At 40.4% G+C, this 72,089-nt stretch overlaps 2 protein-coding genes across 2 annotated transcripts; one reads left to right on the top strand and one right to left on the bottom strand.

The window, feature by feature from the left end:
- Window positions 1–3,395: 3,395 nt before the first annotated feature.
- Window positions 3,396–4,211, bottom strand: LOC110733712 (uncharacterized protein K02A2.6-like). Its single transcript, XM_021913799.1, has one exon. It carries the CDS (start codon window positions 4,209–4,211, stop codon window positions 3,396–3,398), a length of 816 nt encoding a protein of 271 aa, XP_021769491.1.
- A 33,613-nt stretch (window positions 4,212–37,824) lies between these two features.
- On the top strand, window positions 37,825–53,794 carry LOC110733818 (30-kDa cleavage and polyadenylation specificity factor 30-like). The gene is made up of 7 exons (XM_021913891.1): window positions 37,825–38,328; window positions 43,276–43,653; window positions 45,604–45,766; window positions 45,861–45,971; window positions 47,728–47,796; window positions 50,081–50,167; window positions 52,503–53,794. Exons 1-7 carry the CDS (start codon window positions 37,955–37,957, stop codon window positions 53,370–53,372), a joined length of 2,052 nt encoding a protein of 683 aa, XP_021769583.1. The 5' UTR covers window positions 37,825–37,954; the 3' UTR covers window positions 53,373–53,794.
- Window positions 53,795–72,089: the final 18,295 nt, after the last annotated feature.

The following is a 72,089-nucleotide window of genomic DNA, read 5'->3' as shown; positions in this document are numbered from 1 at the left end:
ACTTGTTGCTTGTGATTTTACGACGATCGGTCTCGACGCCCTTGGCTCGATTTCCGACGTCTGTATTCGTAAAACTCTGTTGACTCATTAAATCCTTTCGGATTAATTCGTCGTCTCGGATCGGTGATTCGATTGGGTTCGACCCGAAGGGTTCAGTTAAGATTAAGCTGTAATATCAATTGTACCTCGATATTACTGATCGGAAGCGGCCTCCACCTAGGCATTCCGATCACTTGACCTTACTGAAGAATTAGCTCTGTAATAATTCTGAACCCTCTATCGGAAGAATTCACTTGTTGGAAGGACACCATTTCTTTCAAGCTGGGCTCACTAGGTGAGTCAGGCCGACGTGGCGGCTCGTCATAAGTGAAGCCACTAGGGGGGCCGAAAAGGCCCCAACCACCGTCAAAGCCTAGCGGCCAACCATAGTGACCTCTGTAAAGGTCCTCTTGCCAACTGGGCAAAGGATCAGAGGAAGCGTCCTCAGACTGGGAATACAGAGGGGCGGGGTGATCAGGATGCACATAGGGGTAAGCAGGGTCCCCTCTAAAGTCACACCCGCCGGGCACACGATAATCGTACTGCCCGTCCTCTGGGAAGCTGCGGAGCTCCCTACTAGGCTCGGAAGGACCTTGCCAGTAGGGGTAAGTGGGGAGATTGTCCCCTCCCCCACAAGAAGTAACATGGCCATGCTGAGGCGGCCAATTGGGGTAGTTCACGGGGGGAGCAATCTCTCCTTTATCCACAGCTGAGTCATAGAGGGCCTGTTGCTGCAGATGGTGGCCTTACTGTGGCTCATAAATCGCTTGCAACTGTCTAGCTATATCAGATAGCTGAAATGTACCTGTACCTGCGGGTTGCTGGGTTACCGGCTGCTGCTCCTGAACCTCCTCCTCATTACCTATCCCTACCTCATCGTCCCCATCAACATCGGGCACTCGCTCGCTATCTCTTAAAACTCTCCACACATTAGAGGACTGACGCGTGAGGGAGGTGAAGTGAGGCTTAGGGAGGAAACAATGGTGGGCTCCTCTAAATAGCCACCTAAAAGCATTGGGGTTTGCCATGGGAGTAATAAAAAACAGAGCGGCGAAGCTGGTCCAAGTCAAGGTAAATATCCCCACTACTACCTACGGTCGTGCATAGAGGTAGAAGGTCAGTGTAACCTAACTTGGTGGCCAATCTAGTGACCATCGCCCCGCAATGTATCTCCCCTGCCTTTTTCCCCTTTGCTATGGCTTGGCAGGTTTGCATAAAGAGGAAACCCAAATTCAACCTCCGTGCATGCTCTCCCTTTGTGGCTATCCATAGGCAAAGGACCTCTTCCTTAGTTAGTTTTCCTAGGTCCTATTTACAAATGATATAGTACCCTAGTAAACGGTGTAGGATCCTAAGGATAGGGTGCCAAATCTCACTAGCTATGGAAGTCCTGGTGTGAAACTCATTTTTACCTGAAATGGAACGCCACCAAGCGTACTCACTATACTCCCTAAAGTTCTTATAAAGAGGGTAGAGAAGGTCGGCATCGGAGTGAAAGTCCAGGGCTTGGTTGAATTGTGCCAGTGACATGGTGTGGGGGTTGTTGAAGAGTTGGAAAGATATCCGAAAGTCGTTGTCTTCTAGTGTGTTAACTTGAAAAGATGAGAAAAACTCTAATGTGGGTTCTTGGTAGGTCATGAATGAAGAGTTTACGAATGACCCTAGTCGAAGGTTGTCAAAAAGAATCCACAAATCGTCATTTATTCCAAGGTTTATCATGTCTCCACGATGGTAGTGCCCAGAAGGTCGCAACTTTCGTTTTTTCATGTCAGAGTATATGGAGGAGTGGCTTTTGTTTAAGAATTTTAAGGTGGGTAAGACATTGGGTTGGTCTGACTCTGGGTTTTGGGACGATTGTCCCGACTTTGCAGTTTTTCTCTTCTTCCCAATCCTTAGACTCATGACTGCCCACCTCTTTTTTTTCTGTTTTCACTCCTTTTCAAAGCCAACTCCGGCTATTTCCACCCTTAACCTCCACAAAACTACAATGTACCTGTTTACAAGCAATAATAATCCAACCAACACAACGAATATAGCCTAAGATAATAACTAACAACAACAATTCCAACAGAATCCAGCAGTAATTTCAACAATAATCAACGAAATTTCACTAATAACCTAAGATAATCAAAATCCTTGCTTAAAAATTAATCAAAAGAGAATAATTAACGAAGGAAATTGAATACCTTTACCCTTATGCGAATAAATTGATGTTTTGGTGTCGATTTGTTGAAGGTTTTGAGTAGCAAGGAGTTCGTTGCGGTTGGTGTTGAGGATGCCTATTTGCTTTCTTTGATGATGAACAAACGGTGATGATGAATGATTGAAGCTTCAGGATAATTGATTTATGAGGATGATTGATTTAAGAGGATGGAAGAAGATGATCTTGAGTATGGTGGTGAGGAGCGGCCGCGAAGAGAGAGAAAGTAATGAGGGAATTTGAGTTATGTTTGTGAGGGTTTAGGGGAGATTGCAGAAACAAAAGACAAAGCCGTATTTTTTTCTGAAACCCAGAAAGGCGAGCCCGCGCCCGATATAGGCGCGCCCGCTCCTACACATGCGCGCCCGCAAAAGATATAGGTGCGCCCGCGCCTCAGTGAAAACGCGGACCGCTCCTAAATCGCGACAAAATCGCTCCAACTCCCTGGAAATCAGACCAAACTATTGACGCGCTCGCACCTTGATTAAGCGCGCCCACGCCTCTTTGATATCGCGGGCCGCTCTTTAGCCGCGATAAAATCGCTCCTTCTTTCTGGAATCGGAGACCTTTTAGACCAAGCAGATGGCGCGCCTGCGTCAGAGTCAGGCGCGCCCGCGCCCCTTTGATGGTGCGAACCGCTCCTGTGGCGCGACAAAATCGCTCCTACGTTTGGGATTGATGGCAATTTGTGACCCAAGAACTGGAGTGCCCGCGCCTATTTAACGCGCGCCCGCGCCTTTCTGTACTCGCGCTCGCTCCTCTGCCGCGACCAAATCGCGCTGGCTCTCTGTCTTTGGTCTTCATTCGACCACAACTCCTCAAAAAAAAAATTCATTTTGCTTCAACTCTTATCTCTCTTTCCTCATGGACCTACACAATCACAGCTACATCACAATTGATTAAGAAAAGTGTTAGATGGATTAGTTCAAGTGTGGCAAAGGAAATAAAATAAATAAATAAAAAGTTGAAAACCGGGTTGCCTCCCGTAAGCGCTTCTTTAACGTCATTAGCTTGACGTCCTTCACAAAAGAATCATGGTGACTTGAAAACATCAATGAGCGATAAATTTTCAGGCTTCTCAATTAGTTGACCCTCATAGTATGGCTTGAGACGGTGCCCATTCACTTTGAATGGAGGGTACTTGTCATTGAATACCTCAACTGATCCATAAGGAAAGACTTTGGATACTTGAAATGGACCGCTCCATCTGGAACTCAATTTCCCGGGGAACAACTTGAGTCTTGAATTGTAGAGTAGGACATTTTGTCCTTCCACAAATTCCTTCTTGGAAAATTTGAGTGTCGTGCCATGCCTTGGTTCTTGCTTTGTAGAGGCTTGCACTATCATAGGCGTTCATTCTCAACTCTTCCAACTCATGAAGCTCTAGAAGTCTTTGCTCACCCGCACTATGGAGATCAAAGTTGATTTGCTTGATTGCCCAATGCGTTCGGTGCTCCATCTCTACGGGTAAATGGCAATTCTTCCCATAAACAAGCTTATAGGGGGTAGTCCCTATAAGAGTCTTGAAGGCGGTCTTATATGCCCACAATGAATCAATGAGCTTACTAGACCAATCCTTCCTTGTTCTAGCAACGGTCTTCTCCAAGATGACTTTCAACTCCCTATTTGTGACCTCCGCTTGACCACTTGTTTGGGGGTGGTAAGCAAGGCCTCGCTTGTGCGATACACCATACTTTGAAAGAAGCTTGTTGAATGTATGGTGCTTGAAGTGTGAGCCTCCATCACTTATGATTACCTTAGGAACACCGAATCTTGGGAAGATGACTTTCTTGAACAAATTGATGACCACCTTTGAGTCGTTGGTGGGAGATGCCACGGCTTCCGCCCACTTGGAAACATAATCAACGGCAACTAGAATGTGCCGGTTTCCTTGGGATGAGATGAAAGGGCCCATGAAGTCAATTGCCCAAACATCAAAAATTTCTAGTTCAAGAATCGGATTTTGGGGCATCTCACCACGCCTTGATATGTTCCCCGTCCTTTGGCACCTATCACAAGTCTTAACAAATTTCCAAGCATCTTTGAATAGAGAGGGCCAAAAGAGCATGCATTACAAAACCTTGGAAGCGGTCTTTTGAGCACTCATATGATCACCACAAGGGGATGAGTGGCACATTGAGAGCACATCTTCGAACTCTTCATTAGGAACACATCTTCTCAAAAGTCCATCCACCCCTCTCTTCAACAACATGGGGTCATCCCATATATACTTCTTTGCTTCATGCTTGAGCCTTCGATGTTATTGAGGAGTGAAATCTGGAGGTATGGCACTACAAGCCAAGTAGTTCACAATATCCACATAACAAGGCTCCGATTTTGCCTCAAGAGCATATAAGACATCATCCATTAGGGCATCTTCAATTGGCAAACCGTCTTCATGTATTCTTGCACCTCCCAACCTAGAGAGGTGGTCCGCCACCACGTTCTCGGCTCCCTTCTTATCTCTCATTTCGTAATCAAAGTCTTGAAGGACCAAGACCCATCTCAACAACCTTGGTTTGGCCTCCTTCTTACTTATCAAATATTTGAGAGCCGATTGATCAGTATACACTATTGTCCTAGAACCAATGAGGTAGGTTCTAAACTTCTCAAATGAGTGGATAACTGCCAAAAACTCTTTTTCGGTAGTTGTATAATTTCGTTGAGCATCATTGAGAGTCCTGGACAAATAGTATATAACGTGAAGTTTCCCATCCTTTCTTTGTCCTTGGACCAATCCAATGGCCTCGTCGCTTGCATCACACATTAGCTCGAATGGTAGAGACCAATCCGGTCCTTGGACTATGGGGGCGGTGCAAAGAGCCTTTTTCAACCTACAAAATGACTCATGGCAAGCTTCATCAAATACAAATTCTTTATCCTGTTGCAAGAGAGATGTGAGAGGCTTAGCAATCAAAGAGAAATCTTTGATGAAGCGGCGGTAAAAGCCGGCATGACCAAGGAAGGACCTTAGTTCTCTCACATTTGTAAGAGGAGGAAGCTTCTCAATCACATCAACCTTCGCACCATCAACTTCGATGCCCGCTTGGGAGATTTTATGGCCAAGAACAATGCCATTTTCCACCATGAAGTGGCATTTCTCCCAATTGAGCACCAAGTTGACACTTTCACACCTTTCTAAACAACGAGATAAATTCATTAGGCACTTCTCATATGTGCCTCCACAAACAGAAAAGTCATCCATAAAAACTTCCATTTCTTCCTCGATCATTTCACTAAAAATTGACATCATGCATCTTTGGAAGGTAGACGGGGCATTACAAAGACCAAAAGGCATCCTACGGTAAGCAAAAGTACCGTAGGGACAAGTGAAAGTGGTCTTTTCTTGATATTTTGGGTCAATTGGGATTTGGAAGAATCCCGAATAACCATCAAGAAAGCAATAAAAAGCATGCTTTGTAAGCCTCTCAAGCATTTGATCGATGAACGGTAATGGAAAATGGTCTTTGGAAGTGTTGGCATTTAATTGGCGGTAATCAATACACATACGCCAACCCGTAACAAGCCGAGTTGGGATCAATTGTTTCTTATCATTGACCATTACCGTCATACCTCCCTTTTTCGGCACTACTTGAACCGGGGACACCCAATCACTATGAGCGATTGGATAGATGATCCCCGCTTCAAGTAGCTTGGAAACTTCCTTCCTCACAACCTCTTGCATGGAAGGATTAAGTTTCCTTTGCCGTTGCCTACACGGCTTAGCACCCTCCTCTAAATCGATTTAATGCATGCATAGGGAGGGGCTTATACCCTTGAGATCATCAAGAGCATAACCCAAAGACTTCCTATGCTTTTTCAAAACATTAAGCAATGAGGAGGTTTGCTCTTCGGTGAGGTTAGCATTGACAATGACCGAAAAAGTATCATTAGCATCCAAAAAGCCATACCTCAAGCCCGAAGGTAGAGGTTTCAATTATACCTTCGGAGCTACCTTACCATTGGAGATTTCCTCCTCTTCTACTTGGAAGACTTCATATGTTTGGAGCATCTCTTGGTCGGGGGTCGTCTCCTCTTTCTCATCAAGCATTTCCTCATATAACTGCATCTCCTTTTGATCACCTACCTCATTCTCATTCAACAAAACATTCTCAAGTAGATCATTAGAAGCATGCATATGAGGGTATCTAAACTCATTTATTAAGTTTTCAATTGTATCTATTCTAAAGCATTCATTGCTAGAGGAAGGTTGTCTCATTACCTTATTCAAATCAAATTCGATAGAATCATTGTCAACCTTCAAGGTCATCTTGCCTTCTTTGACATCAATAATTGCTTTAGAAGTAGCTAGGAATGGCCTACCCAAGATTATAGGAATTCTTTCATCTTAATCCATCTCAAGAACATAAAAGTCCACCGGAAAAGTGAACTTACCAACTCTAAGGGGTATGTCCTCTACTTTCCCTATAGGCAATTTTGTGGACCTATCCGCTAGTTGGATGGTGATGTTTGTAGGTGAAAGGTTTCCCACATTAAGCTTTTGGTAGACCGAAAAGGGCATTAAACTCACACTAGCACCTAGATCACACAAAGCTTTCCCCAAATGAACCTCATTGATAGAACAAGGGATGGAAAAACTACCGGGATCTTGCAATTTAGTTGGTAGCTTACTAGAAAGAATAGCACTACAATTTGTAGGCTAACGGTTTCAACTTCTTACCAACTCTAAGGGGTATGTCCTCTACTTTCCCTATAGGCAATTTTGTGGACCTATCCGCTAGTTAGAGGGTGATGTTTGTAGGTGAAAGGTTTCCCACATTAAGCTTTTGGTAGACCGAAAAGGGCATTAAACTCACACTAGCACCTAGATCACACAAAGCTTTCCCCAAATGAACCTCATTGATAGAACAAGGGATGGAAAAACTACCGGGATCTTGCAATTTAGTTGGTAGCTTACTAGAGAGAATAGCACTAAAATTTGCGGTTAGGCTAACGGTTTCAACTTCTCTCCTTCCATTCAAGAGGTCTTTTAGGAATTTAGAGTAGTGTGACATCTCTTTCATAGCATCCACAAAGGGTGTAGATACATGCAAGCTCTTTACTACATCTAAAAATTTTCCGAATTGGACATCAAGCCTAGACCTAGCAAATCTTTGGGGAAAAGGCAACCTCTCATTCCTAGGTTGGAGATTAAGGGGTAAAGGTGTTTGATCTTTGGTGTTCCCCTTTTCGGGTTCCTTCTCTTTATCTTTCTCACCCCTCTCATTCTTTCGACACTTCCCTCTAGAATCTCATTCTCTCTTGATGACTCATCCTCAACCTCAAGTCCTATCCTCACATCGGAACTCTTCTCAACATTTAAATCACTCTCAAGGATCTTCCCACTTCTAGTAGTAATGGCATACATAGACTTGGGGTTGACACCTTGGCTAAGTAAAGAAGAAGGGGAGGATGAAGAACTTGGTTGGGCAATTTGAGAGATTTGGGTCTCAAGCATTTTCATGTGTGCCTTGATTGTTTCTTTTCTTCCTCTTGACTCTTATTATGGTTTTCTTGATTTTTAATGAAATTTTGAAGCATAGTCATCATAGGATCCGGAGGGGCTTCTATTTGGAGGGATTGAGTAAGGGGAATTTGAGAATGGGGCTTTACTTGGTCGAAACCGGGGGGTCTACTATTTTGTGAGAAAGTAGAAGAATTTTGAGGTCTATTACCCCCGGAACCCTGATTGGAATTAAAACGTTGTTGGTTGTTGGAATAGTGTTGTTGGTTTTGATTCCAATTGGGCCTTTGGTTTGAGTAACTTCTTCCATTGTAATTGGAAGAGTTTCCCCTACCTTGGCCTTGGTTATCATAACCACCACCACTTTGATTCCATTGATTTTGATTCCAACCTTGGTTTTGATTCCAACCACGGTTTAGGTTTTAGTTTCAGTTTGGCCGCATTCCAGCATTTCCCTCACGGGGCACAAAATTCATGGCATTAACATCTTCAACATTATCATCATTTTCATGGGGAGGGGGACCTTCACTTATGGACATACATTGTTGAGAATTATGATCGTAGCCTCCACATATATCACAAAACATACAACCGGGAGGCATAGCATTGTAATTAGAGGGAGAAGAAGTAGAAGGATTCACACCATGGCCTCCCTTGGGAGAAGGGGAGGAAGTATTTTGAGAACTTGATTTCATGAACTCCTCCATTTGTTTCGCCATCTTTTCCATTTGGTTGGAAAGATTTGTGATGGCATTGGTTTGCTCGACGGATTGTACCGTTCCTTTGCTAGAAGTGGCTTCCCTCTCACCTTCGTACCAATCCTCATAATTGCGCACAACATCTTCTTTGATACTCTCCACTTCATCTTCCCTTTTGTTCATGATTGGGCCTCCGGCTCCGGCATCAAGGCTAGTCTTGCTTTGAGGGGAGAGTCCTCTGTAGAATGTTTGGAGAACTTGCCAATTAAGAATTCCATGGTGTGGGCATTGCCTTTGTAACTCTTTGAATCTCTCCCATGCCTCACAAAGAGACTCTCCACCTCTTTGGCGAAAACTTTGAATCTTTGAGCGAGCCTCGGCGGTTTTCTTGTGATTGTAAAACCTTCCTAGGAACGCCGTAGTTACCTCATTCCAAGTCGTGAGGGAATCGGGGGGAACATCCTTGTTCAACCAATGTTCCGCCGCTCCCATGAGTGAGAACGGGAACATCTTCAATTTTATGTACTCTTGGGAGACTCCGTTGATCTTGATAGTGTCACAATACTTGAGAAACTCTTTGAGATGCTCATGGGGATTCTCAAATTTCCCACCGGTAAATTGCCTCTTCTCTATCATTGAAATGAAATTAGGCTTTATCTCGAAATTGTTTGCTTGAGTGGTGGGGGCTAAGATCCCACTTTGAGAGGCATATGGTTCGGGTGCTCCAAGTTGCTTTAGTGACCTTTGATCACCCATGTTTCCTTGATCAGCCATGCTTTGTTGATTATGGTTATGGGCAAATGGGTTGGGAATTAAGCCCGTGGATGGTTCACTCTCCTCACTTAAAGTGGGTGAAGATGGGGTAGGGGAACTTCTCACTTCCTCTTGAAGTGGGTCTTCACCTCTCTCCCTTGCTTGTCTCCTCAATTGGGCCAGAGTACGCTCTAGCTCAAGGTTTATGGACACCAAAGGCCTAGAGCAATTAAGCCTCCTGTGCATATACAAAGCTAAGTAGAAAGTGAGCACTGACAAGATACGGAAAAACAAAAGAATAGAAAAGAACTAGTCTCAACAAGAAAATAAACACGCAATGGAAACCGTTTCCCCGGCAACGGCGCCAATTTGACAGGCGGTATTTTAGGTCGTTACTAAGACACCTCTATCAAATGATATTTGTAGTCCTAAACATGCAACTAAAAGAGTATAGAGGCAAGTTAAGGGTCGAACACAGGGAAACGATTAAGCACCGCTATTTATCTCCTAATGTTAATCTAATTCGATCAAGAAGTATGGTGGGTAAAGTAATGACTAAAGGGGATAGAATAACAATTAAAACAAGCATTAGGGGGAAGGATCAAACATGCTATGAATTCGACGAAGTTAGGCATCAGAAAATAGGTTTACATGTAACCCAAGCAACTCATACAAGGAAATATCAAGAATACTCTCTAATCACCTATCGGGATTAAGATCTTTCCTAGCTAGTATACACTTACACTATCGTCATAAGGCATACAAGCTAAGGTCATGCAATAATCAATCACCTAATGAATATTCCTAAGTCGCACTATCGTCACGATTTAGTTCAAGTCATTCAACCACAACATGCATATGGCCATAAACATGAAGTGGCTAATAAGTATAAGCACAAGGAAGATTTAATCACAAATATTCCAAATTAACCTAGCCTAGCATACATCAAACTCAAAGCATATCTTCACCAAACCCCTAGCAACAAGAAACTACTCACTAGTCATAACTACAACTACAATCATACAAAGCAACATTATAACCAATGAAATAGCAAGAAAGACTAAGTTTTTATCAACAAAACTAACAAAGGTAGAAACTTTAATCATAAAAACAAGAGAAAATAGAGAAATATACCAAAACCTTCATTGAAATCCAAATAAAGAGCCATACATCATTCAATCTCCAAGCTTGACCATACATCAATGTTTCAAAAATACTTCTTCAAAACTAAGAGTAAAACTAATGTTGATGGACAATGAAATTACACTAAAAACTATCAAGATTGTTCAATACAAAAGTGGCCAAAACAAAAACCTAGAAAAATTCCTTAAAAGCTCTCCTCTAAGGTTTCTACGCAAAAAATATCCCTATGATAGAATGTTGTCCAAAGTTAGCCGTTTTGCCTCCCTTTTGTTAATTTGGGCTGAAATCGGGATTTGAATCAGCAGCAGACAGGCGCGCCCGCGCCCAACAATGGCGCGCCCGCGCCCAACAATGGCGCGCCCGCGCCCAACAACGGCGCGCCCGCGCGTTAAATGATGGCGCGACCGCTCTTCGAAATGCGCACCCGCTCCAAAGTGGGTATTTAATGGTTGGTCCAGCTCATCAGCGCGCCCGCGCTCAAGCGATGCGCGCCCGCGCGTATAGGTGGCGCGCCCGCTCCTCTGTTGTCGCGCCTGTGCCATTTGTCTGGTCTATATTTCTTCCCGTTTTGCCCTTGTTCCTTCCATCTCCGAATCAACGGCGTACACCTGCAATCATGGAACAGGAAGGCAAAGCGTAATACAACGAAAGGGGAGGGGAGTATAGACTACCTAAACCACATGAATACACATTACGCACCACAAAGGTAGAATACTCGAACTAGGCGGATCATAGCAAAAACATACTAAAATGGACCGAATTATTACTAAAACTACTATAATAGACTATCCTAAGAGCGACATAAATGTCACTCATCAAGCAACAAGGACAAGAAGGTAGCCTCTTCTAAATCCGATTCCGAATGTTTCTACTGCAAGAAGAAGGGACATAGGAAGCGGGATTGCCTCAAATTCAAGGAAGATAAGAAGAAAAGCATCGTTGCTTCTGTATTAGGTATTTTTGTTATAGACTTAAACTTCACTAGCAAAACATCATGGGTATTAGATACCAGATGCGGCTCACACCTTTGTTCCAATGCTCAGGGACTAAGGATAAATAGGAGGCTAGAGAAGGGGGAGGTCGAGCTTCGGGTCGGCAATGGAGCCAGGATGTCTACCGCATCCATTGGATTTCTCAGTTTGTCTTTTCCCTCTGGGCTTGTTTTACAACTTGGCAATTGTTATACTGTTCCTAGAGTTACCAAAAACATTATTTCAATTTCGGCGTTGGACGCCAAAAGATTTGAATTTCGAATAAAAGACAATAGTTGTTCGTTTTATTTCGATAATGTTTTATATGGTAAGGCAAATTCAGAAAATGGTCTTTTTGTGCTTTCTCTAGACAAACAAGTTTATAATGTTAATGATACCGCCAAAAGAGCTAAGACCATTGAGTCGAATCAAACCTACTTGTGGCATTGTTGTCTTGGCCACATTAAATCAAACGCATCAGAAACTTCTAGATAAAGGTATTCTTGACTCATTCAACTTAGAGTCGTTTGAAAATTGTGAAGGATGTTTATTAGGCAAGATGATAAAGCAATCATTCTCCAAGTTAGGAGAAAGGGCTAGTTACTTATTGGGTCTTATACATACGGATGTGTGTGGACCAATGAGTACACCCGCAAGGCAAATCCATATTTCATCACCTTCACGGATGACTATAGTACATATGGATATGTCTACCTTATGTCAAACAAATCTGATTCCTTTGAAAAATTCAAAGAGTTTCAGAGTGAAGTTGAAAATCATCTAGGCAAGAAAATCAAAGCGCTTTGATCGGATCGAGGTGGCGAGTATTTGAGCAACGAATTCGACGATCATCTGAAAGAAAATGGCATTCTCTCAGAGTTAACACCTCCCGGAACTCCACAATGGAACAGAGTGTCCGAGAGGAGGAATCGAACCTTGTTAGACATGGTCCGATTAATGATGGGTCTTAGTGATCTTCCTATCTCTTTCTAGGGACACGCATTTCTAACCGCAAAACTAACACTGAACCGAGCTCCGTCAAAAGCTATAAAAAAGACTCCATATGAATTATGGACGAAGAAACCTCACAGTTATCTTTTCTTAAGATTTGGGGTTGCGAAGCATATGTCAAAAGGTTAATTTCTAACAAACTTCACCTAAAATCAGACAAGTGCTTCTTTGTGGGATACCCAAAAGAAACTAAGGGGTATTACTTCTACAACAAATCCGAGAACAAAGTGTTTGTTGCTCGTGATGGTGTCTTTTTGGAGAAGGAACACCTATCCAAAATGACAAGTGGGAGGAAAATCGAACTCGATGAAGTTCGAGAGGACGAGGAATAAAGTCAACTTGACAAAACTGACAATCAAAGTGCTTTAGATGAAGCTGTTGACATTAGTCAGAGTCAAACCGACAATATACCGACAATGCAAATACTCAACCTATTACCCTCTAAGGTCGCAACGGCCAAGATCTCAACCAGACAGATACCTCGGTGTTGTCTTAACTGAAGATCAAGACATCCTAATAATGGATGGAGATAAGCCAGCGACATACAAACAAGCTATGATAAGCCCCGACTCTACAAAATGGCAAGAGGCCATGAAATCCGAGATGGACTCCATGTTTGAAAATCAAGTTTAAGACTTGGTTGATTTGCCCGAAGGTTACACACCTATCGGTTGCAAATGGATTTTCAAGTTGAAACTGACAAAGATGGAAATGTATCCATATATAAGGCTAGATTGGTGGCAAAAGGTTACAAGCAAATTCACGGCGTTGATTATGATGAAACCTTTTCGCCAGTCGTCATGCTTAAGTCCGTCTGGATTATCCTAGCAATTGCTGCATATTATGATTATGAAATATGGAAAATGGATGTCAAAACCGCCTTCCTTAATGGAATTTTGGAAGAAACTGTGTACATGACACAGTCGAAAGGTTTTGTTGATCCAACCAATGCTGGGAAGGTATGCAAGCTTAAGAAGTCTATATATGGATTAAAGCAAGGAAGCAGAAGTTGGAATCTGCAATTCGATGAAGCCATTAGTAGGTTTGGTTTTATCAAGAATCCAGATGAGTCTTGTGTTTACAAGAAGGTCAGTGGGAGTGACATCGCATTCCTCATCTTATATGTCGATGACATATTGCTCATTGGAAACAGCAATCCAAGGTTGGAGTTTGTAAAGACTTGGCTTGGGAAGTGCTTTTCAATGAAGGACTTGGGAAAGGCAAAGTACATATTAGGCATCAAGATCTATCGGGATAGATCTAAAAGGATGATTGGATTGAGCCAAAGTACTTATATTGATAAGGTACTGGCACGATTCTGAAAAGAATGGTGTCCTTCCAACAAGTGTATTATTCCAATAGAGGGTTCAAAATTATTAAAAAGATTATTCTTCAGTGAGGTCAAGTGATCGGAATGCCTAGGTGGAGGCCGCTTCCGATCAGTAATATTAATGTACAATTAATATTATAGCTTAATCTTGACTGAACCCTTCGGGTCGAACCCAATCGAACAACCATTCCGAAACGACGAATTAATCCGAAGGATTAGATGAGTCATCGGAGTATTACGAACAAAGACGTCGGATATCGAGCTTAGAGCATCGAGACCGAGCGTCGCAACTCGAGTTGAATTTAGAATTCGACGAGACGTGAAATCAAACAAGCAACAAGTTCGAGCCTAGCCGTAGCCTCGCATTGGCCTAGCCATGTGAGTGCTAGGCTAGGCAAGGTCCCGAGCAATGCGTGCCTAGCATCCTCAAGCACACGCACATCGCATGGCACAAGCATCGCAAGATGCGTGCCATGCATGTGCGGTGTGGTTGTACGTGCATGGCTAGGCGTGCTAGCATATTAGCCTTATCCATCGCATCTCGCTAGGCCAAGCGCCCACAAGCGTCGCAAGGCAAGGCCTTGCTATCGCAAGCATCGCAGGCATGGTGCCTTGCGTGCTTGCTAGCATGCTAGGCGCCCAACCCATCGCAACCTAGCACCGAGCAGCAGCATCGCATAGCAGCGTGCTAGGCATGCTGGGCTATGCGTGGTGCTAGGCAGTGGAACGCACCAAGCAGCCAACCACTTGCTAGCACGCAGCATCGAAAGGTTGGGCCTTGCTAGCAATGCGTGTTGTGCATGCGAGTGCTGGGCTGTGCGTATTGCGAGGTTAGCAATGCCTTGCACTAGCAGCCTTGCTAAGCAGCGCCCAACACACGTTGTGAAACAGCAGTAGCCCCCATGGCGTGCGTGGCTTGCTGGTTGTGCACATGCGAGTGCTGGCTGGCTTGCTAACACAGCCAAGGCGACAGGCGCCAACAAGGCTTCCTTGGCAGCCAATTGTCCCAGGCCAGCTCATGGGCAAGTGGTGGGGACCGAATTTGAGGGTTGCCTTGGGGAGCAAGGTGGGTTGGTCCCCTCCCTTGGTGGTCCTCACCTTCTCCCTCTCCTCCCATTTCCACTTGTAACTTGTTGATTGATTTAGCATTTCTATTTTGTTTTTGATTAAAATAAAATAGGAAAATGCAAATCTGCCACATTGATTGAGAATGGGAAATCAAGGTTCATTTCCCTATAAATACCCAAGTTTTGGGATTTGGGAAGAACACTTTAGTGGAACTAAAAAGGCATCTCCTTAGAAAAGTGAGAAAACCTTAAGTTCGTAATACTCTTGTTTTTATTGGTCAAGTCCCGACTAACCTTTGAGACTAAGACCGTCCGGGTCGGGTTCGTGGGTACGAGCTGTTGGAGACCGTCGCGCTTGCGAGGTTTAACTTCTCAAGTAAGAGCTCAAGTTCGAGCGAAGTAGCGTCTAGGGTAAGACCTTCTATTCTCTTTCTCTTGTATATTGTTTAATTATGTTATTGCATGCTTAGTTGCCTTAATTAACGGGCGGGTCTTGGGCGGGTTTCTCTTCCGCGTAGAGTCAGACTCTACGAAACCCAACAGATTCGACATGGAAGGAGCCAAAAGAGGGCACCAACTCATGTCACATTGCATAACTTGTTAGGTTTCGTAGCATCCAACGCTACGCGGAAGAAAAACCCGCCCAAGACCCGCTTACTAATTAAAGCAACTAAACATGCAATCACATAATTAACAACGTAATAGAGAGAAAGAGAACCGACATTCTTACCCATGACGCGTGCTTCGCTCGATTCACAAGCTCTTACTTCAAAGCTCGAGCCTCGAAAGTGCGACGGCCTCCTACGGCTTGCACCCTCGACCCGACCGAACGGTCTTAATCCTGAAGGTTAGTCGGGACTTGACCAATAAAAAGTAGAGTATTACAAACTTAAGGTTTTCTCACTTTACAAAGGAGATGCCTTTTTAGTTCAACTCAAGTGATTTTTCCCAAACCCAAAACTTGGGTATTTATAGGGAATGGAGACTTAATATCCATTCTCACATCAATGTGGGCGATTTGCATTTTCCTCTATTTTATTTTAATAAAAAAAAAATGCAAGGCAATCAACAAGTTCCAAGTGGCACAAGGAGCGAGAGAGTAGGTAAGGACCACTAAAGGGGGGACCAACTCACCTTGCTCCTCGACCCAAGCACCAACCACATATGCTCCCCTTCTTGACCGTGAGCTGGCCTAGGGACAGCTGGCAGCCAGCCAGCCTTGGCATCCAAAGCAGCCCAGCTGGCGCCTGGTGCCTTGGCTGTGCTAACAAGCCAGCCAGCATAAGCATGTGCACAACCAACAAGCCACGCATGCCATGCGGGCTGCTGCTGTTGCCTAGGGTATGTTGGGCGCTACCTAGAAAGCGCTGCTAGTGCTAGGCGCTGCTGACCTCGCAAGGAGACATAGCCTAGCACTCGTATACGCAGCACGCTGCTAGCATGTGCGATGCTTCGTGCTAGTGAGGCCTAGCCTTGCGATGCTGCATGCTAGCGAAGGGATTGGGTGCTTGCCTAGCATGCTAGCAAGCACGCAAGGCACCTTACTTGTGTTGCTTGCGGGCTGTGCTTAGCCATGCCCAGCATGTTGCGATGGCTAATGCTGCTATGCTAGCAAGCACGCCCAGCCATGCTTGCACAGCCACATCAAGCACACACGCATGGCACACATCTTGTGATGCTTGGGCCATGCGATGTGCGTGTTCTAGGAAATGCTAAGCATACATAGGTTGGTGACCTCGCCTAGCCTAGCCTAGCACTCGCATAGCTAAGCCAATGCAAGGCTACGGTTTAGCTCGAACCTGTCGCTTGCTTGATTCCACGTCTCGTCGAATTCTAAATTCGACTCGACTTGCGACGCTCGGTCTCGGCGCTCTAAGCTCGATATCTGACGTCTTTGTTTGTAATACTCTAATGCCTCATCTAATTCGTCAAATTGATTCATCGATCCGGATCGGTTATTCGATTAGGGTGCGACCCGAAGGGTTCAGTCAAGATTAAGCCGTAATATAAATTATGCATTAATATTGCTTATCGGAAGCGGCCTCCACCTAGGCATTTCGATCACTTGACCTCACGAAAGCGGTCTCTTCATGAACTATAAGGTAAGATTCTTCGCCATCCTTATTACGTCTGAAGTGTTTCTCTATTCCCGAGTTTGACTGTCAATAAAAAGATGATTTTTAAAATCCATCTGAGCACGGCCATGCATTTTCACAGTCTCGCCCTTCGAGAGGCCTTTTAAAAAACAAAGACATATTCCCTATTGTTAATAGGGGGACATTCCCAGTCTTGTACTGTAAGCTTCCCTTACTAAGAGGACCTAGTCGCCTGAGTGTTGCCGTTATAATCCCCATTTAAGAGAACTTGCAATACTCATGGTCGAGGAAAAAGGTTCCGACAGCTATGATGAGAAATATACTTATGACGATTTTAAACCTCTTAAAGTATTCTCATAGGTCGATTCGGTACAGTTCCAAACTAGTACCTGTGCAAATAATTTATGACAATCATGTCCTCGTAGCACAAGAAATGGTGCTAGAAATCATAATACACACTAATCTCAAGTGGTCATTAATCGTCCATTGTTTAAATGACCTTGATTATGGATAATTTTCAATTAAAATATTTAATGTTCACTTAAAAGGTATTTCTTTATCCAAGACATTGTCTTGATACCCTGTTTTGAATATTCTTAGTAATCGAATGGACTCATATAATTCTAAACCACAATTAAATAGAAATGGAGTAATAATAAATTTGCAAAAAATTTAATCGCTCCAAAATCGAATGGTTTAACATAGTGTTTTACATTAAGACATCAAGTTTAATTAAAACACGTATACAGGGAAATCAAAGCCAATCTCCAACATGCTTGATTCCATTGCCTTAACGTGCTTGTTGTGCTTCACTTGAGGCAAAGGTTTAGTGAGTGGATCGGCTACATTGTCGTCCATTCCAATATTACAAATTCTGATTTCACCCTCGGACTTCCATTCCCTTATCATGTGAAATCGCCTCTTAACATGTTTGACCTTCTGATGTTCCCTTAGCTCCTAGCCTGAGCAATAGCTCCATTGTTATCACAATAGAGGTCTATCGGACCCTTGAATGAGGGTACAACACCAAGTTCACTAATGAACTTACGAATCCAAACTGCCTCCTTAGCTGCTTCCAAAGCTACCAAGTATTCGGCTTCATTTGTAGAATCTGCAGTAGTGCTTTGCTTAGCACTCTTACAACTAAACGCTCCTCAATTTAGGCAGAATATGTACCTTGACTGCGACTTGGAGTCGTCTTTGTACGTCTAGAAGCTCGCATCGGTGTTACCTTCAACAACCAAATCATAACAGCCACCATAGACCAGAAACTTATCCTTGTTCCTTTTCATGTACTTTAGGATATTCTTGGTCGCAGTCCAATGCGCCTCTCCTGGGTTTAATTAGTATTGGCTCGTAGCACTCAAGGCATACGATACATCCGGCCTAGTACATATCATGGCATACATGATCGATCCAATAAGCGAAGCATATGGAATCTGACTCATCCTCTCTCGCTCATCAGGTGTCTGTGGACACTGCTTCTTACTAAGAGTTATGCCATGGGACATGGGTAGGTGCCCTCTCTTGGCCCCTTCTATGTTGAATCGTGACAGTACCTTATCAATATAAGTACTTTGGCAATCTAACCATCCTCTTAGATCTATCCCTATAGATCTTGATGCCCAATATGTACTGTCCCTCTCCCAAGTTCTTCATTGAAAAGCACTTACCAAGCCAGCCCTTTACGGACTCTAACAGTTTAGTGTTGTTTCCAATGAGTAATATGGCATCGACATATAAGACTAGGAATGCGATGTCACTCCCACTGACCTTCTTGTAAATACAAGACTCATATGGATTCTTGATAAAACCAAACTTACCAATGGCATCATCGAATCGCAGATTCCAACTTCTGCTTGCCTGCTTAAGTCCATAAATAGACTTCTTAAGCTTGCATACCTTCCCAGCATTGCTTGGACAACAAAACCTTCCGGTTGTGTCATATACACAGTTTCTTCCAAAATTCCATTAAGGAAGGCGATTTTGACATCCATTTGCCATATTTCATAATCGTAATATGCAGCAATCGCTAGGATAATCCGGACGGACTTTTGCATTGCAACTGGCGAAAAGGTTCCATCATAATAAACTCCGTCAATTCCCCTGTAACCTTTTGCCACCAGTCTAGCTTTGTATATAGATACATTTCCATCTTTGTCTGTTTTCAACTTGAAAATCCATTTGCAACCAATAGGTTTGTAACCTTCAGGCAAATTAACCAAGTCCCACACTTGATTTTCAGACATGGAGTCCATCTCGGATTTCATGGACTCTCACCATTTTGCAGAGTCGGGGCTCGTCATAGCTTGTTTGTATGTCGCTGGCTCATCTCCATCCAAAAAGACACCATCACGAGCAACAAACACTTTGTTCTCGGATTTGTTGTAGAAGTAATACCCCTTGGTTTCTTTTAGGTAGCCCACAAAGAAACACTTGTCATATTTTGGGTGAAGTTTGTCAGAAATTAATCTTTTGACATATGCTTCACAACCCCAAATCTTAAGAAAAGACAATCGTGGAGGTTCCTTCGTCCATAATTCATATGGAGTCTTTTCGACAGCTTTTGACGGAGCACGGTTCGGTGTCGCGGTTAGAAGTGCGTGTCCCCAGAAAGAGATAGGAAGTTCACTAAGACCCATCATTGACCGAACCATGTCTAACAAGGTTCGATTACTCCGTCTGGACACTTCGTTCCATTGTGGAGTTCCGAGAGGTGTCAACTCTAAAATAATACCGTTTTCTTTCAAGTGATCGTCGAATTCATGGCTCAAATACTCGCTACCTCGATCCGATCAAAGTGCTTTGATTTTCTTGCCAAGCTGATTTTCAACTTCACTCTGAAACTCTTTGAATTTCTCAAAAGATTCAGATTTGTTCAACATAAGGTAGACATAGCCATATCTACTATAGTCGTCCGTGAAGGTAATGAAATATCGACAACCATTCCTTATAACTGAACTCATTGGTGTACATACATCCGTATGTATTAGACCTAATAAGTCACTAGCCCTTTCTCCCAACTTGGAGAATGGCTGCTTTATCATCTTGCCTAACAGAAATCCTTTTCAATTTTCAAATGACTCCAAGTCGAATGAATCAAGAATACCCTCATGAAGAAGTTTCTTGATGCGTTTGACGTTAATGTGGCCAAGACAACAATGCCACAAGTAGGTTTGATTCGACTCAATGGTCCTAGCTCTTTTGGCGGTATCATTCATTTGTCTAAACATATGTAAAACATGCAATTTTATAGAACATATAATTAAGACATTTCAAAAACAACCATTGGTTAAGTCTTGTGATCAAAGTAACCTGGTGTCCAACACCATAGATCAAAAGTATGTTCAAAAGCATGAGAAACTACAAATAGTTAATTACAAGCCATAGATAAAATAAATGTGCCTACAAGCACGATCGAAAGACCATCTTTGTCGTCCACTTGTAGTTGCACATCCACTTGTGAAGCCCTTCTCACTTGGTTCCTGAAAAGGAAACATAAACTAAGTTACACATGGTATCCAATACCTATGATTAGCTTAATACACAAGTGATAATGAAGATACCTAAGGCAGATGCGACATTCCTCTCCTCCTCATCCTTTTGTAAGAGCTTGCCTTCCCTCTTGTAGTAGCCTTGCCAACCAAATAGAAGCATTGCATCTTCGCCTTGTTCTTGAACTCCCTCTTCCTTGCTCTCAAGGGCCTTTTGGTTACTCCATAGGAGGTGGCTCGGCTAAGCAATTGCACCACATCTCTGAAAGAGCGTGTCTCCTTTCCCGCAGCTATATGCACTCTAAGTGCATCATAGCCCGAGTGGAGTGAAGCAAGCAAGATATGTCCCGCCATCTCATCCTCCAATGAGATTTCAAGAAGCTGTATGTGCTTAAAGAGCCTAGTCATTCCAAGCACATGAGGTCGGATGGGCATACCGGGTCTCAATTTGGTATTGTAGACCCTTGACTAAAGTCGACGCCTCTCCTAAGCAAGACAACCCACATCCGGTGGCTTTATCTTCATATTTGAGAGTGACCTAGTCAAATCAAACACGAGTCCATCATAGTTTCCATTGTCACTCTTGGTGACTCTTACATTGACAACATCTAAAGTGGTTTGAGGAACATGTCCGGAAAATAGAAGGAGAGTTTTTCCTTCCAATCTTCCAGGATGGAATTAGCCATTAGTTGTGTGACTTTCTTGCAATCGAAAGACCATTTATCATGAGCCTAATCGCTCATGATTCCCTTAGAGAAGAATCTTGGAATGGGAGTATCAAGAGTGTACTCCAAGGAACAATTCCGAAGAGTTTTCCTGAGTTCCTCTTCCCATTCCTTGAAGTTGACCAAGTTAAGGCTAAAAGCCAACTTGTCGAGGAGTTCCAGCATATAGAGTTGTTGTTTGAGTTACTTGCAGACATGTTTCTACAATTGAAAAAATTTGAAATGAAAAACCATTCATAAAACCAATAAGTTTGAAATTTAAAGCGTTCATGCAAATTTTCAATCTTATTGAGCATTTTATCCACGCATTAACATTAGTCCCTTTTAGGCGAGAATAAAATGATTCCAAGATCCCAAAAATCAAAAAGTGATTAAGCATGCTTGGCTTGTCTTAATACTTAATATTTTAGGATAAGCAATCCAATTGCTAATAGCTCCAAGCTACTCTTGGTTTGATAAAACGTCGCATCTAATGCTTCCTTCACATTTTATCTCCATTGCCGCGACATCTAAGGACTCCTTACTGATATCATTGAGCTTAACCAAGATGACTTGTATACCTAGTATACCTTACATTCCTAGGGAAGCGGTGATGCCTCGCTTTGGCGTAGCCCATCACCACGTGCATTAGTTCGGTAAGTGTCATTCTTGGAATGGCAAATTTGGCTCAATATTATAAGGACCTAGGGTTTCTATGTTGGTTGATTTAAGTGAACTTAATTAATCATCACAACATTTGAAATCCTATACATGCATCTATCATATCAGTCACATATAAAAGCATAATTATATATAGAAATACTAAGTAAAAGATGCATTTGACAATTAGCATGACCCCTTGAGTCTTCAAATCTTCAAGGGTCTCCGATGCAACTTATTTGGCTTGTCTTCTTGGAAACGCCGTCTTTGAGACATCTCCGCCAACTAAGCATCTACTAGCTACTATGACTAGGAATAATCTAAATATTAAGGTACAAAACTACGCAACGGTACGCAGACCGTATTTAAATTTACAAAAATACATAACGGATCGTAGTCCATATTTACTATCCTAGTCGGGCCCCACTAGTTGCCATTTTCACAAAACCTGTGAAACAATATACATTTCATTCATCCATTCACTATATGTGAATGGCCTATGCATTTTACAATGATAAACAAGTAACAATGCATAACACGCGCAAACTAGTAACTAACTTAAGTGGTTAATCCAATTAACGCGCCTAATTAAAACTAGTCAAAGTTATTAAATATTTTATGTGATTAAGACGTAATTAGTTCAAGTAATTAACAAATCTCCCACTAAATTCCGCATCCAACTTAATTAATTAAGTCGGTTAACCCAAATTTTGTCAAACTTATTTTGCAAGAGCCGGAAGAACCAAGGCCTAGCCTCGTTAAAATAAATAAATAAAATAATTAAAATGGCCCCAGTTACGCAAAACAATAGCCCACAACATACCCCAAGTGCCTAGCATCAAAGCCACGGGGATAAGCTTGCTGGGCACTAAGGCTGTGGCTGCTAGCCTAGGGTGTTGAGCTGCGCACCGTGGCTGCCTAGCAGCCCCTAGGTGCTGTGGCTGAGCTTGCTGGCCTACCTGCCTAGCAGAGCGCGCCATGCTTGCTGGCACCACACGCATCGCAGCAAGCTATGCATGCTTGCGTGATGCGGGAGCATTCAAGGTTTCCTTTCTTGGTCCGTTTATTTAATGTTTCTTAGATTAGATTTTGGCTTACAAGTTTTTACCTTTCACTTGAAAGGGTTTTTCTTGTTTTAAGCGTTAGGATTTCTATTTTGATTAGGAATTGTTTTGGTCTAGTGAGTTCCTATTTGAATTAGGACTTGTCTTTAGCAAAAGAGAGTTCCTATTTGAATTAGGACTTGTTTTAAACAAAGTAAGTTCCTAAGTGGATTAGGACTTGACTTTGGTTTTTAGGCGTGTTTAGGAGTTTTAGGAGGATTGAATAACCTAATCTAAGTTGAATTAAACTTAGTTAGTTTAGTCATATCCGAATTAGGAACTTGGGGATCAAGTTTAGGTTTTCTAGGTCAAATGGGATTCTAATTCAATTAGGATTAGTCTTCTAATTTGATTAGGGTTAGAAGTAGTTTTTTGAGTCTATAAATATAGGTTGTAAACTTCGAATTATACAAGTTTGTTTTGTTGATTAAAGCTTTATTGCTTGTTAATTTGGAACGTTTCTTTCCAAGTTTTCTTTGTGTTTGACGAGTGAAGTTAAACATAAAAACCCTTAGATTAGGCGAGTGAAACCTGATTTAAGAGAGGTTAGATTAATTAGTGAGTGGAGCTAATTCAAACTATCCTAAAAAAACCCCTAAATCACGAGATTAAGGTGAGTGAAGCCTTGAAATCAGATTTAGAACCCTTAGGCGAAAACAAACGAGTGAAGCTTGTCTAAACCTAAGACCAAACGAATCAAGAAACGCATCAAATGGTATCAAAGTTGTTGGTGTGATTATTGAGTCGTTATATCCTTTGTTCCGGGGTTTTCTGTGTCCCTTGGGAGAGTTACAACTTCGAGGCTAGAACCACGCGCCTGTACCTGCAAGATAACGGAGACTCCTTGGGTAGGAAGCTCCGCCTCCAACGATCAAGTTAGTGAATGAAGGAGTTGTAATGCGGAATGTAAATAGGTGCCGGATGCTAGGACGGGTCTAGCAGGCGGTACCGAGTGGTGTGTGATTGTCTTGGGATTTGTGCAATCTGTGTGTTTCTTGTGAACAGTCTCTGTCATAAATGAGCATTTATGACCGTATCTATAGCCTTGGGAAGCGTGTCAGGTTCTAGGGTTTTTGGCCAACCCTAGGACTGACTGGGCTTTCTTGGGATTTGGGCCCAATCTGTTACTTGTTTAGGCAAGGCTGAAAGAGCCACATGGCATAGCATAGGAGAACCATGGTGGACCAGCTGAAGCGCGCCACGTGGCAGGTCCCGATAAGTCTAACTGGGTGACACTTGTCAGGGCCTGATTGGTCCACATGGCGAGAGGTGATTAAGGGAAAATCCCCCTAATCATTTTCCCCTCACAGGTGACAAGTGACCTGGCATGTGTGACCTGTGAAAAGCGTCGCCCAATGGGGAGGCGACAGGTGTCGACGGATAGCTTGGCCGAGTATTTTCCAGCCCAAGTTTTTGAATTTGAATGCTCTTCTGCTCATTCTCTCCCTATAAATAGGGCTGGTCAACAAGTCTTTTGTTCACATTATTTCCAGAAAGAGATCTCTCGGACCCTTGAACTTGAGCTCTGACCCCTTGCCACTTCTGACTTGCCAGGACGACTGCTTTACTGGACGCCTACTTTGATCAAGCTTTTTCAAAACTTAAGTTTCAGGTAACTGTCTGCTCTTTAATTCTTTTTGTTGTTGCACTCTTTCTTTCTTTTTCGAAAATGAGACCTCAAAAGCATCCGGCACGACCTAGGTTAGCAATCAGCCGGTCACCAGGGACGGCTGAGTCTAGGACTAGGGGTGCCGACTGCCCTGCGGTTCTTCAAACTTTGTGCAAGTCCCGAAATCCACCAGGTGACTAGGGGTGCCTTTGGTGGTCCTCACATGGTCATAAGGGGTGCCTTGGTTGTGCTAGCTAGGTGAGGACCACCAAAGGCACCCCTTATGACCAGCAAAGTAGGTGAGGACCACCAAAGGGGTGACCAACTCACCTTGCTCCCCAAGCCAAGCACCAACCACCTATGGTACCCCCCTTGACCGTGAGCTGGCCTAGGGATAGTTGGCAGCCAGCCAGCCTTAGCATCCAAGGCAGCCCAGCTGGCGCCTGATGCCTTGGTTATGCTAGCAGGCCAGCCAGCACACGCATGTGTACAGCCGACATGCCACACATGCCATACGGGCTGCTGCTGTTGCCTAGGGTATGCTGGGCGCTGCCTAGCAAGCGCTGCTAGTGCTAGGCGCTACTCACCTCGCAAGCACGCATAGCCTAGCACTCGCATACGCAGCACGCTGCTAGCATGTGCGATGCTTCAAGCTAGCGAGGCCCAGACTTGCGATGCTGCATGCTAGCGAAGTGGTTGGGTGCTTGGCCTAGCATGCTAGCAAGCACGCAAGGCACCATGCTTGCAGGCTGTTCTTAGCCATGCCCAACATGTTCCGATGTCTGGTGCTACTATGCTAGCAAGCACGCCCAGCCATGCTTGCACAGCCATAGCACACACACACGCATGGCATGTTGTGATGCTTGGGCCATGCGATGTACGTGTGCTAGGCGATGTTAGGCACGCATAGGTTGGTGAACTCGCCTAGCCTAGCACTCGCATGGCTAAGCCAGTGCAAGGCTACGGCTTGGCTCGAACTTGTTGGTGAAGGATAATTAGGTCGTTGGACTAACTACCCTCAACCAAACAATATTTATAAACCTACACCTACACTAAACAAGTTTAGTGGTAAGTAGAGGGTCGAACCACGGAGACGACATAAACACTATCAACACCACCACCAATTAAGCTAGGTCAAAGAGATAGGATGGATAGAACAATAAACAAAATGAGATTAATATTAAGTTAAACTAACACCAAGGGAGAGGGTCAAACATGACAATGATCTTCAATAAAGTTAGGCAATGGAAATGAGTTTACATGCAAACCAAATATCTCATATAAGGCAATACCAACAATACCATCTAACCACCTATCGGGGTCAAAGGCTTTCCCAACTTAACACATGCTCATACTATCGTCATAAGCTGTGAAAGTTAAGGTTTTTGCATAGAATCGATCACCTAATGGATATCCCTAAGTTACACTATCGTCATAACTTAGTTCAATCCACCCAATTACAACACATGATTGGCCATTCACATGGAGTAATTAGTAAAACATGGTTACAAGGTATATTTAATCACATATAACCAACATTTGTCTAGCCTAATACATTCAAGATTCACCACATGCTATCACCAATCCCTTAGTAAAGGGAATTACTCACTAATCATGAACAACTAACACAAAACCCAACAAGAAGAACAAAGAGAAGCAATTAAACTAAACAACTACTCTAATCAAGCAAGAAATTAAGAAAGAACAATAAATGAGATAGAGTTTAGAATGCTCATTGAAGTATTGAAAAGGAATCCAAAACAATGTCACTTTGCATCTTCATCTTCTTCAATCCACCATTGAAGCTCTTCACTTTCTCTCTCTAAAATACCCTAAATTACTCTTAATCTACATTGTAAAGTATAAAAAACAAAGATTAAAACTAAATCTAAGCCTAATTTATGTGAAGATTGATGGAGAGATGTTAGGGTTTAACCCCTCAAAGAGGAGAGAGAAAAACCCAAAGAAACCCACCACCAAAACTTATAAAAAGAGGAGAGGAAGAAGCGTTTAAAAGACCCGTAGCTGCTCGTGCGCGCCCGCGATATTTGCCTGCGCGCCCGCGCACTGGGATTGGCCTGACGGCGACATTCATTTTCAAACGGCCATAACTTCTGTTCTAGGAGTCTTCTATGGGCGTGCAACCTACCGTTGGAAAGCTCTTTAAGTCTAGTTTCCAATGCAACTTGAATAACCTCAATCCAATTTGTAGATAAAAAGTTATGGCTAAAAGAGTGAACAAAGGTTAGTTTCGGAGTTCAGGCCCTTGAGCGCCCGCGCCTATCTTAGGAGCGCCCGCGCCTATCTTAGGCGCGCCCGCGCCTAAGCCGCGCCCAAATCGCGCCTACATTCTGCCTCCTTCAATATTTTCAACCCCAATGTTAGGCACGCCCGCGCTTGGTTTGGCGCGCCCGCGCCTTTCTGAAAGCACGACCCGCGCTGTCCGTATGGCCTTGCTTGCTTGCTCCTTAACTTCCTTTGTAGCTCTTCAAATGAACTCCAATTCTCCAAGCTCTTCATTCTATTAAAATCAACTCCAAAAGCCTACAAAACACGAGGAAAAGCACAAAAACATAATAAAGGGAGAAACGGAGCAAAAGGGGTACAAACAAGGGACAAACGTAGAAAAATACCGCAATTAGAGGATCTAAATAGTGGCATAAATGCCACTTATCAAATTCCCCCACACTTGCCTCTTGCTTGTCCTCAAGCAAGAACAAAAGCAGAAACAAAAAGAAAGAAAAAGGATCTAATAACACTAAAAGGAGAGGGGTGAAAAAGAATATACACTAACTCACTTTCGTAGGAATCACGGTTGTTTTTAGCGTAAACAACAAGCCATTTAAACCTCAAAGTCGCCTTTGAGGACGAGTGTGCTCTCGTAAGGGTTTCCAAAGAGTTTAACCCATAACTCTACACATAAAGCAACACAAACAAGGCAATGCATAGACAAATAAAATAAACACAAAAACAAGACGTTCTTGGTGGACTTTTTGGAACGAAACAAGCACCAATGAATGCACAACTTTCTAAACAAATAAGGGTATGCACGTTCCAAGATGTTTAGGGTTGAAAGAAACATAGACTAAGCTAAGCATAGAGAACTAAGAGCCGTACAATTCACCTTTCATCCCAAACTAGCTAGCCGCGTTCTCTCCACTAGCTTCAAGTCAACCATTAGGTGGGCTTCTCATGGTTCCTCGAAGGAACCGGAAAAAGATAAAGAAATGAAAACGATGAGAAGGTTATCCCGACGTCTTGGCTATGCACTCTCTCTCTATAAGCTTGACAACTATCTTCCTCCATCGATAAAGACTAAACTCTATAGGGTCTAAAGGTCTTTTATTGGTTGTAAGGGTATGCTTGGGGTGTAAGGTGGGAAAAATTTTGAAAAATTTAAAAATTTGGTGGTATTCCCCCACACTTATTCAATAAACACACACTAACAAGACTAAGAAACAGGACTCCCCCACACTTGAACGGAGCATTGTCCTCAATGCTCAAACACGAGGGATATGAAGTTTTTTTTTTTTTTTTTTTTTTTTTTTTTTTTTTTGGTCCTTACCTTATTTGAGTAAGGACGGCTTTTCATAAGCATTTTCTCTTATTTCACTGAATAGAAACACAGTTTACTCACTTGCTTGACCAAAGAACTACAACTTTCTCATTTGCGTTCAAAATCAACACAAAACAATTCTCAAACCAACATGCTTCACATAAACAAAAGGTTTAGGGGAACAAAAGGTCATTCGGTTTGTAATGTGGCTCAAAATCAAGAAAGGGAAATAGGCTCAAAGGGTTAGCAAGAGGGGCAAATTTAAAAGAAAACCAATTTTGTAACAAAACAAAAAGAAGGATAAGAAAATGAAAAATGCCTATTTCCTCCCTTAAAGGGTTCGGTCACGATCTCGGGTAGATAGAAGTCAAACTCTGGATTGAAAAATGCATAACCAAGGATCCAAATATGCCACTCAACAAAGTTGATGAAGGCTAGAACAAATAAACCTCACACGGGATTTGTATAGCAATTACCGACCTAAGGGGTTCATATCCACTATGGAGAGCGACACCGTCTTACCACAACCATGGATTAAGGCTACAAGTATCCCAAAGTTCTTAAAACCGCTACCTTAGCATTAAAATATGTTTAACTCAACCCAAAACACTCTCAAACCGTGCATACCATTACCAATTAGGAAGGAAAACATTCAAGGACACAAGTTCAAAGTAGTAAGACCAAAACAAGAACGGATCAAAACACATATGCAAACTTGCCTTGTTTTCAAAGGAAAATACGCTATACAAACAAATATTCACAAAACGAGAACAACTTGAGAATGTATATACAAATTGCGCTAGAAGAGAGCATGATCAACGACCAAGCCATGCATACCAAAAGTCAAGTCAATAAGGCACTCATGGCCATCCAAATATAGAATAACCAAAGTCAAAAATAAACCTTGGTATGTATGGGGGGTAAATCAAGCAATCAAGAGACCAAGAAAGGGAAGAAGGAAACAACAAAACCACAAACATTTAGCTTTCAAACCATATGAAAATAAAAGGGTAAAGCAACAAAAGAGAGGAGATGGAAAGAGTGAACCAAAATGTTAGGTGGGTGTAGAAACCCGCAAATTAAGTCATTTTCCTCATTTCCATTAAATTGCTCTTCTCTGATGCTTCAACTTCCATTTAAAAATATTCCTTGGTTTGCTACTTCTTATGGTTCTCGGTCCAAGGTCATGCGCAAAAGTATAGACATCAAGTACCTATATACAAAGATAAACAAGAGGAAAACAAAATTAAAAGATATAAAAGAAAAGTAAAAGCAATATAAACACGGGTTACTTCCCGAGAAAGTCTTGTTTAAGGTCCAAGATTGACCTTATTAGTAAATAACCGGACAAAGAACGCAAAAGCTTGTCATACGCATCGGAAAACATTTCAAGAAATAGAGCATATACGATGCTCATATGACAAGCAAGCACAAAGTTGAAAGAAACTCTATGCTTGAGGGGAGGGGGAAAAGAAAAATAAAAAGAATCAAAAGAAAAATTAAAATAAGAAAAAGAAAAAGAGGGAACAAACTCATTTAGTTGCATTTTGGAAGGTGAAAGCTCATCATTGAAATCAAAAGTAAGGCCATGGTGGTATAGAGAGGCAAGGGGCTCCTCAATTGGTTTATTTTTGAGAAAATATGGTAGTGAGATGGGAAAAGAAGGAATATTGCTAAACTTCCTTGAAAAAGGGATGTAAGTTGAAGGGGTTTGAATTGGGATCGCACTCACCACCTCAATTACACCACCTAGCATTGAATCACAAGCTTTCTCTTCCAACTCATCTTCAATACCCTCAAAGATTTTCGATGTATTCTCAATCACCAATTGGGATATTTCACTCTCAACAAGAGCATGATCATCATTGTTAACATTCCCCAAGTCACCATGAATGAACATCGGTATCTCATCATCACCTAAACCAAAATTTTCTCTAAGCAACCTCAAATCAATGTTTAATTGCATCAATTTTGTATCGTCAATGGGTTGCGAAGAGTTTTGAGGCTCAAATTGGGTGGAGGGGTTGGTATTCACGAAGTCATGAAAAATCTCACCATCCATACTCCCTCCATCACTTTCAAAATCATCATCCTCAATCACATTCTCAAATTCCAAATGAGTTGTCTCACTCTCTTGATTACCCTTAGGCTCACTCAAATGGGAGGAGGGAGAAGAAGGAAAGGCATCCTCTTGGGATGAGGCTAGTTGGGAAATTTTACTTTCCATCATTTTAATCCAAGCTTCCCTTTCATTCCTCTCTTCATCTTGTTTTCTCATAAACTCCTTAAGCATCTCCATACACTCTTCTTCCTTCGATCTCCCCACTGAATTACCCTCACAAAAAGGCTCATTAGACACATAGGGGAACTCATTAGGAATCGTGTATGAAAAAGGAAAGGAAGATGAAGAATTATGCATTTGAGAATTTTGGGTGTGTGAAGCATCATTGGAATTCATGCACATAATTGATGAACATTGAAAAATATCATGAACATTATCAACATTGGGATGCATCTCATTACAATTAGCATACAAAAGGGAAGGGTTGCCATCATGCATCAAGGGATCATCATGGGGAACATAAGAATCATCATTAGAGTTTATGCAAGAGTTAGAAAAATCACGACAATTATCATAATTATCTTGCTCATTGCTATCCCGAGCAAACCACAAATAGAAATCCCAAGCCTCATCCGAAGATGTGGCTCGAAATTCACCATTAAATATGTTTTCAACCACCCCCCTAGTGTACTCATTCAAACCCCAATAAATTATCTCACAAGACTCCCATAAAGTACAACCAAGGTAATTAGAGAAGTCATCAAACCTATTAAAGTATACCCAAAAGGGCTCATATTCAAATTGAGGCAAAGAAGGACATGACATTTCATTTTGGACAAATTGATCCATGACTCAATGAGGCAAAACAAATAGCAACCAAATAAGAAAGCTCAAATATTTTTGTAATTTCCCCTTTTTTTTCCCCTTTTTTAAACAAAAAATAAACAAAAAGAAAAGAAAATATTCGCAAAGACCTAGACTCAATAAGGTAATACAACAATAATGGAAGCCGTCCCCGGCAACGGCGCCATTTTGACAGGCGGTATTTTAGGTCGTCACTAAGACACCTCTATCAAATGATATTTGTAGTCCTAAACATGCAACTAAAAGAGTATAGAGGCAAGTTAAGGGTCGAACACAGGGAAACGATTAAGCACCGCTATTTATCTCCTAATGTTAATCTAATTCGATCAAGAAGTGTGGTGGGTAAAGTAATGACTAAAGGGGATAGGACAACAATTAAAATAGGTACTAGGGGGAAGGATCAAACATGCTTTGATTTCAACGAAGTTAGGCATCGGAAAATAGGTTTACATGTAACCCAAGCGACTCATACAAGGCAATATCAAGAATACTCTCCAATCACCTATCGGGATTAAGAGCCTTCCTAGCTAACATACGCTCACACTATCGTCGTAAGGCATACAAGCTAAGGTCATGCAATAATCAATCACCTAATGACTATTCCTAAATCGCACTATCGTCACGATTTAGTTCACGTCATTCAACCACAACATGCATATGGCCATAAACATGGAGTGACTAATAAGTATAAGCACAAGGAAGATTTAATCACAAATATTCCAAATTAGCCTAGCCTAACATACATCAAACTCAAAGTATATCTTCACCAAACCCCTAGCAACAAGAAACTACTCACTAGTCATAACTACAACTACAATCATGCTAAGCAACATTATAACCAATGAAATGGTAAGAAAGACAAAGTTTTTATCAACTAAATTAACAAGAGTAGAAGCTTTAATCATAAAAGCAAGAGACAATAGAGAAATATACCAAAACCTTCATTGAAATCCAAATAAAGAGCCACACATCATTCAATCTTCAATCTCCAAGCTTGACCATACATCAATGTTGCAAAATTACTTCTTCAAAAACTAAAAGTAAAACTAATGTTGATAGACAATGAGAATTACACTAAAAGCTATATGATTGTTCAATACAAAATTTCTCTATCAAAGACCTAGGAATTGATATTTTTTTTGAGCCCTCCCCTTGGGTTTCTATGCTCCCTTTTTTATCTTTTTTTTCCCCGTTTTAACTTGGGCTGAAATCGGGATTTGAATCAGCAGCAGAGAGGCGCGCCCGCGCCCAACAGTGGCGCGCCCGCGCGTTAAATGATGGCGCGGCCGCTCCTAGAAATGCGCGCCCGCTCCAAAGAGGGTATTTAATGGTTGATCCCGCTCATCAGCGCGCCCGCGCTCTATAGATGCGCGCCCGCTCCTTTGGTTGCGCGCCCGCGCCATTCGTCTGGTTTGGACTTCTTCCTGTTTTGCCCTTATCCCTTCCATCTCTGAATCAACAACATACGCCTGCAATCATGGAACAGGAAGGCAAGGCGTGATACAACGAAAGGGGAGGGGAGTATAGACTACCTAAACCACATGAATACACATTACGCGCCACAAAGGTAGAATACTCGAAATAGGAGGATCATAGCAAAAACATACTAAAATGAACTGAATTATTACTAAAACTACTAGAAAAGACTATCCTAAGAGCGACATAAATGTCACTCATCACTTGTCGCTTGCTTAATTCCACCTCTCGTTGAATTCTAAATTCGACTCGACTTGCGATGCTCAGTCTCGACGCTCTAAGCTTGATATCCGATGTCTTTGTTCGTAATACTCTAATGACTCATCCAATCCTTCGGATTGATTCGTTGATTCGGATCAGTTATTCGATTAGGGTGCGACCCGAAGGGTTCAGTCAAGATTAAGCCGTAATATTAATTATGCATTTATATTATTGATCGGAAGCGGCGTCCACCTAGGCATTTCGATCACTTGACCTCACTAAAGAAATAGCTTTCTAATAATTTTGAACCCTTTATCGGAATAATACACTTGTTTTAAGGACACTATTCCTTTTATAACTCTCAGCAAGAAGCAGTGTCCACAACCACCTGATGAGCGAGAGAGGATGGATCAGATTCCATATGCTTCACTTATTGGATCGATCATGTATGCCATGATTTGTACTAGGCCGGATGTATTGTATGCCTTGAGTGCTATGAGCCAATACCAATCAGACTTAGGAGATGCGCAATGCACTGCAGCCAAGAATATCCTAAAGTACCTGAAAAGGAACAAGGATAAATTTCTGGACTATGGTGGGAGTAATAATTTAGTTGTTGAAGGTTATACCGACACGAGCTTCCAGACTGACAAAGACAACTCCAATTCACAGTCAGGGTACATATTCTGCCTAAATGGAGGAGCGTTTAGTTGGAAGAGTGCTAAGCAAAGCACAACTGCATATTCTACAACTGAAGCCGAATACTTGGCCGCTTCAAAAGCAGCTAAAAAGGCAGTTTGGATTCATAAGTTCATTGGTGAACTTGATGTTGTACCCTCAATCAAGGGTCCGATAGACCTCTATTGTGATAACAATTGAGCTATTGCTCAGGCCAGGAGCCAAGGGAACATTAGAAGGTCAAACATGTTAAGAGGCGATTTCACATGATAAGGGAATGAAAGTCCGAGGGTGAAATCAGAATTTGTAATATTGGAATGGACGACCATGTAGCCGATCCACTCACTAAACCTTTGCCTCAAGTGAAGCACAACAAGCACGTTAAGGCAATGGGAATCAAGCATGTTGGAGATTGGCTTTGATTTCCCTGTATATGTGTTTTAATTAAACTTGATGTCTTAATGTAAAACACTATGTTACACCATTCGATTTTGGAGCAATTAAATTTTTTGCAAATTTATTAATTACTCCATTTCTTTTTAATTATGGTTTAGAATTAAATAATGAGTCCATTCGATTACTGAGAATATTCAAAACAGGGTATCAAGACCATGTCTTGGATAAAGAAATACCTGCTAAATGAACATTAAATATTTTAATCGAAAATTATCCATAATCAAGGTCATTTAAACGATGGACGATAAATGACCACTTGAGATTAGTGTGTATTATGATTTATAGCACCCTTTCTTGTGCTACAAGGACATGATTTTCATAAATCATTTGCACAGGTACTAGTTTAGAACTGTACCGGATCGACCTATGAGAATACTTTAAGAGATATAAAATCGTCATCAATATGTTTCTCATTATAGCTATTGGAACCTTTTTCCTCGGCCATGAGTATTATAAGTTCTCTTGTTTGAGTACTAGTCCGTTTTGATGTTGTCAAATGTCTGCCGTAAATGGGGATTATAACAGCAACACTCGGCCGGTTAGGTCCTCTTAGTAAGGGAAGCTAACAATACAAGACTGGGAATGTCCCCCTATTAACAATATGGAATATGTCTTTCTTGTTTACAAGGCCTCTCGAAGAGCGAGAATGTAAAAATGCATGGTTGTGCTCAGATGGATTTTAGAAATCATCTGCTTATTGACAGTCGAACTCGGGAATCGATAAACACTTTTGGTCGTATAATGGATGACAAAGAATCTTACCTTATAGTTCATGAAGAGACATTAAGTGACAAAGGAAATGGGCTGTACACTAACTGCACACTTGTCCGGAAGGACAAGTGGGAGATTGAAAGGAATGGTGTCCTTCCAACAAATGTATTATTCCGATAGAGGGTTCGAAATTATTAGAAAGCTAAGTATTTAGCGAGGTCAAGGGATCAGAATGCCTAGGTCGAGGCCGCTTCCAAAAATTAATATTAATGTATAATTAATATTACAACTTAATCTTGACTGAACCCTTCGGGTCGCACCCCAATTGAGTAACTAATCCAAGACGACGAATCAATCCGAAGGATTAAATGAGTCATTAGAGTATTACGAACAAAGACGTCGGATATCGAGCTTAGAGCATCAAAACCGAGCGTCGTAAGTCGAGTCGAATTTAGAACTCGACGAGACGAGAAATCAAGCAAGTGACAAATTCGAGCTAGGCCGTAGCCTTGCATTGGCATAGCCATGCAAGTGTTAGGCTAACCTAAGCTACCAACCGCATCGCAAGGATATCGAGCTTAGAGCATCAAAACCGAGCGTCGTAAGTCGAGTCGAATTTAGAACTCGACGAGACGAGAAATCAAGCAAGTGACAAATTCGAGCTAGGCCGTAGCCTTGCATTGGCCTAGCCATGCAAGTGTTAGGCTAGCCTAAGCTACCAACCGCATCGCAAGGCATGCCACAAGCCAAGCATGCATATGCGTGCTAGGCTTGCTGGACGAGCATGGTAGCGGGGGCTGGTGCACCTTGTTGCATGATGCTAGCAGCTGGCGCATGCTAGCGTGCTAGGCCTCACACCATGGCGAGCTTGCTAGCAGCACATGCATGCTAGCATCGCAAGCTAGCAATGCTGGCTAGCTAGCTGGTGCGGCATGGCCAGCATTGCTGGCGCGCTAGGCGTGCTAGCATGCTAGGCCCCGCACCCAGCCACTCGCAGCACACAACAGTTGGGAATCACCCAGCACTCGTACAACACTGCACACGCATCGCCGCAGCAGCAGCCCGCATTGCGTGCGTGGCTTGGTTGTTGCGCGCATGCGAAGGCAGGCTGGCCTGCTAGCCTAGCCTTGGTGCTAGGCGCCAGCCTGGCAACCAAGGAAAGATTACGGCCAGCCATGCGTGGGTCAGCTTTCGGTCAAAGGAAGACCGGTCTTGGTGGTTTCCTTGGGGAGCAAGTTGTGTTTGGTCCCCCCCTCCTTAGTGGTCCTTACCTACCCTTGCTCACCATTTGCCACTTCGCACTTGTTGATTCATTTGCATTTTAATTTGTTTTTGGATTAAAATAAATTGAGCAAAATACAATTCTCTCACATTGAAGGGAGATGGGAAATCAAGACTTCCTTTCCTATAAATACCCATGTTTTGGGTTTGGGAAGAAGCGCTTGAGTTGAACTCAATAAGGCATCTCCTTACAAGTGAGAAAACCTTTAAGTTTGTAATACTCTAGTATTTCCTAGGTCTAGCCCCGACTAACCTTCGGGGTAGATACCGCTCGGGTCGAGTTGAGGGTGCGAGTCGTCGGAGGCTTACGCACTTGCGAAGCTAGAGCTTTTCAAGTAAGAGCTCGTAAGCGAGCAAAGTACGCGTCGAGGCTAAAATCGTCTTTTCTCTTTCTCTCTTTTGTTGTTTAATTATGTGATTGCATGTTTAGTTACATTAATTAGTGTGCTTGGTCGGGTTTCACTCCGCATAATGTCGGACACTATGAAACCCAACAAGGAATTGCCGTGGCGCGACATTTCTGCCGTGACACGGCAAATCTGCCTTCCAGAAATCCGTCCAAATTCATTTTAACCTTTTCTTAAGCATTAAGCACGTGATAATAGGCGGCGTTTCAGCTATTCTAGACTTATTTCAGGCTTAGGGTTTTATTATTTATTAATCGGGCTTAATTAATAAATAAAACGAAATGAATTATGAAGGGTTTGGGCTAACATGGTGGTTGGATAATGCTTTGACTAAACACTTAGACTGATTTGTTGACTGATTTGTAAGTTGTGTGTGACTAAATGTGGATTTTAAGCACTCCTGAGATTAAATACTTGACCCGACCATTAATGGCGGTGAAAGGTTGTTCATTCTCAGGTTAGGTTTTGAGGAGACATTTTTAGGTGTCTACAAGTGCAGATGCGAGACTCAGGGGGGCTAGTGGTATGAGGACGATCTCGGTCAACCAATCCAGTCAAGTAATGAACTAGCAAGGGCCAAACACTTGAAAAAGCTGGCTCGGGTCCCTTATACCACCTCTTTGGGGCTAGTTGTATGGGGTAGCTCTAACGGAGCTCTCCCCATGTTTCGAACCTTAGATCAGAATAGAATCTCTAGTCAGCAAGAGCTGGCTTGAGTGCCTCAAACCACCTCTCGAGGGGCTAGTTGTATAGGGTAGCTCCCGCAGAGCAAACTCGCGCTCCTAGCACCACTTGAGAAGTGCGCGCTCACGCCAGTCCAACCCCAAGCCAGGGATAACCTCCTAAGGGCTCAGCTTCATGGCTGACCCCAGCAGGCTCCAGCCTGGAGTCAGGGACAATCTCCCAGGGGCTCAACCTCACGGCTGACCTCAGCAGGCCCTAGCCTGTAGCATTAAGAATAGTACATCTATAAATAGGCAGCCAAGTACAGCGGAAAAGAGGTTAGATAATCACATTTCATCACCTATCCATTATTATTCACCCAAATATCATACTAATTTAAGCATCGGAGGGAGGCTCCTCGAAGCCACCCCCAAGAGCATAACCACCGCTCATTGTGCAGGTAATCCCAGTCGACGTCCAGATCTGACCACCAGCCAGGCTCCGGAACTACACCTGAAATATGTATGTTTTTCAACAGTTGGAACTTTTGATATAAATAAGAAATAATTGTTTCATGACCATTAAGGTGAATGAAGGTTACTGCTAATTTGCTAAAACTTGAAGGAAAAAAAAAAAGTGAGGGTGGAACTGTGGAAGAAGATGAAGGAATTTAGTTAGGTATATATACATGAATATTGTGAGATATGAAATGACATATTAGTTTAATTTAAGCAATATTTTAAGTTAGAGAGATGAAAAGACTATTTTTATTACACTTCATATGTTTATATAATGTGTACTACTCAGTTTAACTTTATTTGATGATGATGGAAATGAACACTTCATCTTCTTACTTAAACTTACAAGTTACATAAATATAAACATCTCCTATTACAAACCATGACAAACCCACTTAAATCGACTTGAAATTGAAATAACCTAAACTCGACCAAAACCGGACTAAACTCATGCTTGACAAGATTTGAACTCTCCAAACACGATCCAACCTGAACTCGACTTGCATAGATAAATCCTTTAACCATAAATAATCGATCCATGATTCCACATTAACTCGACCCAAACCCGAACTAAATAATCCGAATTGACATATTTCTATATGATTTTTTGTTTGGCACTTTGAATTCTCTATTTCCCAAAAATCAATCGCACTCTTTCTACAAAAACCATCTTCCAATTCCATTCCAATGCTTCCCTAAAACCCTAATCCATCTACCATAACACCTCCAAACACCGTCAATGGAAGACACTGATGGAAGTTTGAGCTTCGATTTTGAAGGCAACCTCGACACTATCCCTAACATCCCTACTGCCTCTAATCCCGTCATCCAACCTGACCCAAATGCCGCCCCTTCCGCCGGAGCCGCCGTCGCAACTGGCGGTTCTGCCCCTGCTGACCAGTCTTCAGGGCAAGGCAATCGGCGCAGCTTCCGGCAAACCGTTTGCCGCCATTGGCTTCGCAGCCTGTGTATGAAGGGGGATTCCTGCGGCTTCCTTCACCAATACGACAAGTCTCGGATGCCCGTCTGCCGGTTCTTCAGATTGTATGGCGAGTGTCGTGAGCAGGATTGTGTTTACAAGCACACCAATGAAGATATTAAAGAGTGCAACATGTATGTCTCTAATTTTTTTTAATCAATTTGTTTGTTTGTGATTTTACTTGTTTTTAAGGTGAGTAGTTATTAATTGTATTGCTTTCCCGTAGAGTGATAGCCGAGCTTGTCCGACCGTTGTTAATGTTGAATTGTATTGCTTTCCCGTAGATTGATAGCTGAGCTTGTCAGACCGCTGTTAGTGATGAATTGTACTGCATTCCCGTAGATTGATCGCTGAGCTTGTCGGATCGTTGTTAGTGTTGAATTGTATTGCTTTCCAGTAGATTGATTGTGGAGCTTGTCGGACCGGTGTTAGTGTTGAATTGTATTGCTTTCCAATTGATTGATAGCCGAGCTTGTCGGACCGTTGTTAGTGTTGAATTGGTTGGCCTGCAATTGTAGTAGGAGAATGGAAGTATGTTTTAACAATGCCATGTTTAACATGATTAAAAGTGATATTGAGGCCAGTAGTTATTGATATATGGGTTTGTGCTGTACTTCTAATAGAAATAAGGTGAGCGGGTAGGTGTTGCCAAATACTATTTAGTGAATTATTGATTCTTTAGCAGAACTTGCTCAGAGAAATTAATTAGATTTTTTTGGGTTAAGAAACAGCTGGGATAGGAGATGCGGTGAGAAAACGCCTTATGTATTCTTATATTTGATGTGTCTTCTTTATTTTAGTAGACTAGAGTGTACCTGTCCACACGGGATTATACGGAAGTGCATTGGCGAGGCTATTGGTGTAGGTAGTTATTGAGATATTTTTCAAAAGATAAAGTGTTAGAATTTGTGGATTAGGCTTTTGGAGCTTTCATCTTAAAACTGACTCCTAAATTAATATATACCAGTAGATTACTAAACCACTCCATACTTAAATTTATGATGATTGTGCCTGTTATAGTGTAGCCGGTTTTCCTTTTTCACATCAGAAATAGATTGAAGAAGTTTTTGAGAGTGACCAAGGTGTTGCAGTTGTCCGGATCAGAATTTCTAGGCATGCCTTGCCCATGTTACTCTTAGACTCACAATTTGTGGAACGGAGGAACTATAAGATGTTATCTTAACTTATTTTTATCAAGAAAAATCTTAATTAATAAAATTCTTTTTTTTGGGGGCCTAATTTTAAAAATCCTTAGTATACATCCTCCATGGCTCAGATACTTGTTAATTATTTTCCTTAGTATTGATTGTGTGATGGAAAGGAGAATAGGGGTTTTATTGAACATTGTATTTTCTGATATAAACCTAGGTAGCACCGTAGCGGTTACTTAGTCTGACTAAACTTTGTTTAATTCATAATTGTATTCTCCAGCCTATAACAGCCTTTGTTTAGAATGGTAATCGGTAAGCTAATATTTAGGAGAGGAAGTTCAATGAGCAATAAAAGAAGTGTATACCAATGGTACATAGTGAGTGGCTAGTATGTAAAGAGCTAAAGACGGTCCAACAATTTAAAAGGTATTTATAAGATCAAACACCTATAAATTGAACTTAAATAAATATGATAGATAAATAGAGAAAATGGAAGGTAGGGCTGGGTGGCTGACTCTTACCATTATTATTGGGCTTTTTATTTTAATTCTTAAATTATTGGGCTATAAAATAAGACCCTATAAAAGTCCTATAAAATAAGACCCTTTAAAAGCCCGGTCCATTAAAAAGTTAAAGGGTCAAAATCCTTTAGTATTAGGCCCGACCCTTTTGCTATTGGGTAGCCCTACTCTTTTTCTTATAAAGAAAATGACGTATACTTTTATTGAAGAATGTTAAGCACAAGGGCTAAGTTATAAGGGGCTCATTTATGTTGTTACCACAACCTTAAGGGGCTGCTCAAATAACTTTAAGTTATGAGGTATGGGGTTAATATCTGATCTCTAATATTGATACATGAAACCTTTACCTAACCAAGTGTTTGCTTGCTACATAATAACAGAATACCGTTCTCCCATTTACTTATTTTCTCTCTTCTAACATCACCATTTCTTTAAGTCATCCATCTCTTCTTCTCCGACAAACCCATCTTTACCATGCTTCTTTGTGTCGACTCTGCCTTCTCTAAGAACACCTTGGCATCCTACTACAACAAAAATGCAATGGGATAAGAGGTTGCTTATACTATCGTTTTTTCATTCTTTTTTAATTTTAAAATTTTTAATGCAACAAATACTATGTTTTAGAACTAAAATTAATTTGGTTTCTAGGATTAAAATTCACATCCACAATTTAGGCATGTATATTTATCTCACTAATCTCACTATATGAAAATTCTAAACCACACATAAAAAGCCATGGAACATAAGAGTGAAAGAGTGCCTTTAGTTTCGATCTACAATTTTTAACTTTTGTAGCAAAAAGTCCCTACTAAGTAGCATATTTGGTGTCTATATTTTCCTTCACTTCCTACCATTGAGAAAAGGGGGGGGGGGTTTCATCGGTGATCTTGTGTCATTTTACATTTTATTTGGTTGCCAAAAGAAATTGCAATTTTCATGAATAACCCAATATTTCTGATTTCTATTCAAGGGTGGCATTAATGAGTGTATTTGGTTATTTTATCACTTTAGTGGATAATATTTGTTGATATTTATTGCTTCAAAAATGTAAAAATAAAAAAGAAAAAGAAAAACAAACTATCACCAACTAAGCAGCTATGCAATCAACTCACCCAGGGAGCCACCACCACCACGAGGGCATTGATTTCACCACCAAGCCACATCTCAATAACTGCCACCATCCACCGTGTGAGTCAATCTCATCTAGTCGCCTCTAGATGTGTGTGTGAGAGAGGGGGGATATACCTATCGTGCTCAACAGTGAAGGATGAAGATGTGTGTGAGAGGGGGGATATATACCTATTTTGCTGAATCGCGAAGAATGCAGATGTGTGTGAGAGAGGGGGATTTATATACCTATCTTGCTTAACAATGAAGAATGAAGATATGTGTGAGAGAGGGGGATTTATATAACTATCTTGCTTAACAATGAAGAATGAAGGTGTGTGTGAGAGAGGGTGGATTTATATACCAATCTTCCTTTGAAGGTTGAATTAGATAATAGTAGATCCAGATCTAGAGTTACTTGTAACATTGAGTTTGATAGTTTGGGTTGTTTTATGGGTAGGTTAATTGATTCATATCATAGTCATATCTTTATTCATTTCCTTTTCCTTTAAATTTAACCCAAACTCTCTTTTTTGTTAACCATAATAATGTAATTTTTTTTAAACCAAAAACCATTATTAATGATTCTTTATACAAAAATGCCAAAGCATATGGCCATTTATTAGATTTGTAAACTTTCTTAGCTACCAAATGTTGAGTGCAATTTCATAGGGCCACTAATGAGAGTTCCCCTTATAAATATTGGACATTTCAAGGTGTATTAGCATCCCTTCAAGACTTCAATTTGTAAAGCAAACTCTAAGGCATGGCATGGTAGCCACTAAGCCTCTTATGAATCTCTTCAAAAGAGGGTACTTCTTTATGATTGGTTTCAAAATATTTCTAATGCGACTGTAGGGGTGATGGAGAGGGGCAGGGTTTGGTCAAGAAGAATAAGAAAAGGTTTTACGGTTGAAAAATTGAATCTTGTTGGATAATACATTTTAATAATATATTACAGTAGTGTAGAAGGTATTTCTCACTAATTTTATTGAATGGTGCTTTTGGACAAATTTTCCTTATTGTTCTACTTTTTATTATTGAGGTAAGTGACAAAATGAAATCTGTGGATATCACGGTCTATCATATCCTTATCTCTAACTTGTCGTTTTGGGGCATGTATATTTTCAACATAGTTAGAGGAGTTCTAAGCTGCCTTTTTGCGTTGATTGTGATTTGGTAGTTTATATAAAATGGGCTCAACAAAACATCATCTGTGGTAGCTAGGATAAGGCTATGCTGCACACATTTAAACTGTTCTTTATCCTACTCACTTTTGGAGTCTCGTCTGAGGCGTTAGGCTAATAATTGTATAAATGATTCTAAAAAGCGTCCTTTTTGTTTTGAAACCTCTTAGCGATTAGATTATAGATGGATTATGCTTCTGAAAATCAGAGGTAAATGGTGGTGCAGAGCAGTGAGAGAGAAAAAAAGAAAAGAAAAAAAAAAATTCCTCACCACTCTCTCCTATTATAACTATACCCCTCCATATTTTCTCACTCCTACCATTTAATGTTAATCTATTTATTTAAGTTTTAAATATTATTAAAATATCTAAACTTTACAATCAAAAGTTTATTGTGTTTACTTGCTTTATTTTTTTTGGTTATTAAGATTAGTTTACTTGATAAACTCTCGATTATTTTTTTAATCAATTATTTTTTTTTTAATCTCATTGGCTATTTTTTCCATTTATCAAATTATAGTTTAAGTGCTTGTAATATTAATAATAGTAACAGTAAGTTAATTATTAATCATAATGACAATAATAGTAAGTGGAATTGGAAAAAAAGTAATTACGTAGAGAATAGAGATTTTTTAAAGTATGTCAAAATATGGTAAAATGGGTGTCTATTTATAATTAAAAATAAAGTTTATGATCGATGGTTTTTTTTTTTTAAGTTTTAATAATTAATTAATAGTAAACGTTACCATGTAACCTGCGTGATCTTTTTTTTTTTTTTTTTTTTTTTTTGGGGGGGGGGGGGGGTGTGTGTGTGGAGGGGCAGAGCTGCCACATTTCAGCAGCCCATTGGCCGTTAACGAAGTACTGTAGCATTTGGAATTTCCTTGTGGCGTTAGGAAATTTCTCATGGGCATTTCTTGTTTCATCCATGAGTGTTGCTGCTTTTTTTTTTCTTCCCCCCACCATTATATCTCCTCATGGGCACTTTTTTGGCCATCACTGAGAGTGCTCTTATAGGCATTTACTAGATGTTAAATTATTGCATTGCAAGAGTATTTTAGTATAATGGTAGTCTGCATTTGTGGTTCTAATTTTAAGTTGGATCACTGACTGTAGGTACAAATTGGGTTTCTGTCCAAATGGGCCAGACTGTCGTTACCGACATGCAAAGCAGCCTGGACCTCCGCCTGCTGTTGACGAAGTACTTCAGAAGATCCAGCAACTCACCTCATACAGTTATGGTGCCTCAAATAGATTTTCTCAACAACGGAATACAAATTATTCTCAGCAAGCAGACAGATCGCAGTTTCCACATGGTGCTAACACTGCAAATCAAGGTTCAGTCCCAAAATCTATAGCAACAGAGTCTTCCAACATACAGCAACAATTACAGCAGCCTCATCTGGCTGGTCAGGACAACATACAAAATCTTCCCAGTAATTCATCTAATCAAACAGGCAGGACAGCTACTCCACTTCCTCAAGGGATAACTAGGTGTGTCCAGAGTGCTTAAGTTTTCTATAAGGTTTATGATTGAAATTATTGTATATTATGTTTTATTTCAGGGATAATATTCTTGTACAAGCTGTATCTTTGCCTTTGCACATATAAAAAGTATATCTGAAACCTAGACATATACATATATATATATATGTAAAATATTTCTACAGTGGCTATACAGGAATGGTGAAATATGTTTCATTCTTTATTGTTGATACCTACTTTATTCTTTTTATAGAGATCTTGGCTTTCTGCATTTTTGTTTGGTCAAGGGGTGTTGGTATAATGACCACAATTTCTTATTGTGATATATAAAAATCCCTAGTTTCCTTTAAGTGTGATACCTTCTGCGGACCAACATACTTATATTGTTGTATGAGGAACTGATTGGTGTTAGAGAAGGGGTACACTTTCCTCTTTGTTATTGCATTGGACCACTAATTATTTTAGGTTTTTTAGATGAAAGTGAAACTAATTGGTATATTAATGTCCCCATAATTGTATATTTCTCTATAAACTTCAATAAATGATAAGAGTTATTTTAATGGACTCGGAAGGGGCAAAGCTCATGTGTCAATATGGAGGACCAGTAATTTGAAGATCCTTATAAGAAATAAGGAGAGAGTAATTTGTACTAGAATTTTCTCCTTTTTTTTTTTTTTTTTTTTTTTTTTTTCACTTATTTACCTTATCACCGGATCATAAAGTGCGGGGGGGGGGGTGTTGGAGGTATGTGTATTGAGAACTTTGCAATTTACTGTTGGCAGGCTCCTTGAAAGCTACAATTACCTTGTTTCATTGAAAGTTTGGTCCAAAGAGAATAACGTTTAGCCACAAACTGATATTAATTTTAATTAGTTTTGTTTTGCAAACACTTATTCTTTTTAAACAAATTACTACCTTCGCATCAATGTAGTAACTTAACCGTTGAATACCATGAATTACTTAGGGAATAGTGTTTTTCTGTCTGAATTCATTGTGCTTGTCTTTGTAAATACATCATGGACCAGTTCTTTTGAATTAATGGGGGCACTTAGGGTATAGTGTTCCTTGTCTATTCATCTTTTACCTCTATTGTTATTGAAGATTCAGTGTTATCTTAACAATATGTACTTGCTGGACCGTTCTACATTCTATTTAGGATGTGAGAAGGTGAAGGTCCCTTTTTTTTTTTTTCTTGTTAAAATTGTTAAAGCGGAAGTTGTTGACAGAAAGTGTTGTATTGAACTTATGCACCCACTCTGTTTGGAGATTAGAAGTTCTATTCAGATGAAGTTTGCATACAGCTGCATTATATGGAGGTTTAGGACAAGGAGGGTAGGGGATATGGAACTGGTAGCAACTTGTTCCATGTTCTAGTGTTGTTCAGTGTTTCATGGGATGGTTAAGGAAATTTGTTTTTTGTTGTAATCCTTAATTCATGTGCTGTATTGATGTTCTCTTGCTCTATCAACAGGAATGTTGTTGTAGTTGTAGAGTATTGTTGTTGTTTAGTTTACTCACTTGCTACATTTCTATGTGAGTTGATTTTGTTGTCAAATATCTACTCTTTGAAAGAACTTGATGATATTCAGGCACACTAAAGCTGCTATAATAAATTTCATTTAGATCATTCAATATAAACGCATGCTCTGATATACCTGCACCAATGCAAACCATCTAGCTTCACATGTCTTCCAAAAACTATATCTTGCAGCACAGATTCTTAACCTAGCATATTTAATGCGGGTAAAGCGGAAAATGGGAAAAATTGGGAACAAAAGGGAAGGGTATATAAAAATTACCAGATCATGTATGTAATGATGCCATGCTTGTCATATCAGTTTCATCCCTTTGAAACCAAGTTGACTCTTTGCAAACAATTTCATATATTTTTCTGATTGGGGATTTTTATAAAAAACTTTCTTGGATATTCTTCCTTCATTTTGATTTGTTGAAATACAGGTATTTTATTGTGAAGAGCTGCAATCGTGAAAACTTGGAGTTATCTGTTCAACAAGGTGTATGGGCTACCCAAAGAAGCAACGAAGCCAAATTGAATGAAGCTTTTGATACTGTTGAGCATGTAATCTTAGTTTTTTCTGTTAACCGTACTCGACATTTTCAGGTGGGGTTTCATAATTCTTTCTGGCAATTTAGATGATGATGGGTTTGCCAAGTCTATAGGCACCACTGATAGAATGCTTATTTTCTACGGCTAGGGCTGTGCAAAGATGACATCAAAAATTGGTGAGACTGCTAGTGGTGGTAACTGGAAGCATGCACATGGGACAGCGCATTATGGGAGAAATTTCTCAGTCAAATGGTTAAAGGTATGTTCATTATGAAATAAGTTGTAATTGCAATTTACAATTATTTTAATTTTATCTTCTTTTGTGAAGAGCCAAATGTTGAATAATTTAGTATATACTTCCGTTGTTTTTAGGTTGGAACATTTTAAATTTCGCACATGTCAATACATGACTTCAACCATTAATTTATATAATTATCAGTAAGACAGTAAAAAATGTGGAAAGTTGATATTTAACAATTATACATTGAGACATATCCCACTTGATTATGATTTGCCTTGTGTAAAATTTACCAAAAATATTCAAAGAAGAGTATGTGAACAGTGCTAAAGTCAACACAATTTTTTTATTTTTTTTAAAAAGGTTTTTAGTTGATGGACATTGTAATTGGCTTCTATATGAATTTATTTATGAGAACATATAAAACCAATGTACTTCGCAGACTTGGTATGCTCACTTCCTTTTTCATTTTTCTAAAATTTGATTGCCCATGTCTAAAAATGGAAAGGGCCCATGGTTTTGGGTTTCAGACGATCAAGCAACATATTTCTTAGAACTATGTGCCATTGATTAGGGATGGCGGGAGTAGAATGAAAGAAATGGCTATTTTTTTTTTACAATACCCTGTAACACTACGTAGATGTTTGAAAGAATTTCTTATTAGAACGGAAAATTTAGGGTGAACAAGTAGAATAACTACCAAAGTACGTACTTAATCTATAAATACATAGTCGAAGTAGGTATTAATCGTCTGAGCTCTTTTATAGAGATCTCTATATTTCATGTACATAATAGCGTAATAAACGAGAAAATTTACATTAAAATGAAAATTGTATATACGATATTGTCGATATATAATGAAACGGAGTTCGAACAACTGCTTCAAATACAGTATCTAGAAGTACTGCGCTTACGGGCGAAATCTAAGAAAAAATGTGAATTTTTTTTCATAAGACTGCTTTAATTTGTCAATGGGCTCTCATGTAGTTTATGTTTATCAGTTAACCATAAACTTTGTGTTTAAATCCCCCAAGAAGGGAGTTTGGGTTCTGTCTTACAACCTAGGCAAGTTTCTTGGTGTCCAAAGGCCACCCCTCGCCCGCCCGTCACCAATTGGCACACTAGCCTAGAGCAATGGGCTGAGAAGAGGTGTAGCCAGTATTTTCTTGATGGTATGAGTAAGCTTTAGGGTTTGGTGAATCAGCAACCCTTGTTGTCGACTCAGACTCACCACTTCAAAGGTGGAACGTCCATGTGACGAGCGTTGAGCACGAGGGCATGCATCCGGCACGTGAGCCTCATTTACAGACATTATAAAAGGCTCCTAGTAGAATAGGAGTCACTATCATTGGACCTAGCAGTAAATTAAGTTTACAGATCCTTTTTAATTGGGTTTCCACTTAACACCATCCTTTTTTTCTCACTAATTGTTGTTTAGTTTCTTTAACTTACTCTTTTATTTTTCTTGTTTCATTTTTCATGGACAGTTCCTTATGTTGATTCATTTTACCTGACTTCAAATCATTTTGGGACACGGCGTTGTTGATGGGGATGAATTTTGGACCCGCCGCGGGGATGGGGGTGAAAATGTTAGGTGGGGATGGGGATGGGAAAGCCAATATCCGCCCCGCCCTGCCCCGCCCCGCCCCATTGACATCCCTAGTTGTTGTTGTTGTTGTAACTCTTTATGTGATGCTCTCTTACTTTCCCAAATGAATTATACTGTTTTAAAGGTCCATATACACATTTAATAACACTATTTGCTTCATCGTGGCAGGTGTGTGAGCTGTCTTTCAACAAAACTCGGCATTTGAGGAATCCTTACAATGAGAATTTGCCAGTGAAGGTATTTTTATGGCTTTGTTTAGACAACAGCAGTGCTGTATTTTGACTAGCAAATTCAAATGCTCTATAAAATGTTTTTTTAGATTATGCACCAAATATACTTTTGTCTTTTGACTAGCATTTTCTTGCTATCTTATGTGAAGACAGCAGGTTTTTTAAAGTTACTTAATGATGTGGTTCAACCTAGGTTAGAATAGTGTTTAAATCTATAGTTTTATAAATTAGTATATTTAATTCATATGTTCAATGCCTTCATTAGCTGATTTAACATAATGAATGTTAGTCTGATCTTAAAAAATGTGTTGCAGAATGGCATAATCCAATAGTGTGTTAGCCTCCACATTTAGCCATCTATGTAATGCTTTTAACATTCTTTATGATTTTAGATGTAGCAAGAGAATGGAATTTTATTGTAAAAGCAAAAGTTGTCCCTTACTTCTTCCATTTCTTTTTAGTCGACACATTTCTACAGGCACATTTTCTCATGTAGATATTGAACTATGATTATCTTTAATGATCGTTAAGAAAAAAAATTATAAGTTTATATTTTTAATATATATGTCAAGAAAATTTTAACAAAACACAACATGTCTATATTTTTCGTTACATTTAAATTAGAAAAGACGGTAAAAGGGAATTGTGTGAATAGTGCTAAAATCTAAACATGTCAAGTAAAAAAATGGAGGAAGTAAAGGGTTGGACCAACAAATATTGCTAATATCTACAATTAAAGGTTTGTCCACTTTTTTTCTTTCAGATAAACAATTGTCCTGCCTCTCATAATAAAAAAAGTATCCCACTATCTCATATCTCCTCTACCTTTCTCATAGAAAAATTGGTTTATTTAATCTCGACTTTTGGTTTATTTACTTTTATTGGTTCCAACCAATTATAATATGTTATCAGACACGTGTCACCACCTCCAGAACCCCAACCCTCGAAACAGCCACTTCCGGCAGGCCCAACCCCCCGAAACAGCCATCCCTCCCCACCTCGACCCTCCCGAAACCGCCGCCCCTCAGCCCACCACCACGAAAACTGTCTCCCTCTCGAAAAAAATTTGAGGCTCAATCTCCACTCAGGTTGCATTTCTGGTCTTTTATTGCCACCCCCTGCCTTTCCCAGCCACAAAACCCCTCCCCTTCCCCGTTGTCGCCTCCTCCCTCGTCGTTTCCCCTGCGCTACCCGCTGCAGCCAACATTTACCCAATTACAACCCTCTCTCTCTCTCTCTCTCTCTCTTCTACCACTTAAAAAAATTGTTTCTCAATATTCTAGGGTTATCCACATGAACCATCAAACACACATTCACCCAGAAATACCGTTACATCTCGTCGAAGTTTGCATCCACGGCAATTATCATCAAAGAAACAACAAACAGGAGAGAATAAATAATAAAAAAAGGAGAGAGAAAGTCGGAAAGAAAGAGAGAAAGGGGGAGGGGTATTTTTTTTATTTTGGGGACTAGGGGTGGGAATTTGGGCGGTCTTGTTAGTGTGTTGGCAAGGAGGACGATTTTGGGTGGTGTGGGTGGTTTTGGTGGTTGGGAATGGGTTGGTTTTGGTGGGGGTAGGGAGGGTGGAACTGCTGGAGATGTGGTTGGGGGAAGTGGTGTGGCTGGGGTATTTTTGTTTTTGTTTTTTTTTATTTTTTATTTTTTTATTTTCCTCTTTATATTTTTTATAAATTTAATTTTATTTTTGACCAATTACGTGCTGGGACGTGTCCGTAAAAAAAAAAACCTATTTAACAGGTTACTAGTCACTCAGGACCAATAAAAGCAAATACACCCCAAAGTACGGATTATTTTAAAATAATCAATGTTGGGATTATTTAAAGCGAATATGTGAAAGTTGGGATTTCCAAAAATATTTTTAGTAGCCCAATACAAAAATTCCTATAACTATGTGCCCAGCAAAAGTGCTTAAAGCTTTATGGGATGGAGGGTGCAATGATCTGTTCCATTGTCACCAATCTAATGTATTAAATTATGTTTTATTCTGATTGTTTCAAGTAATAACTCAACAGTTTTTATAATCTCTCAGCGAACTAATTTATTCCTTTGGAATCACAAAATATAACATATTGGGAATTAACCAAATTCTGAAAACAAACAAAAATTTAAAGTTACAAGAAGGCAAATGCAATCTTATTAAGTTAATTAATAACTAAACTTTGAACAAAAGGGTCAAAATTTAGTCTTTTCTTTGAAATCTTTGTATGTATGGTTTTGGATTGTGGGAATTTCTAAAATTCCTTATTTCCGGTTTTAAATTGTTGTTTCAGATTAGTAGAGATTGCCAGGAGCTTGAGCCTTCTGTTGGGGAGCAGCTGGCTTCCTTGCTTTATCTTGAACCTGACGGTGAACTTATGGTATGTTTGTTTATATGGTTTCACCATGAAATTGTTATTTTATTTTTCTAAAATTTCAACGTTGAATTACTTAAGCACCTGAAAATATTGCATCTCTTCTCTATTGAGAATCTCATGTCATATGATCTGTGGATCCTGTAATCTCAGTTGGGAAGACCATATTAGATGTACCGAAAACTGATAATAGAAGCCTAGATGGACACATGAACCCAGTTAATACAACATTTTAGTCTGGAATGAATTAACGTGAGCTGATGGAGTTTCTGATATTGTCTTATTTGAGACCTTAATTTTCCATATCAGCTGTGGGTTGACTCGGAACCATCCATAATGTATATTTCTTTTCTGATGTTGGAAGCAGAGATTTCTCATACAAATTTATTTCATAATTTCATATGGGTATTATTAAATGCTTAAATGGCTGTGGGAGAACATTAATGATATATAGAGAATTGATCTATAAGAGATATATGGACATGCGGACCCAATTTTGTCAAGGTTAAGGATTCAGTTTTTTCAGACCCAGGTTACTGATCCAGAATGATATACATGATACTAATCAGCGATCTTTTTCAGCGAATTATCTAAGACAAAAGAGCATTATAGTATTGTCCTGTTGCTAAGGTAAAAGTTTGGAGAATATGTGACATGCTATTATTGAAAATGGAATAACAAATACTAATAATTCCTGCTGCTGTAACACTTTTTGTAACCATTGAAAGAGAACCGAAGGTTTTCTATCTTGTACTTCGGTTCCTATGATGAAGCAGAAACTGCAGAACATAAAATCTATCATTGGTACTATCTATGGTGTTCCAATCCCTCCTTTTCAGACCATTTCTATCCCTAGTTGTGCCTTGTGTGTTAAATTTAAATTTTGCTGAAAAGATAAAAATAATTCAGCTTTCAATCTGTCACTTATGGTCAGTTCAAACTAGGGAAAAGATAAATCCTATATTCCTATGATAAAGAGCCTTTTCAAGGTCTCCCTTAATCATGCAACTACCATCACAACAAGTCACTCTTGGATAAATCCTATAATTAACTAAAGTGTTTAATGTGCCACATTTTAAGTGCTTTAGCTGATTAATCTTTTGTGCATGATGCTAAATTTAGCTAATTAATCTTTTGTGCATGATGCTAAATTAAAATTAAAATTTAGAAACAAGGAGAAATTTAGCTAGTAGTAGTAGTAGGGAATGGAAGTGGGATCGAGTTTTGGCAACCTAGAGGGTGGTCAGAACAACTTCAGGAGTTCCCCTAATACAATAATAACTATCACTCTATCAGAGTGGGCTCATGTTGACGTAGGGTATTATAGATGGTATCATGTGTGTGAAAACAGGCTGCATATGATGGGCTCTGGTAATATGATGCAGCTACAGTGCCTTAGTGCGTCCCATTGAACATGCTTTACAGACCTTTTTAATCTTAAAGACAGCTGTGCCTCAACTGCACTTTTTCAAACAGTACATCTGTTTTATCCCACTCCCGTCCTCTTATTCTTCCTTATTTCACCCTTCTTGCCAAATTACTGCAGTAGCATTTTCATTGATGAAGATATTGTTTGCAATTAAAAATTACTCCGAAATAACAGTTTTGCAACTCTATATGGTTTAAAATTCTCTTTAGGCACATTAGAAGTGCATTGAATATTTATGGAACTCTTTGGCTTTTTAATTTATATTATTTTTTATTAATGGTAATTCATTTATTGAAATGTATAAGGAAGACAGTTCAAATATCTAATTAGCAAATATCATTTTTTACAGTATAAAATTCCCTACTAGAAAAACAATGTCCATTGTAGATTAATTTTGACAAATTTTCCTACCCTCTTTCGTATTGTGTCATTTTCCTCGAGGGAGTTCATCAACTTTTAGTTTTGATCTTGGTCTTGATTAGATTCACTTAATTGTAGACAAAGGAATAAAATATGCTGCAAGACTGCATTAGTTTGTAGTAGAGTATGGAATAATTACACCCTAAACTCACAAGAAGAACAATGAAATCTGATACTCTATTTGGCAATGTTCCGGAGAGACACTTTAGACTTCATATGCTCAACTGTGATATCTGATTTGGATATTGATATTACATTCCTCAAGTTTAAAAATCAATTTATTGTAAAAAAAAATAAAAATAAATAAATAAATAAATTATGTGTAATACAGAGGAGTGTCCTTTACTTATTTTAATCTATATTTACTTGCAGTTTGTGTCAGTACCATGTTTGCTTCAGCTTATCTAATTATTTAATAAGATTTTTAAATTGTTTATTTGTTCTTTTTTGCATGAACTCACAGTTTTCTCAAATTCTTGTAAAATTTGTCAGGCGACTCTAGTTGCAGCTGAATCCAAACGCGAAGAAGAGAAAGCGAAAGGAGTTGACATAGAAAATGGAGCTGAGAATCCAGACATAGTTCCATTTGAGGACAATGAAGAGGAGGAAGAGGAGGAAGAAAGTGAAGAAGAAGACGAGAGTTTTGGTCAGGCACCTGGGAGTCTTGCTATTCAAGGCAGAGGAAGGGGAAGAGGGATGATGTGGCCACCAAATTTTCCCATGGGTCGTGGAGGTATGCGTCCCATGCCTGGGATGCGGGGCTTTCCTCCTGGCATGATGGGGGTGGATGGTTTCAACTATGGACCTGGACCTGACAACTTTCCAATGCCTGATCCTTTTGGCATGAGTCCTCGTCCTTTCGTGCCCTACGGCCCAAGGTTCTCCGGTGAATTTACAAATCCTTCACCTGGTATGATGTTTCCTGGTCGGCCTTCACAACCTGGAGGGGTACATCCTGGTGGTGGGTTTGGGATGATGATGGGCCCTGGGCGTGCTCCATTCATGCCCGGAGGAATGGGTATCGGTGGGAGAGGTGGTCGACCAATGGGTATGCCTCCTATCTTTCCTTCCCAGCCTGGACCACCTCAAGGTGGCAATCGGGGTCCTAAGAGGGATATTAGAGGATCAGGTAGTGATTGGGGTGAGACATTTGGATCAGGTCTAGATCAAGGGAAGTTGCAGGATATGAGTGGACGTGGTGATGACTCATCAAATCAAGGTGCTGAAAAATTTGTCTCTCGAAACAATCTCACAAATGATGACAGCGAAAGTGAGGATGAGGCTCCTAGGAGGTCAAGACATGGTGAGGGAAAGAAAAAACGTCGAAGCTTGGATGGTGATGTGCCTGCTTTAGACCCATGAAGATGTCATTACATGGTGATGATGATGCACGGTCAACAATAATGGAACGATTCTATTGTCGTGGATATTGAACCCCGTGAAACACCTTCAGCTTATCACGACCTCACTGTAGTTATTTCAGCTCTACTTAAATCGTCCCGAAGTGATGGGGGTACGGGGTAAAAGATCAGCATAATTTCTTACAGTACTAAATATTAACTTTTTCTCATAGTTTTTGAAGGCTAGAAAATCTCAGGAATTTGTGTTTTGTACATTGTAAAAATGTGTGCACGAAGATGTGCAATGGACGGTGATAGACTGATAGATAGAACGTTAGATTGATGGTCTAGTGTTACTGGTGTTGATTGACTTAATTGATTGTCTTGGTCGTAAACATCACTGTAATCTTTTTATTTTTACATGCTGTATAATTTTGATTAACACAAATTTTTATATGTGGCTGGCTACACCGTGTGGCCAACCAATATTTTTTTTTTTACACAAGTCAATCTTCTCTCTCCTCTAGACCTCCACTCACCTTCATCGTGATTGTTGAAGAGAAAGAATTGAACATCAATTGAACACCTCTTTCTCTTTCCTGACACAATTCAATATCAAAGCAGCTAAGAGATGCAAAAATCAGTGATTGTTGAAGAGTGAGAGAGCGAGGAGAGAGAAAATGAAGAGAGAGAGAGAGGATGGATAACTAGGAAGATAGTGGATGAAAGAGACGGCGATGGAACTGCAAACCACGGCGTTTACCCAAAACCACCAACCCGCCCCGAATACGGCGCCGGCAATACCCAGCCCGAATATCTGTAGTAGCTACGACACATCCATTTTCCTTTTCTTTTCTTAACCCCTATTTCTTGGTTGGAAATTACTCGATCTTGGTCGAGGGTTACTAGGTCGATTAGGGGTTACTTGTGTGTTAACTGGCCATACGGTGTGGCCAGCCACACACAAAACCCGCTATTTTATTAATGTGTCTTTCGATGTATTGTAATCTATTAATTTTTGCCTACTTTGATTTAGGGGTACCACTATCATATAAGTCAACTAATAAGGAGTTGATGTCCATCGAAAATACCTAAAATGCCTTTACTTTTTAGTATTTAATAAATTAGTCATGCATTGTAAACATTAATGAAAATAGTTGTAATACACATTTGAAGAGGTGATTAGTTAACCCAAGTGAGCGATTTAATGAAAATAATTGTAATACAAGTAGTAGAGAAGAGTTAGGTATCATGTGTAATAATTGTATTGAGTAAATTGTCCGTTTACATAAAATAATCTCGACTTCAAAGTGTGTGTTACAAGGCCGTGTTGCACGTAGATAAAAACGGATGAAATGCTAATTTTGGACCCAAACGGTGCCCTAATAAATGTGACTTGTATGAATAAAATTGTAACATGCATAAAATACATCTACTACATGTAATGATGTCTGATTGAATTTTTGGACCCAAACGATGCCTTAAAGGAATAGTGTCCTTCGAACAAGTGTATTATTTCGATAGAGGGTTTGGAATTAATTAGAAAGCTAATTATTCAGTGAGGTCAAGTGATCGGAATGCTTAGCTGGAGGCCGCTTCCGATCAGTAATATTAATGAATAATTAATATTACAGCTTAATCTTGACTAAACTCTTCGGGTCACACCCAATCATGTAATTGAACCGAAACGACGAATTAATCCGAAAGATTAAATGTGTCAATAGAGTATTTACGAACAAAGACGTCGGATTTCGAGCTTAGAGCGTCAAAACCGAGCGTCGTAAGTCGAGTCGAATTTAGTAAAAGACGAGACGGGAAAATCGGCCAAACGACAAGTCATAACATATAGCCCTAGTCTCAGAATGGCCGAGCCAACCGAGGGCTAGAGCAATATCGCTACCAAGGCTGCAGAATGCGAGCGAGCTAGCTAGCTAGTGCAGCAAGGCCAGCATTGCTGGCACGCATGCATTGCATGCTAGCACCATCCACGCACCATCTCTAGTAAAGCTAGCAGCACGCAAATGCTAGTTGGGCCTTACGCGAGATAGCTACAGCTAGCTAGGCATGGCTAGCGATAGCAGCACGACAACATCAACTCGCAAGAGCTTGCGGTAGCAGCGCCAGCACGCCCAGCAGCAGCTCGCATGCATGCATAGCATGCTTCCTGAGCTACACGCACACGCAGCCATGCTGGCAGGCCAGCTTAGCACCAGGCCACCAATTGGGTGTGCCTTGGTGCGCAAGGCCTAGCGCTAGCTGGTGTGCGGTGGTTGGGTTGTGTGTGAGGACCGGTTTCTTGAGGGTTGCTTGGGGAGCAAGGGGAAGGTGGTCCTCCCCTTGTGGTCCTCACCTAACCCATTGCTCTCCTCATGCCACTTGTCATTTGGTGATTCATTTGGCTATTTGATTCAATTTAGAATTAAATTAAATTCTATTTTGCATTTTTTCCAACTCTCCCACATTCACGGGAGATGGGATTGCAAGGGCTCCTTTCCCTATAATACCAATCAATTGGCATTGGGAAAGAGCACTTGAGTTGGTGAACATTAAGGGATCTCCAAGAAGAGAAAACCTTTATTCTAATACTCAATGTTATTTTTGGCCTAGCCTCGACTAAGCTTCGGGGTAAGGGCCGGCTCGGTTCGGTAGCAAGGGTGTTAGCCGTAGAAAGTTCGTGCATTTGCGGGACTCTACGCTTTCTAGTCTGAGCTCTAAGTGAGAGCGAAGCACGCTTTAAGGGTAATGATTCTTTCTCTCTCTTCTTGTTAATCATGTGATTATGTTTTTATTACATGCTTAGTTACTTTAATTGGTGTGCGGATTTTGGGCCGGTTTCCTTCCACGTGATATTAGACATCGTGAAACCTAACAGCGGTTTCGAAGCCGCGTGCATTTAATTATTGTAACTAATAATTAATTAAGGCGATTTAAATGAATTTAAATTTCTGGTTTTGCTTTCTAATTGGATTAGAAGCTCATTTAAATTAGTTTAATCTCATATTTATGCACATTTCGACCCAAAACTAGGTAATTTTGGGTGGAATCGATGTTTTCAAAAACCGGTGCGGATTGTGCGGTGCTTATTTCATTTTTTCTACTAGTGGTTCTAAATCGTTTTTGTGCCACTTTGTGATTGCTTTAGAAGCCAAAATCCACCCAGAAACATGTTTTTTGAGGGGTGTTTCGTTTTCGACGAAAATTTTTAAATCTTTAAACTTTGATTAATTATGGCATGTTAATGTTAGATTATGTGTATGGTTACACCATTAATCTACTACATTAATAATTCTTATTAAGCATACTTATGAAGTCATATTTAGTGCTTAATTTGGTGAGTTTATTTTTCACATAAACTTGCAATTTCACATTTTTGCGAATTAATTGCTTTAAGTGTGTGTTTATGGTGAATTTGTATTTTTGAAGCCCCTAAAATGTTAAAGATCCAACCTTTAATTGTTTATTTGGTTGACTTAACCTTCTAAATTCCACGTTGAACTAATTTTTGATTTTAATCATTTTGAGTTGATTAAAGTCTTAAAAAGTTCAAACTTGTGATGAAATTGATTATTCTTCGTATTGGAATGACGTAACTTTTTCAAGTTTACACAAGTTAGTGTTGGAAATTTTTTTATTGGATGATTGTTCTTATTTTTCCAACTTCTTTTATTTTGTCAAATCTCATTACTAATTTATGATTGGTTAAATTAATTGTGAGAATAGCCCTCAATTTTTGTAGCATCAAGTTGGGCCAAAAATAATTTAAAGAATGGTTCTTGAATTAATTTTTGGTTTGTGCACTAAAAATTGAATTTATATAAGTTGGACTTGTTTTATTTTTGTTTTTGCTCAATGTTGGTTCTAAAAATAATTTAGAATTAATTTTATGTCACACGAAAAATTGGGATAAAATCCCGAGGCACAAGCATGCAAATCGAGTCACGAAGCCCCAAACACATCTCTCGGCCAGCTAGGTTGCTTGCGCAGCCCGCACGTGGCTGTCGAGGAGTGTGGTTTGTGCATCGATGTGTGCGCGAGTGCGTGTATGTGCGAGCATTGGTGTGATGCATTGGCTGCGTTGTGCGGCTACGGCAGCACGAGCTTGCATAACAGTAGGCCTTTGAGGGCCTTACTTATTGGCGTTGCAAGCATGCTTATGCGGCCAGCATGACGCACATGGTGCGATGATGTCAGCCGCATGCACATGCTTGGCGCAGCAAGTGGCTGTGTAGGGGCAATAGCCACGCAAGAGCCGAGGCTCGAGCCTAACAAACCAAGCCTCGTTGCTTGGTGCTAGGCACTCGAGCATTGATGGGCTATGCGATTTTTACGATTTTTTCGTTTTTGATTATTTTATTTAATTATTGAAACGAGGCTAGGCCTCGGTTTTTCCCAGCACTTACAAAATAATTTTTGCAAATTTTCGGTAAATCGGCTTAATTATATTAATTGGATTGATTTTAATTAAGTTATATGTGGAATTTAGTTGGAGCTTCATTAATTATTAAAGCGAATTTTATTGCGTTTAATCACATAATCGGTTAACAACCTTGACTAGTTTTAATTAGGCGCGTTAATTGGATTAACCACCTAAGTCAGTTACTAGTTTGAGCGTGTTTTGCTTTATTGCTTGAATTATTTGTAAAATGCATGGGCCATTCACGTTAGTGAATGGATGAATGGAATAGATATTATAATGCGGTTTTACAATATGGCAACTAGTGGTGCCCGACTAGGATAGCAAATACGGACTGTGATCCGTTATGTTTTTTTGTAAATATAAATACGGTCTGTGTACCGTTGCGTTTTTTTTGTACCTTAATATTTAAATTAGTCCTAGTCTTATTAGTAGTTGCATAATTGGTGGTGATGTCTCGAAAACGGCGTTTCTAAGTAGACGAGCCAAGAGGATGCAACGAAGGCCCTTGAAGATTTGAAGACTCAAGTTCAAGGGGTCATGCTAGTTGCCAAATGCATCTTTAATTATGCTTTATAGATTTTGCTTATATAATTGCGATGTTAGATGCATGTTTAGGATTTTGAATATGGAATGATTAGTTTAGTTCACTTAAATCAACCAACATAGAAACCCTAAGTCCCAAAGAAAATTGAGTTAAATTTTCCATTCCAAAATGACACTTATGGATTTAATGAGAATAGTAATGGGTTGTGCCAAAGTACATCATTACTACTTTCCTAGGAAAGTAAGGTATGTTGGTGCGCTTGCCAAAGAAAGGCAATGTATACACGTTAGTTTTGGTTAGACTCAACGATATCAGTAAGGAGTCCTTAGATGTCGTGGCAATGGAGATAAAACGTCAAGAAAGCATTTTATGTGATGTTTTATCGAACCAAGAGTAACTTAAAGCTATTAGCAATTGGATTTCTTACCTTAAAATATTAAGTTTTAAGATAAGCCAAAGCATGCTTAATCACTTTTAGGTTTTTGGGGTCTTGGAATCGTTTTATTCTCGCCTAAATGGGACAATTTTAAATGTGTGGATAAAACGCTCTATAAGATTGAAAATTTGCATGTATGCTTTAAATTTCAAACTTATTGGTTTTATGAATGGTTTTTCATTGCAAGTTCTTTCAATTGTAGAATCATGTCTGCAACTAATAACAACAACAACTACATGTGTCCGGAACTCCCCAACAAGTTGGCTTTTAGCCTAAACTTGGTCAACTTCAAGGAATGGGAAGAGAAACTCCGGAAAACACCTTCGGAATTGTTCCATGGAGTATATCCTTGACACTCCCATTCCAAGCTTCTACTCGAGGGGAATCATGAGTGATGAAACTCATGATGCATGGTCTTCTGATTGCAAGAAAGTCTCACGACTAATGGCTAATTCCATCCCGGAAGAATGGAAGGAAAAGTTCTTCTCCTATTTTTTCGGAAATGTTCCTCCAAGCTCTTGAGGACGTTGCCAATGTGAGAGTCACCAAGATTCTCAATGGCAACTATGATGGACTTTTGTTTGACGTGACTAGGTCACTCTCAAACATGAAGATAAAGCCACCGGAAGAGGGTTATCTTGCTAAGGAGAGGTACCGACTTTGGTCGAGGGTCTACAATACCAAATTGAGACCTGGTATGCCCCTCCAACCTCATGTGATTAGAATGACTAAGCTCTTCAAGCACATGGAGCTTCTCGAAATCCCATTGGAGGTTGAGATGGCGAGTCATATCTTGCTTGCCTCACTCCACTCGGGCTATGATGCACTTAGAATGCATATAGCTGCGGGAAAAGAGTCACACTTATTGAGAGATGTGGTGAAGCTACTTCGCAAGGCCAACTCCTATGGAGCAACCAAAATTCCCTTGAGAGCAAAGAAGAAGGAGTTCAAGAACAAAGCGAAGATGCGATGCTTCTATTGTGGTGGGCAAGGCCACTACAAGAGGGAATGCAAGATCTTCCAAAGGGATGAGGAAAAGAGGAATGTTTCATCTACCTCAGGTATCTTCATTAATACTTGTGTATAAGCTATTCATAGGTATTGGATACCATGTATGACTCACTTTATGCTCCCATTTTCAGGGACCAAGTGAGAGGGCTTCACAAGTGGATATGCAACTACGAGCGGACAATGAAGATGGTCTTTCCGTCATGCTTGTAGGCACATCATTTGTCTTTGGCTTGTAACAGGACTAATTCTTGTTTTATTATGTTTTGCTTACCATTGAACATATTTTGATCTATGGCGTTGGACGGCGGGTTATTTTGATCACCAGACTATAACAATGGTTGTTTTATGTGTCTTGCTTATATGTTTTATGAGATCACACATTATAAATGTGACTAGACATATGTTATTGATACCACCAAAAGAGCTAAGACCAGTGAGTCGAATCAGACATAATTGTGGCATTGTCGTCTTGGCCACATTAACATCAAACGCATCAAGAAACTTCTTCATGAAGGGATTCTTGATTCATTCGACTTAGAGTCATTTGAAAATTGCGAAGGATGCTTATTAATTAGGCAAGATGATAAAGCAGCCATTCTCCAAGTTGGGAGGGAGGGCTAGTGACTTATTGGGTCTTATACACATGGATGTATGTGGACCAATGAGCACAACCGTAAGAAATGGTTATCGCTATTTTATCACTTTCACGGACGACTTTAGTAGATGTGGCTATGTCTATCTTATGTCGCACAAATATGAATCTTTTGAGAAATTCAAAGAGTTTTAAAGTGAAGTGGAAAATCAGCTAGGCAAGAAAATCAAAGCACTTCGATCGGATCGAGGTGGTGACTATTTGAGTTACGAATTCAACGATCATCTGAAAGAACATGGAATTCTCTAAGAATTGACACCTCCTGGAACTATACAATGGAATGAAGTGTTCGAAAGGAGAAATTGAACTCCGTTAGACATGGTTCGATCAATGATGGGTCCTAGCAATCAACCTATCTCTTTTTGGGGACACGCACTTCAAACCGCGACATTAACATTGAACCGAGCTCCGTCAAAAGTTGTTGAAAAAAATCCATATGAAATATGGACGGAAAAACCTCCACTGTTGTCTTTTCTTAAGATTTAGGGTTGCGAAGCATTTGTCAAAAGACTCATATCTGACAAGCTTGCACCAAAATTTGACAAGTGTTTCTTTGTGGGCTATCCAAAAGAAACAAAGGGGTATTACTTCTACAACCAGTCTCAGAACAAAATATTGGTTGCTCGAGAGGGTGCCTTTTATAAAAGGAGTATCTTTCAAAAATGACAAGTGGGCGGAAAATCGAACTTGATGAAGTTCGAGAGGATGAGCAACAAAGTCAACCTGACAAAAATGACAATCAAAGTGCTTTAGAGGCAGCTGTTGCAATTGGTTAAAGTCAAACCGACAATGTTCAAAGTCAAAATGACAATGAAAATGCTCAACCTATTACCCTGCGTAGGTCGCAAAGGCCAAGATCTCAACCAGACAGATACCTCGGTGTTGTCTTAACCGAGGATCAGGCATCCTAGTTGTTGATGGAGATGAGCCAACGACATACAAACAAGCTATGACGAGCCTCGACTCTGCAATATGGCAAGAAGCCATGAAATCCGAGATGGACTCGATCTTTGAAAATCAAGTCTGGGACTTGGTTGATTTGCCCAAAGGTTACACACCTATCGGTTGCAAATGGATTTTTAAATTGAAAACCAAAAAAGATGGAAATGTATACGTATACAAAGCTAGATTGGTGCAAAAGGTTATAGGAAAATTCATGGCGTTGATTATGATGAAATCTTTTCGCAAGTTTCCATGCTTAAGTCCGTCCGGATTATCCTAGCAATTGCCGCATATTATGATTATGAGATATGGCAAATGGACATCAAAACCCCCTTCCTTAATTGGATTTTGGAAGAAACTATGTTCATGACACACCCGGAAGGTTTTGTAGATCCAAACAATGCTTGGAAGGTATACAAGCTTAAGAAGTCCATTTATGGACTACAACAGGCAAGTAGAAATTGGAATCTGCGATTCGATGAAGCCAGTAGTAAGTTTGGTTTTATCAAGTACCCAGATGAGTCTTGTGTTTACGAGAAGGTCAGTGGGAGTGACATCGCACTCCTCGTCTTATATGTCGATGACATATTGCTCATTGGAAACAACATTCCTATGTTGGAGTCTGTAAAGGCTTGGTTTGGAAAGTGCTTCTCAATGAAGGACTTGGGAGAGGCACAATACATATTGGGCATTAAGATCTATCGGGATAGATTTAAATTGGATTGAGCCAAAGTACTTATATTGATAAGGTACTAGCACGATTCAATATGGAGGAAGCCAAGAGAAGCCACCTACCCATGTCACATGGCATAACTCTCAGCAAGAAACAGTGTCCGAAGACACCTGATGAGCGAGAGAGGATGAGTTAGATTCCATATGCTTCGCTTATTGGATCGATCATGTATGCCATGATATGTACTGTACCGGATGTATCATATGCCTTGAGTGCTACAAGCCGATACCAATTAGACCTAGGAGAGGCGCATTGGACTGCGACCAAGAATATCCTAAAGTACCTGAAAAGGAACAAGTATAAATTTCTGGTGTATGGTGGGAGTAAGGATTTGGTTGTTCAAGGTTATACCGATGCAAGCTTCCACACTGACAGAGACGACTTCAAGTCATGACAATCAGGATACGTGTTCTATCTTAATGGAGGAGCATTTAGTTGGAAGATTGCTAAGCAAAGCACGACTGCAAACTCTACAACTGAAGCCGAATACTCAACAGCTTCGGAAGCAGCTAAGGAGGTAGTTCGGATTCGTAAGTTCATTGGTGAATTTGGTGTTGACCCCTCAATCAAGGGAAAAATAGCCCTCCACTGTGATAATAGTTGGGCTATTTCTCAGGCCAGGGAGCCAAGGGAACATAAGAAAGTCAAACATGTCATGAGGCAATGAAAGTCCGAGGGTGAAATCATAATTTGCAAGATTGAAACGGACGACAATGTAGCCGATTCACTCACTAAACCTTTGCCTCAAGTGAAACACAACAATCACGTTAAGGCAATGAGAATCAGGCACATTGGAGATTGGGTTTGATTACCCTATTTGTGTGTTTTAATTAAGTTGTGGAGATCTTAATGTAAAATACCATGCTAAACCATTCATTTATGGAGTAATTTGATTTTTCTGTAAATTATTATTCCATTTCTATTTAATTATGGTTTAGAATTAAATAATGAGTCCATTCAATTTGAACATTCAAATAGGGTATCAAGACCGTGTCTTGGATAAAGAAACACCTATTAAGTGAACGTTGAATATCATATCGAAATTATCCCTAATCGAGGTCATTTGAAAGTTGGACGACTAATGACCGAGTGAGATTAGTGTGTAGTATGATTTATAGCACCGTTTCTTGTGCTGCAAGGACAAAATTGTCATAAATCATTTGCACAGGTATCAGTTTGAAACTATACCGATTCGACCTATGAGAATACTTTAAGATATTTGACAATCGTCATAAGTATATCGCTCATTATGGCTATCGAAACCTTTTTCCTTGATTATGAGTGTTGTTAGTTCTCTTGTTTGAGTACTAGTCCGCTTTGATGTTGTCAAACGTCTGCCATAAAATAGGATTATAAAGGCAACATTTGTCGGCTAGGGCCTTTTAGTAGGGAAGCTAACAATGCAAGACTGGAAATGTCCCCCTATTAACAGTAGGGAACATGTCTTTGTTGTTAACAAGGCCTCTCGAAGAGCGAGACTGTGAAAATGCGTGGCCGTGCTTAGATTGATTTTAGAAATCATCTGCTTATTGACAGTCGAACTCGAAAATTGAGAAACACTTCTAGACGTAATAAGGTAAAAGGAATGTTGTCCTTCCAACAAGTGTATTATTCCGATAAAGGGTTCAAAATTATTAGAAAGCTAATTATTTAGTGAGGTCAAGTGATCCGAATGTCTAGGTTGAGGCCGCTTCCGATTAGTAATATTAATGTACAATTAATATTACAGTTTAATCTTGACTGAACCCTTCAGGTGACTCCCCAATCGAGTAACCGATCCGAGGCGACGAATCAAATCATAGGATTAGATGAGTCATTAGAGTATTACGAACAAAGACATCAGATATCGAGCTTAGAGCGTCGAAACCGAGCGTTGTAAGTCAAGTCGAATTTAGGATTCGATGAGACGAGAAATCAAGCAAATGACAAGTTCTAGTTGAGTCGTAGCCTTGCATTGGCTTAGCCATGCAAGTGCTAGGCTAGCATAGGTCACCAACCGCATTGCATGGCTATGCCGTAAGCCAAGCATGCAAGTGCATACTAGGCTCGCTGGCCGAGCATGCTCGCGGGGTTGGTGTGCCGAATCGCACGCACACTAGCTCCAAATCGCATGGCTGGGGTAGTCAAGGCCTTGGCGAAGGCATCAAAGCCTTGTCAAAGGCATCAAGCTGCTGGCACGCAAGGGCGAGCATCACCCCTCGTAAGCAACGCACTTGATGCTAGCGTAGCATGCTGGGCATCGTTAGCGAGGGATGCACCCAGCAGCAGCCGCTAGCAAGCGTGGCATGCGTGCTGGGTTGCTCGTACTCGCTACCGAGCTAGCAGCGCCCAGCATACGCAACGTAGTAGCAGCAGAAGCCCGCCTAGCGTGCGTGGCCTGCTTGCTGAGCATATGCATATGCGGGCTGGCTGGCAAGCCCAGCCATGGTGTTAGGCGCCAGCGAGGCAGGCTTGGCAGCTAAGGCAAGCTGCCAGATAGCTCATGCGTGGCTAGTTCATGCTCAAGAGGGGACCGGTTTTGGTAGGTTGCTTGGGGAGCAAGGGGAGTTTGGTTCCCCTTTGTGCTCCTCACCTAACCCTCTTGCTCACCTCTTGACACTTGGCGTTTGTTGATTCGCTTGCATTTTCAATTCGATTTTGAATTAAAATAAATTGAATAAAGTGTATTTTTACCAATTCTCCCACATTGATGGGAGATTAGAATTCAAGGCTCCCTTCCCTATAAATACCCATCATTTGAGATTGGGAAGGGACACTTTAGTTGTGAATTTTAAGGGATCACCAAGAAGAGAATACCTTAATTCTAATACTTCTATGTTTTTTGGTCTAGCCCCGACTAACCTTCAGGGTAGGGACCATTCGGATCGAGTCTCGAGGGTGAGAGCCGTTGGAGGCTTACGCATTTGCAGAGCTAACGCTTTCAAGTACGAGGTCAATGTGTACCACACATTCCAGCCGTCTGGGGCACAACTAAGATAGTGCATGTGCGCAAACGCCTCCCAGCTAGGCGTCACGTCCTGCATCTCACAGGCGGCTATGTACCCTAAAATGTTCACCCAAGAGTTGGGTGTGAGCTGTTAGACGCCAAGGTCGTAACCCCTTAGAATGACTTTGATTGTGTTGTGGAGGGGGAACCGAAGGCCGGCTTTGAATGCTGCCTCATAGAAGCCGAAGTAATTATTGGCGTGATCCAAGTCGTCATCCCAGACGACGGATGCATCTACAGGTGGAACAACGACCTCCCATCCAGCCCGTACCGGACGTTTCTCCAAAAATGCTGGGGGGGGGGGGTCGCATATAAAGTCACAACGTACCGGGCGCTCATGTGCGCCTCTATTGGGTTATTTGCTGAAGGCCAGTTATATGCCTCCTCATCCTTTTGAGGGGCATCCGGCTCCATTGTCGACTTTGTGGAGTCGAATTGTTGTACGGTTTTTTCACCGTCTGAGCTTCCAGACTCCTTAAGAATCTTATCTCCGGGCGTGCTAGGTACGCCCGGTTGGTCAAAAGGAGCACCATCAACCGGAGTTCCGGCTGAATCATCGGACTGGTATTCGGGGTCAATAGCCGTTTTCCTTGTCCGAGCCATTCTGTTTTGCACATGGACAGAGACGGTCGGATTCGTAGAAGAGTAAGGGTGGTCCAAACACCCCAAGACGGCATCCCCAGTCCTAGACTCAGCCGTATTCGGTGAACGGTTAACAACTGCCCTAGGCCGTGCCGTGTGTGTGTTGGGTGAGTCCATTACTCTAACAACCTATACAGTCGGGAAAAACTCAAAAAGTTGCGAAGGGCAGAGACAATACCTTGAAGTAGTAAAAAAGCTTGCTAGTAGACGGATCTCTGAGTTGTTGCTTGCAGATACCCCAAACGGTACCTCTTCGGAGTGCAACTGAAGTTTGTAGAAGACTAAACCGTTTTCCCAAAATGTGGCTTGAAGATGCCACAGGCGGAAGAGTCCGGTTGTGTATGTTTTGAAAGCTGAAATACAAAACAAACAGTCAGACGTTTTCAAAGAAAATCACTCAAAGATACCCCAGACGGTATAAGACCGGTTGAGGTTCTATAGAATGCAGTTTTTGAAGATTGCTCAAAGATACCCTAGATGGTATAAGACCGGCTGAGAATGCTGTTTTTAATGATTGCTCAAAGATACCCCAGACGGTATAAGATCGGCTGTGGGTCTATTGAATGCAATTTCTAAAGAAAATTGCTCAAAAGTGCCACAGACGGCATAAGCCCGGCTGTGGGGCTATTAAATGTAATTTTTGAAGAAGATTGCTTAGAGATGCCCCAGACGGTATAAGATCGGCTGTGGCTCTATTGTACGCAATTTATGAAGAAATTTGCTTAAAGATACCCTAAACGGTAAAGGATCGGCTGTGGGTCTATTGAAAGCAGTTATAAAGAAAATTGCTCAAAAGTGCCCTAGACGACATATGCCCGGCTGTGGGTCTATTAAATGTAATTTTTGAAGAAGATTTCTTAGAGATGCCCCAGGCGGTATAAGACTGGCTATGGGTCTATTGGATGCAATTTATGAAAGAAATTGCTTAAAGGTGTCCTAGACAGTATAAGACCGGCTGTGGTTCTGCTAAAATCAAGAAGAGAAAGTTAACTAAGGCAGACGGTACCTTGGTGAATTGATCAAAGAAGCACTCAACCGGTATCCGGACGTGTCTGAATTAAAGTAGCTGGGTGAACGAAAGAGCAGCCGGTGTCAGAGCTCTTTTTTCTCTCAAGGATTTTTTTTGCGAAAAATTTGTAAAGTATGGAATGAGAGGGGAAGTATCCCATTTATAGGAGGGGGCAGAAGGCGAATCTTCACCTCCTCCTATTCAAATTCGAATTTCGAATTCAAAAAAATAAAATAAAAAAAAATATGGAGGGAAGGAGACGAACCGTCACCTTCCCAGAATGTGACACGTGTAACAAGTGCTACGTGGAAAGCCACGTCACACCTGTGAGGGGCAAATGTTTGGGGTAAAAAACCCTATGCCACGTGGACCAATAGTAAGCTGACACGTGTCAGCCCCCAGAAAGGCCCAATGGGATCCAATCGGATGCTGACACGTGGCATGGAACCCTAATAGGGGAGCAAATCTTCATCTGCTATAAATAGAGGAAACTCCTCATTTATTGGGCATTCAGAAAACGCTCATAAATACAAACACCAAAAATCGAGCAATATTAATTGCAGAATCTCTCTGAATCAAAGAGAAAACCCATTTACTTTCCGCACTTTTATACATTCGGAGACGTACTAAATTGATCGTCGGAGGCTGAACTCCACCCAACTGGAGTCTCCATTCTTTTGCAGGTAAAGACAGTCGGCGCGTTTTCCTAGAATTGTAACTCTCCCGAGGGACTCCAAAAACCACGAAACAGAATGTGTTTGACTTTCATTTGATACAATAAGCTTTGTTTGAATGTGTTTGACTTCCATTTAATTTAATTAGTTTTGTTACAATCTCATTGACTTTCATTTGATTCAATTAGCTTTGTTGGATGCATTTGAATTTCATTTGATTCAAAAAGCTTTGTTTGAATGTGTTTGACTTTTATAATATTCAATTAGTGTCGTTGAATGCATTTGACAATCATTTGATTCAAAAAGCTTTGTTTGACTTTCACTTGAATCAATTAGCTTTTTTCAAAGCATTGGACTTCCATTTGATTTTGAAAGGAATGGTGTCCTTCCAAACAAGTGTAATTATTCTGATAGAGGGTTCAGAATTATTACAGAGCTAATTCTTCAGTAAGGTCAAGTGATCAGAATGCCTAGGTGGAGGCCGCTTCCGGTCAGTAATATTAAGGTATAATTAATATTACAGGTTAATCTTAACTGAATCCTTCGAGTCGAACCCAATCGAACAACCGATCCGAGACGACGAATTAATCTGAAGGATTTAATGAGTCGACGGAGTTTTACAAATACAGACGTCGGATATCGAGCTTAGGGCTTCGAGACCGAGCGTCGCAAAATCACAAGCAACAAGTACGAGCATAGCCGTAGCTAGGCTAAGCTAGCTCATCGCAAGCCTAGGCGCACCATGTGTGTGCTAGTCGCACCACGGTGTGCTAGGAGCGCCATGCGTGCTAGGTGCACTAGGCTGCCTATCGAAGCACCACCTACGTGTGTGCGTGCTTTCGCATGGCACTGCAGCACCGCAACGTGCGTGCATGGGTGCCTAGACACTATTGCAACACTATCGCACCAAGAAAAGCACCCTTGTGTGTGTGCATGTGCGTAGGCACCATCGCAGGTTACACACCAAGCACAACACCCTTGTGCGTGTGTATGTGCGTAGGCACCATCGCAGCAGCCTCGCACGGCAGCACCATGCTATGCCTTGTGTGCGTGTGCGTGTGCTTATGCCTAGGGGCCATCTCAAGTCATCGCAGCATCACAGCACCAAGCTTCGCATGCTTGTGCGTGTGGCTGGCAAGGCGATACCCAGCATGCGTGGCTTGCTAGCAGCGCGCATGCTGGGAAGTACGAAGGGGGCATTGCATGTACGTGTGTGATGGCGAGAGAGGCAAGGGCCAGCGCTAGCAGCGCCTAGCACTAGCACTGGCACTAGCACGCAGCAGCAGCACAAGCATCGCCCAGCACAACACGCATATGCTGGCTGGGGTGATGCGGGGCTTGCAGGCTGGTGCTAGCTGGCAGCACTAGCTGGCGTGCCTAGCTGGCTGCCAGCCCAGCAGCCCTCCTAGGTCGGTTTTGTGAGGGTGGGGACCAAGGGCTTGGAGCATGCCTTGGGGAGCAAGGCAATGGTCCCCCCCAAGGTTCATGGTCCTCACCTAACTCTCTCTCTCTCTCCCCTTGACACTTGTTGCATTGTGATTGCTTTTAATTAATTATTTAATTTAGAATTAAATAAAATAATGCTTGTGCACATGATCCCACATTGATCATGAAATGGGATTCAAGTTCCCATTCTCTATAAATACCCACTTGGTTGGGATTTTTGAGAACAACACTTGAGTGGAAAAGTAAAGACAACTCCATTGTTGAGTATACCTTGAAATTCGTAAAACTCCAAGTTTATATTTGTTCGGGCCTCGACTAACCTTCGAGGCTTAGGACGCTCGGGTCGGGTTCGAGGGTACGATCCCGTCGGAGGCCTCGTGTTTTCGAGGTTCAAGTAAGAGCTCATAGTTGAGTGAAGCACGCGTCAAAGGTATAATCTTTTATCCTTTCTTATGCTTTCTAATTATATTTTGCTTGTTAATTGCATTTATTATGGGGGCGGGTCTTGGTGGGTTTCATTCCGCGTAGTGTAGGTCACTAAGAAACCCTACATAATCTAAAAGCTTTGTTTGAATGTGTTTGACTTTCACATGATTTAAATTGCATCGTTGAATGCATTTGACAATCATTTGATTGAAAAAGCTTTGTTTGAAATTGTTTGACTTTCACTTGATTCAATTAGCTTTTTTGAATGCATTGGACTTTCATTTGATTCAGAAAGCTTTGTTTAAATGTGTTTGACTTTCATTTGATGCAATTAGCTTTGTTTGAATGTGTTTGACTTTCATTTGATTCAATTAGCTTTGTTTGATTGTGGTTGACTTTCATTTGATTCAATTAGCTTTGTTAGTATGTCATAGACTTTCATTTGATTAATTTAGCTTTGTTGAATACATTTGACTTTTATTTTATTCAAAAAACTTTGTTTAAATGTATTTGACTTTCATATGATTTAATTAGCATCATTGAATGCATTGGACAATCATTTGATTCAAAAATCTTTGTTTGAAATTGTTTAACTTTCACTTGATTCAATTAGCTTTTTTTGAATGCATTTTACTTTCATTTGATTCAAAAATCTTTGTTTGAATGTATTTGGCTTTCATTTGATGCAATAAGCATTGTTTGAATGTGTTTGACTATCATTTGATTTAGTTAGCTTTGTTACGACGTCATTGACTTTCATTTGATTCGATTAGCTTTGTTGAATGCATTTAATGTTCATTTGATTCAAAAAGCTTTGTTTGAATGTGTTTGACTTTTTTATGGTTCAATTAGCATCGTTGAATGCATTTGACAATCATTTGATTCAACAACCTTTGTTTGACTTTCCCTTGATTTAATTAGCTTATTTGAAAGCATTGGTCTTTCATATTATTCTAAAAGCTTTGTTTGATTGTGTTTGACTTTCGTATGATTCAATCATAATCGTTGAATAATTTGACAGTCATTTGATTCTAAAAGCTTTGTTTGAATTTGTTTGACTTTCACTTGATACAAATAGCTTTTTCAAATGCGTTTGACTTTCATTTGATTCAGAAAGCTTTGTTTGAAAGTGGTTGACTTTCATTTGATGCAACAAGCTTTGTTTGAATGTGTTTGACTTTCATTTGATTCAATTAGCTTTGTTGAATGCATTTCACTTCCATTTCATTCAAAAAGCTTTGTTTGAATGTGTTTCACTTTCTTTTTGATTTAATTAGCTTAGTTAGAATGTGTTGGACTTTCATTTGTTTAAATTAGCTTTGTTAAATGCATTTTACTTTCATTAGATTCAAAAAGGTTTGTTTGAATATTTTTTACTTTCATTTGATTCAATTTGCTTTGTTTGAATGTGGTTGACTTTCATTTGATTCAATTAGCTTTGTTAGAATGTCGTTGAATTTAATTTGATTCATTTAGCTTTATTTGAATGTGGTTGACTTTCATTTGATTCAATTAGCTTTGTTAGTATGTAATTGACTTTCATTTGATTCATTTAGCTTTCTTGAATGCATTTGACTTTCATTTGATTCAAAAAGCTTTGTTTGAAGGTGTTTGACTTTCATATGATTCAATTAGCATCGTTGAATGCATTTTGACAACATTTGATTCAAAAAGCTTTGTTTGAATTTGTTTGACTTTCACTTGATTTAATTAGCTTTTTTGAATGCATTTGACATTCATTTGATTCAAAATGCTTTGTTGAATGTGTTTGACTTTATTATTTTTTTTTGCTAAATAATGTTTTTGACTTTCATTTGATGCAATAAGCTTTGTTTAAATGTGTTTGACTTTAATTTGATTTGATTAGTGATGCAAGTCTAAGCATGGAGAACTTCGAAGAAATGCTTATCATGCATCATGGTAGCTTGTCTCTAAACGTTGATTCAAGTCAAGCATTGCATGGACACTTTTTTGGATACCAAAGCAAAACTACAGTTTGATTGGTTGCGTTTCTTGGAGTCTAAACTACTTTCTTTAATTTTCTTTACTTAGATTTTGGTTACAAGTTTTTACCTTTCAGTTGGAAGGTTTTTCTTGGAGTCTAAGCTACGGATTTTTAAGCTTTTAATTAGTTTCTATAAATTAGAAAGTAGTTAGTTTGGTTTTCTTTAACTAGTTAGTTAATTAGTTAGTTAGCTGATTTAGGCGTGTGGTCTTGCTTAGGATTGAATTAGGGACTTGTCCTAATCTTTCTAAGAGAGTCTAGCTTATAAATAGGCTTTTTATCACACGAAATAATCAGATTATTATTGCATTGTTTTGAGTTTAAACACTTAAGTTCTAATTGATGGATTTCAATTGTTGTTTTTCCTGTTTTAGTTAAAACATTCGTTTAGGTTGATTAATTAGGTGGATTCTTAGTTGATTAATCTAGTTTCTTGTTTAATTCTAGGTGGATTTTCCTGTATAGAATTAAGCTTGATTCATATCCTTGTGTGTTTTAGTTTTAGGACAAAAATCCACATCATCTTGGTATCAGATTCCAGGTTTCGGTAGAAAAAAATTAGTAACGTTTAGCCGGGTGAACGAAATCAAGAAGAGACATTTCTTAAAGGTGCCCCAGACGGTATAAGACCGGCTGTGGTTTTGCTAATATTAAGAAGAGAAAGTTGACTAAGTCAGACGGTACCTTGGTGAGTTGATCAAAGAAGCACTCAATTGGTATCCGGACGTGTCTGAATCAAAGTAGCTGGGTGAACGCAAGAGTTGCTGGTGTCAGAACTCTTTTTTCTCTCGAGGAAATTTTTGTGAAAAATTTGCA

Source organism: Chenopodium quinoa, unplaced genomic scaffold (genome assembly GCF_001683475.1).
Source record: "Chenopodium quinoa cultivar QQ74 unplaced genomic scaffold, ASM168347v1, whole genome shotgun sequence".
Taxonomy (NCBI): Eukaryota; Viridiplantae; Streptophyta; class Magnoliopsida; order Caryophyllales; family Amaranthaceae; genus Chenopodium; species Chenopodium quinoa.
The sequence above is the reverse complement of the archived record's forward strand: the minus strand, read 5'-3'. Positions and strand labels throughout refer to the sequence as shown.

Coding starts and splice junctions, on each gene's coding strand:
- LOC110733712 (XM_021913799.1), bottom strand. CDS start 4,211: ATGCCCCAAAATCCGATTCTTGAACTAGAAATTTTTGATGTTTGGGCA.
- LOC110733818 (XM_021913891.1), top strand. CDS start 37,955: ATGGAAGACACTGATGGAAGTTTGAGCTTCGATTTTGAAGGCAACCTC. Junction 38,329..43,275: donor GATATTAAAGAGTGCAACAT/GTATGTCTCTAA, acceptor CACTGACTGTAG/GTACAAATTGGGTTTCTGTC. Junction 43,654..45,603: donor CTTCCTCAAGGGATAACTAG/GTGTGTCCAGAG, acceptor GTTGAAATACAG/GTATTTTATTGTGAAGAGCT.